Source organism: Arvicanthis niloticus, chromosome 29 (genome assembly GCF_011762505.2).
Source record: "Arvicanthis niloticus isolate mArvNil1 chromosome 29, mArvNil1.pat.X, whole genome shotgun sequence".
NCBI lineage: Eukaryota > Metazoa > Chordata > Mammalia > Rodentia > Muridae > Arvicanthis > Arvicanthis niloticus.
This window is the reverse complement of record NC_133437.1, coordinates 1,022,408-1,094,496: the sequence shown is the minus strand read 5'-3', so window position 1 is coordinate 1,094,496 and position 72,089 is coordinate 1,022,408. Positions and strand designations below refer to the sequence as shown.

At 38.3% G+C, this 72,089-nt stretch overlaps 1 protein-coding gene across 2 annotated transcripts; it reads left to right on the top strand.

Moving 5' to 3' along the window:
- The first annotated feature begins 22,952 nt into the window (after window positions 1-22,952).
- LOC143440323 (sulfotransferase 2A2-like) lies at window positions 22,953-52,798 on the top strand. Of its 2 annotated transcripts, none has more exons than XM_076926991.1 (6): window positions 22,953-23,162; window positions 24,237-24,445; window positions 27,054-27,180; window positions 40,234-40,328; window positions 44,785-44,962; window positions 50,925-52,798. In XM_076926991.1, the coding sequence occupies exons 1-6, from the start codon at window positions 23,030-23,032 to the stop codon at window positions 50,978-50,980; spliced, it is 798 nt and encodes a 265-aa protein (XP_076783106.1). In that variant the 5' UTR covers window positions 22,953-23,029; the 3' UTR covers window positions 50,981-52,798. The 2 variants fall into 2 exon arrangements, with proteins under 2 accessions (XP_076783106.1, XP_076783105.1); XM_076926990.1 differs by lacking the exon at window positions 50,925-52,798 and adding an exon at window positions 50,006-50,228 and having other exon boundaries at window positions 22,955-23,162.
- Window positions 52,799-72,089: the final 19,291 nt, after the last annotated feature.

Sequence of the window (72,089 nt, the reverse complement as noted above, 5' to 3'; positions counted from 1 at the left end):
TTTTTTTTTTTTTTGAGATTATTATTAAACCACTTCCCTCATTCTTTCCTCCTTCTAAACTCACACAACTCTTCTGGCTCACTTTAAAATTCATAGCCTCTTCATACATGGACTGCACATAAGTACCCCTTGCACATATGTAACAGATGTGTAGTTTAGTCTTCATGTGGGTCCCAAACAATTGGACCTCTAAGAAGAGAAAGGGAGGAGACATGGGAGAGGACTGTGGAAAAGGGGAAAGGGAGAGGCCATGACCAGGATATACAGTGAATAATTTAATTGAAAAAATAATAAAAAGTTCATAGCTTCTTTTCATTGTTATTATATATATGTTTAGATAGATAGACAGATAGATAGATAGATAGATTCTTAATTATGTGAGTACACTCTGTTCAGTCTATGTAATGTCTCTTGTATGTTTTCAGGCTTTACCATTTGGTATTTGAAAACCAAATAGTATGCTTTTTCCTGATGAAGATTATTCCTCACAATCTGGGTATCAATGTGTTGCCTATAAAGATGAGGTGTTGTGAGATTTTCCTTATAAATGTTTGCATGTCTGCTGGGCAGCTGTGTTGGTTAGACTTTAAAGTACCCAAAAGTATATTAGGCTCAAATAAAAAATGAGGTGCTCGATAGAAGTATCAGTGCTTAAGAGCACTGGTTGCTCTTTCTGAAGACCTGGGTTCAGTTTTCAGCATGTACAAGGTGGCTCACCACCACTCACTTCCATTTACCTCCATGGCACAAATCAGACACAGGGTGCATAGACATATATCAATACCAGGCACATATACATATAAAATAAATAAGCCTATTAAAAAACATAGTGGCTGGAGTGGGCCAATATTAAGAGTCATTACTACTCTTGCCAAAGACAAAACAAAAACAGGTTTGACTTGCAGAATCTATATAGTGATTCATAACCATATGTTCCAGGGGATGTTCTGACTTCTTCTGGTCTCTGAGGGTACAAATCACACACATGGGGTGCATATATAGCACACAGACAGGCAGCTTGCAGACAGGCAGACAGACAGAAGTCAGAGAGGCAGAGAGGCAGACAAACATTAAAAAATAAGAGGAGGTCCATCCAGTCTGGGCCCGAACACTGAGCAGATCACTCTCAAAGAATCTGAGAAGAACACAGGTAAACAGGTAGAAGCCCTTAAAGAGGAAACACAAAAATCCCTTAAAGAATTACAAGAGAACACAACCAAACAGGTGAAGGAATTGAACAAAATCATCCAGGACATAAAAATGGAAGTAGAAACAATAAGGAAATCACAAAAGGAGACTACCCTGGAAATAGAAAACCTAGGAAAGAAATCAGGAGTCATAGATGCAAGTATCACCAACAGAATACAAGAGATAGAAGAGAGAATCTCAGGTGCAGAAGATACCATAGAAAATATTGACACAACTGTCAAAGAAAATGCATAATGCAAAAAGTTCTTAACATAAAACATCCAGGAAATCAAGTATACAATAAGACCAAACCTACGGATAATAGGTATAGATAAGAGTGAAGATTCCCAAATTAAAGGGCCAATAAATATGTTCAACAAAATTATAGAAGAAAACTTCCCTAATCTAAAGAAGGAGATGCCCATAAACATACAAGAAGCCTCTAGAACACCAAATAGACTAGACCAGAAAAGAAATACCTCCTGTCACATAATAATCAAAACACCAAGTTCACAAAACAAAGAAGGGATATTAAATGCAGTAAGGGAAAAAGGCCAAGTAACATATAAAGGCAGACCTGTCAGAATTACACCAGACTTCTTACCAGATACTATAAAAGCTAGAAGATGCTGGACAGATGTCATACAGACCCTAAGAGAACACAAAAGAGCCAGCCCAGACTACTATACCCAGCAAAACTCTCAATTACCATAGATGGAGAAACCAAGATGTTCTACAACAAAACCAAATTTACACAATATCTTTTTACAAACCCTGCACTACAAAGGATAATAGCAGGAAAGCTCTAATACAAGGAGGGAAATTATACTCTAGAAAGAGCAAGAAAGTAGTTCTCTTCTAACAAATCTAAAAGAAGATAGCCACACAAAGATAATTTCACCTCTAATAACAAAAATAACAGGAAGCAACAATCACTGTTCCTTAATATCTCTTAACATTAATTGACTAAATTCCTCAATTAAAAGACATAGGCTAATTGACTGGATACATAAACAGGACCCAGCATTTTGATGCATACAGGAAACCTACCTCAGTGACAAAGACAGACTTTACCTTAGAGTAAAAGGCTGGAAAACAAATTTTCAAGCAAATGGTCCTAAGAAACAAGCTGGAGTAGCCATTCTAAAATCTCCAGCCCAAGAACACAAAGGGAAGGACTCGTGGCTCTATCTGTATAGGTAGCTGAGGGCGGCCTTGTCAAACATCACTGGAAGTTGAGGGCCTTGCTGCCTGAAAGTTTGGATTCCCTAGTGTTGGGGAATATTCAGAGCAGGGAGGCAGAAATGGGGGGATGGTAGGAGCACACCTTCATAGTAATTGGAGGAGGAGGGATTGGCTAAGTGGTTAGGCATCAGTGGAAGCGGATGGCCTTGGTGCCTGAAAGTTTGGATTTCATAGTTTTGGGGAATTCGAGAGCAGGGAGATGGGAATGGGAGGATGGTGGGAACACACCCTCATAGAAACTCCCAGAATTACGTGGATTAAACATGACAGAGGCAGGCCGCTAGAAGATTATATTCCAGATTTCAAACAAAAATTATCTTGATAATAAAATTTGTTTTGAGAATTGTATATTGCATAATACACAGCCTTGGTATATCTACTCATCAAGCAAGCTGAACAGACCTGCTTAAATCTCTGATGTCCTGCTATTTCAGCTGGATGCAGTGAAAACACAGCATCAGAGGCTTATCAATTTACTCTTCCCTCTGCCCCTCTTCTAACTTCTCAATGCCCATAATCAGCTTGAAGAAGTTAATGAGACTCAGTGCTCCCATTCCCTGAACTCGGGGACTGAGGTGGTTAATATTGGGCTGTCTTTCTAGAGAAAAGTTGTGGTTTTGTTAGAACTGGGAGGATTAGCTAGGATTTATTGCATAGCCATAACCTATTGGTAGAAATATGTATAATTGTTATTAAGATGAAGTTATAATTTCTTAAATAGCACAAAATTTACTTTGATTTCAAATTTAAGGTTTTCATTGGTACAAGCTTTTTATTGATATGAAAGTGAGATGAATATTGTTACTGTCATTGGCATCGTGCCTATATTTATACACATTTAGGAATACAAGGCTTAGACCCAGTCCTTCTTTAACTTTTCTAACTGATTTGGGATGTTTAGCCTGTGAGTTAAGGGCCTATAGCAAATTCATGGCTCTGAGTTTATTTTTAGGGTGTTTTCCATATTTTATTTAGAAATAGCTGAGAGGGGTTAACAGAAAACAGTCCAGATTGTCTTACATGGATAGTTGGTTTTCAAAATGTCAGAAGTCTACAGAATTGTCATTATAAACATTTCTGTATTAATGTCCATTTGGATTAGAGACATGTCTGCTCCTGACAGCTTTCTGTCTTGGATTCTAAGAAGAAATTGAGCATCTTTGGAGTTGCTTCAGTTGTGGTGAGACAGCCACTAGGCAAGAATTGCCTCTTTTCATCTACAGACAATTTACTGTCCAGAAAAGGACACACTTGCAGAATAGTCGACTGATTATATCTGCCAAGACAGAGTAATCAGCCCTTAATGACTCTGCATCACTAGGTCTATCAGATGATCCTGGGCCAGAAGGCTGAAGATCAGATGCTCCAACATTCTCTACTATAGGGACTGTCCAGGTTTTCAGTGATCTCTATAAATTGGCTAAGTTTTAGAAGCTATGCTTTGTGCTTCTCATAATTTCATTTAACTCAGTCATTCTAGGTTGAAGACTTATAGTCTTATAGCCAATCCTGGCTATTTACTTTGAAAGAAAAGATTTGAGTGGATGGTTTTCAGCTGACATTCATTATAAAGCCAAGAAAAAAGCCAGGTTCAGAACTAAGTCTTTTAGTTAAGAGGGATGACAGAGGTTCTGGTTAGTCAACAAAATGATGGACTGGGTACTGGGTCTATCTTGTGCCTTAGTGACACACATTGGTATAGTTATGATCTAATTGTATTTTAAGAGAAATGTTTATTTTAACAAGAAGCATGATATGTAGGAAAAGCTAAGGTGGGAGGAATAAAGAGAGGAAGAGGAGGAGTAAGGAGAGGAGGAGCTAGGTGACAAGAGGGGAGTGGAAACATGGAGGCAGATGTTCACGTGTCTCTGCCATTCAAAGATAGTTGATAAATCTAGGTTGGCTATTGGGTTACACTTCTGATTGTATGAGCATCTTGTAATTGAGCATTAGCAAATTTACAAAGCCTTAGATTAACTTTAAAAAAATTGTATAAAAGCAAAAAGGAGAAGCACTGGGAAGCAGCAGCACTCCAGTGTTCAGCTCCAGGATGTAACTGTTGTGTGCATAATACCACTGGAGGCAAGAGGGCATTGTGTCTCTTCAGATTGGAGTTGCAGAGGATTATGTGCTACCCACTGTGTGCTGGGAATCAAATTTGTGTCTTCTAGAAGAACACAACTACTAACTGTTAATATATCACTCCAGCCCCTCATTAATAATATAATTTTGAGGCAGGGTCTGTGTCATTCTATAGTCCTGGAAAGCCTCTAGAATAGGCTTGTCTTAGACAATGGAGATCTGTTTGCTTTTGCCTCCTGAGATTGAAGACATGTGCCATCTCGTACAGTGCACACATTATTTATTAAATATTTGTTCATTTGATCCAGTATTTTATGTAACTTCAGCTGAATGGACTTACTAGTTTGCTCATTTGTTCATTTTTTGTTTGTGTGTGGTAGGTGGATATGTCCACATAGATGGCCTCAAAGGTGAGGAGGATGTTAGGTTGTATGGACTTAGAGTTACAGGTAGTTTTGAATCACCTGACATGGGTACTGGAAACTGAACTTGGGTCCTTTGCAGTTCCCAAACACTGGTTTTCCTTGTTATTTCATAGTCCAGTATGTTCACAAGAAATAGCAAATCTCTTCATCTGCCAGTGAAGAGAGGCTCGAGGTCACATAGCGCTTGTGATGCTAAATGGCCACTAGAGGGGAGCAACACACCAGTCTTCCAGACCCAGGGGCCAGCTCCATTATGTGGGTCTCAGACATGGAAATGGGTGTGATGCAGCCATTTTATGTGGGAAGAAAACATGGAGAAGCAGCAGAAGGTTTGTAATTTGAGATAAAACAAAGCATGAATTTGACGAGAGATTGGAATGAAGTTTGGCAGTATGACTAAAACTTGTAAGAGATGTTGTCTTTATTATTATTTTTTTCTTTCTAATTTTAGGGTGCTTAAATGTTGTCACCAGACTCACCAGTGAATTTCAAATGGGTGTTCTATCTTCGTTTGAGCTACTTTTTGTTCTTCCATGGAGGAAATCTGGCAAGTGCTCTGCTGCTTAGCCACACACCTCAGGACCTCATTAGTATATTCTAGACAGGTGTTTTTAAATCCATAGACCTTTGCATTTACTATATTTTAACATATGCATATTTGTTTGTTTATAGTAATTATTTTATTATTTAATTTTAGATAAGTTTTAATTTTATTTTTTATTTTTAGCTTTTGAAAACACAACTATATCACTTTCTTCTCTTTCTTTCTTCCAAAACCTGCAAGTCACCTTGTCTTAAACTTTTTCAAATTCATGGCTTCTTTTTTTGTTGATACATATATATTATTCCTAAGTACATAACTTCCTCAGTCTATATCACGTTTCTTGTATTTATATTCTTTCAAGACTGATTATTTGGAATTAGACAGCCAACTGTTGTGCTCAGCTCCTGGTGAAAACTATCTCTCCCACTGCCACAATTCCTTAGGTTTCTGCAATTCTAAGTTTGAGTTCTGATGAGTTTTTTTCCTTACATGTTACCATGCCTATTGGTATTGCTTTTGTTTAGTTGTATCAGAGGATTTCTTTATGGGTATAGCATCTCTGACATGTCTAGGAGACACAATCTCACAGCAAATTTCCTGGCACTTTGGAGTTTGCATGCTTTCCTCTCTTTTCCATAATGATTCCTGAACTGTAGGTGTAGGAGTTGCTTTGTAGATACACATGTTGGGAATGGGCCTGGCAACTCTGCATTTTGATTGGTTGTTACTCTGTAATGGTATCAGTCTGTGGCAAGATGAGGAGTAAGGACTGTACTTATTGGAATGTATTCATATTTATAGTGTAGCTAAAGATTCTGTTCATTTAGAAAACACAAAGGTGTAAGTTCTCCTCCAAGTTCTATGATTTCCTGACCCCTGGATAATTGGCTAGATTTCCAGTATTATGCATGATTTCTCCCTTGAGCAAGTTAACCCAATTAAAGGGTTGCTGATTAACACCATACATGCCACTGCACCCATAAAGTTACCATGCCAGGCTGATCATTGTTGTAGTTTATAAGTGTCAAAGCTTGGTAGGAGTGTTGGGAAGCTTATATAGCTTTTTCTGATATCATGAAAGCTACTTCTGAGGGAAGAGTCTTTTCAATTAGCTTGGGTCCTTTTGGCCTATGTCTAAATTGCATGATGTCTTCAGAAAGGAGGCTTTATCTTCCCACCTCACTAAGGGCAAACAACTGTAGCATATAAGTTTTAGAAGTCTTTTGGAAAACCCTGACCAACAATTAAATGAGAATGCCTGGTGTTACAATTTTTATCAGATACTTTATAATTCTTTAGGGGAGGATTGCTGGCCAAAATAGGATATTTTCATTTAACCTATGTACATATATGTGTTATACATGGAAATTTTGCATTATGTTTACATATGATATTTAGATATACTATCAATTTCTCTTTCTTTCAACATATATACACAAACATACACACACATACACACATACACATGCATATACACACATATATATGTGTGTATATATGTATATATCTGCATAACACCCCCCCCATTAGAACTCACTTCCCTTTTCACAGTTTTTGCCTTCAGATTACTTATACCCTGCCAATTTTATTAATTTTAGTTTAAAAGAATTATATTTACTCATCAAATAATGACACATTTTAGAATATTTAAAATGTAGAAAAAAGTTTCTCTACATTTTTAAATTCCTCTTCTGAGACAACACATCAGTATTTCTGGGGATTCTCATAAAATTAAAAAAAAATAGAGTATTTTAAACGTATTTCTTCCTGGCAGTGGTGGCACACGCCTTTAATCCCAGCACTTGGGAGGCAGAGGCAGGCAGATTTCTGAGGCCAACCTGGTCTACAGAGTGAGTTCCAGGACAGCCACAGCTACACAGAGAAACCCTGCCTTGAAAAACCAAAAATAAATAAATAAATAAATAAAAATAATTAAATGCATTTCCAATAGTGTTCATGCTCTATTGTTTCACTAGATAAAATTGTTTAAGGAATAGAATATACTAAGACTAAACAGATGGCTTAGGGTTAGTAGTGTTTATTGTTCTTCCAGGGGACCCAAGTACAATATCTAGCACCCACATTGGGCAGCATACAAGTATCTGTTATTTACTGTTCCAGAGAACATGATGCCTTCTGCCATCTTTGTGCTCCTTCACACATGTGCATGCACTTATTTCCTATGGCTCCTTCATCATGTAGTGAAATTCAGAAATAGTCAGGCATGGTGGCATATTCCTTGAATCCCATCATTCAGAATGCTGGAGCAGGAGGATCTCTGTGAGTCCACGGCCAGTCAGATCTTCTTGTACATTTTCAGCCCAGCTATGGTTACATAGTGGGACCCTGTCTTAAAATTTTTACCAAAATATAAAGCCCTAGATTATGTAATAAACACACACATATGTGTATGCATATATATATATATATATATATATATATATATATATATATATATATTAAAGAAGAAATAGAGTAAGGATGATATAGATATAAAGATCAGACCTAGACTCAGAGTTCTGGTTAAAGAGAATATTTAGGTTATGGATGCATAATAATATTGAGGTTATATGCAATGTGAAGAGAATGTACTTGCTGAACAATTAATTTCTTTTTTCTTTTAACTATTATTTATTGTTGTTAAATTAAAGAGACTTTAAGATTTCAAAGGGATTATTACAATTTTCAGAATAAGAAAATACTCCAAATTTAAAGAACATACAGAATATAAAAATTAAGCAAAAGCCAATCAAAATAGAAATTGCGTTTTATTTTTGTTTTTTGTTTGTTTGTTTTGTTTGTTTGTTTGTTTGAGACAGGGTTTCTCTGTGTAGTCCTAGCTGTCCTGGAACTCACTCTGTAGACCAGGCTGGCCTTGAACTCAGAAATCTGCCTGCCTCTGCCTCCCTGAGTGCTGGAATTAAAGGCATGTGCCACCACTGCCCCAACTAATTTCTAAAAGTATTCATGGTGTATCTCAAATTGTTCACCATGATATGACAAACATGAACTCAAGCTCAAGCCCCAAAATGACTGACACTTATGGGGCAGATGGTATTTAGGCTCCAACCCATACTGAAGAGCTATTTTTTTGAAGGAGGGAGAAATATATTCTTTTGGAGGATATGATCATCATTAGGCCTTCTGTGATACAATAAATGGCCCTATTATCATGCACACTGAACTTAGTTGGTTATAAAAAATACAAAGTTGGGAGGGGTCCTGGTGTTGTACAACATTACCCTCCCTGCCAACATCACCAACTTGAACCAGTTCAACTGTGCTTGTTTGCAAAAAGCACAGCCCATGCCAGATTGTTGGCTGTTGAGAATCCCTCATTCAAGGAAAGAATGAGCACCTCAGCTAGATATCCAGTCACTCCTCCCAGCCATTTTTACACAATTCTACCCTAATTTGATACAGCTATGTGGTCTCAAAGAGGGACTATAGAATAAGTTGTGGAAGACTAGGGAAAGGGTTCACCATCTGAGAAGCCATGGGAGGCCATTATCCACTTAGGATAAAGACTTTTCTGTGAGCATGCTTTTGGTTGATCCAGTGTTCTCTTGACAGCACCTCATTCAGTCTGTGTATGTACAGCCAATAAGGTCCAGCGAATCTTTGAAGGAATCAATCTTAGTTTGTTTGTGATAGAGATAGTGCAGGAGGTAAGAATACTGGCTGCTCTTCCAGAGGACCTGGGCTTGGTTCTTATTACCCATATGGAAACTCAAAAATATCTGTGACTCTAGTCCCGTGGGATCTGATACTCTCCTCTGGCCTCTGTAGGCATTGAATTTATACGAAGCACAGACATGTATTAGGCAAACTCTCATATTTATACAATAAAAATGAAATAAAATTTTGACTCCCCCCACTAGCCTTGAAAGTGGTAGATGTTGCCTATTTCCCCTCTCATGGTAAAAATTATCGCAAAGATGAACAAGGAGGGATAAGTTAGAAGGAGAAAATAAGGCGTAGTATCTTAGTTTGGGTCATATTGCTGTAAAGATACCATGACCAAGGCAATTCTTATAACAGAAAACATTTAATTAGGGCTGGCTTACAACCTCAAAAGTTCAGTCTGTTATCATCATTGCAGGAAGCAAGGCAACATCCAGGCAGACATGAGGGTGGAGGAGCCAAATGTTCGACATCTTGATCTGAAGATACCCAGGAGAAGACTGGAATCTTCAGGAGCCTAGGAGGAAGCTCTCATTGCCCACCCCCACAGTGACACACTTCCTCCAGCAAGACCACACCTACTCCAACATGACCACATCGCCTAATAATACTACTTCCTGCGCCAAGCATATTCAAGCCTCCATAGGTAGATATTATATTGTATACATGTATAAATCTATTTTGTTGTACACATATATGCAATTCTCAAGATTAAAGAAACATTTAAAAACAATATTCACTATACATTGAAATAGAAGTTATCAAAATAAGGAGCAAGTTCTAATTCTATAAAGAAAGCTGACTTTGAAGTCTGTTTACTCTTCTTGGGAATCTAGAGGCCCCCCACCGTATCTCCATGAGACCAGAGTACTTCGGCTGGTCTTAGAAACTGTCCCACATAGGCATCCATCCCATCTGCAAACACAAAACCCCCACACTAATGCTGCTCTGGCCCAGAAGTAACTCCAAGGTCCCTGAAGGCAAGAGCCCCAAAACTCCTGTAGAGCAGCATCTGAACTCCCATTTCTGGGGTCATTACTCTGTTGGTGGTGGCACTGAGGTCCAATCCTGCACTTCAAGGGTTGCTCTGAAAAAGTCCGAAATAATTTTCCCTGGCTTGGCAACAGCTTCATGGCCCTTTAAGCTGCTTCATATGGACATTTGGGGACCTGAGTCTGAACCCTCTCCTCATTTTCTGACAAGGGATGGCCCTGATAATCTGCTTTAGATCTACATTCTCTTGTCCAGTGACTACGCTTCCAACACCAAGAACAAATTTCTGGGGTATGACCTGGTTGTTCATAGCTCTGTTCCTGGGACATCCATTTTTAAATTGACCCAGACCTCTATATTTAAAACATCCTTTATTCCTTCATCTCTGTAAAAGGATTGCTTGCACAGTGGTCCCTTTTAAGGCAGTAGCCATAGTTAGAACCTGATTGCATGGGGGTCCAATTTCTGCATAAGGACAAATTTATCCAGATAATCCTGTGTTTGCTTTGTATGGCTGAAAGGCAGCACAACAGGCTTCATTAGCATTTGCATAAGCCAACTGTGTAAGAAATGGAATTCCCACCTGAAGATCTCCAAAAATTTTACCAGCTGTTTTTAGCATTCTGTCTGCAAATTCCTGAAATGGTTCATAGGACCTTGACTGATGCCAGATAAACTCCCACTAAGATCCCCTTTAGTTGGTAATTTATTCCAAGCACACAGGCAGCTACTGCAATATGTGCATACACACCTGCAGTTAGCCCATTCTGATTAGCATTACCTTCATGTTGACCTTCTTCTAGAAGCATATTAATATGCCAATTAGCATTACCTGCCTGAGGATTCATCATGGCATCTTTTTAACTTGCTTCATGACATTCAGAACTCCAAAGTAAGTAATCTCCTGAAAAAGTAGCCTTACATATAGTTTTCCAGTCTTGAGGGGTTAAATTTTCTTCCATCACAGTATCCAATTGAGCTTGTGTAACAGGAGCTGTAGGCCCATATTGTGCCACAGCTGTTTCTAATTCTTTTATCATTTGAACTCTAACAACTGATGTTGTCTGACTCTATTGCCCTACTGGTCAATTATCTTAATCACAGGGAAAGCAAACACTTCAGATGGATCCTACCCCTCCCTGCAAACCTGATTCACAGCTCTTCTAATATTGATTGACATATCGTAGAATTATTGCTCTATCCTCTACTTGATGCACTCTTTAATTTTTCTAGCTCATTAGTCAATTTCTGCAGCTTAATTTCTAACTCTAATTCATAGACCTGCATGTCCATCTGGGCAGCATCTCTTGTAGGAAAGGCCATAGGCAGAGAAGAATGTACAAAAGAAGGCCAATTCTTATTATCATATTTGGCAGCCCCTTCTTCTAAATCAACTTCCTCCTCTAGATGTAATTCCTCACCAGTGTCTCCAATTTTTGCTTCTTTAGCTCTAAAAGGCATGCAAGGTCTGTATTTCCCTAATTTGGAGTTGAGAGAGCCTTTTTCTAAGGAAGGCTTCTCTGACAGGTGTTCTTCCTGGAGTTCTTCAAGCTGTCCCTGAACAAAAGTTGATGCCTGCAAGGTCTCTCTATTTTTTTATTATCAATAACATCTTTTATAAGTGCCCAGAAGGAGAAGGTGATATGATCTGCCTGGGTAGTTTTCAGAACTTCTCCAACCTTTTCCCAGATTTTGTATCCAAAGTTCCTTCTTCTGGGAACCATGGGCACCATGAATCCATTTGAGCTAAAAAAAATTTATAACATCTGTTTTGTAAACCCCGCTTCCCTCACCTAAAGCAGTTCTTTTAGGCAGCAGACAAAGGCCTGTTTTTAATAGCCCTGCCCCATTGTGCTGTCAAACCTAGGTGAAGTCAGCATCATGACAACACCTCTTCAGGCTATCTAGTATGCCTCAAATGCAACTCCTGCAACAAAAACAGAATGCAATAGTCCAAAAGATAAGATTTATAACTAGCACTAGCATCCAAATAAAAAACAAGTCATTAATGATATTTGTTGCTTACCACGACTTATAGATATTTTTAATTTTCTTCTGTTTTCTGTGGAGCTTCACTCAAGAGAGCATTTCTCAAAATGGGTCCCCAATTTTGAGGCCTCTCACTAGAGCACAACCCGTACCTATGCCAGCACCAAAGGACAAACTGAGTTCACCTGAATGGGGGCTGGAAATGAAAAAGAAGTGTAGGGCAAGAGAAGAACAAAGCCAAGACAAGGTTCTGATCAAGTCTCCAAAGATTAATAATAAGCACCAAATTTCTAAAGAGAAAAATGACAAAACCTATCCCCTACTTCATCTGGAGTATGTTGCAGAGTAAAGTCATGTGGAAGCCAAAGCAGATAATTTTCCATGGGAACTTGCAACTGCAACAAGGTAGAGCAGATGTCTCTATCCAGGTTGATAAGATCTGTCATGGCAAATGTTCAAGGTCTACTTAATCTGCTCAAGGCTGGGAAGGTTACGCATGATAACTGAGAGTGTTGCTGGGTGTACTATCCTGGGCTAGCATTTGTGTTCTCTTAGGGTAAGTATGACATCTGTGCAGGATCTTCTAGCTTTCATAGTCTCTAGTGAAAAGTCTGGTGTAATTTTGAGAGGTCTGCCTTTATATGTTTATTTGGCCTTTTTCCCTTACTGCTTTTAATATTCTCTCTTTGTTTTGTGCATTTGGTGTTTTGACTATTATGTGATGGAAGGAATTTGGAAGGCTTAGGCTTCCTGTATGTTTATGGGCATCTCTTTCTTTAAGTTAGGTAATAATTCTTCTGTAATTTTGTTGAAGATATTTACTGGCCCTTTAAGTTGGGAATATTCACTCTCTTCTAAACCTATTATCCTTAGGTTTTGTGTTCTCATTGTGTCTTGGATATCCTGGATGTTTTGGGTAAGAAGCTTTTTGCTTTCTATTTGATTGCTGTGTCAATGTTTTCTATGGTATCTATTGCACCTGAGATTCTTTCTTCTATCTCATGTATTCAGTTAGTGATGCTTGCTTCTAGGACTTTTGATCTCTTTCTAGGTTTTCTATCTCCAGAGCTGTCTTGCTTTGTGGTTACTTAATTGTTTCTATTTCCATTTTTAGGTCATAGATGGTTTTGTTTAATTCCTTCTCCTGTTTGATTTTGTTTTCCCATAATTCTTTAAGGGATTTTTGTGTTTCTTTTTTAAGTGCTTCCACCTCTTGACCTGTGTTCTGTCCCTCCTGTAAGCCTGTGTGTCAGCACTCCTGGGAGATCCATTCTCTCTGAGACTAATTTGGTTATGGAGAGCTGTGACACCTCATCAGCTCCAAGTGCAATTAGAAACCTGAAGGATCTTGCCCCAGGCTTCTCCTAAGTTCCTGTGTCCTGAGGGTTCTGGGCAGGTGCCTCTTGATCCAGGTATTTGAGCAGAAGTGATGATGACCTGTGCTTTCAGGTGTGTCAGCACTCCTGGGAGACCAGCTCTCTCACACCAGATTTGGGTATGGACAGCTGGGGCACAGGGTCAGCTTCAGGTGCAGATGGAACCCGGAAACTAGGCTTCTTGTACATTTATGGGCATTTTTTTCTTTAGGTTGCAGAAGTTTTCTTCTATGATTTTGCTGAAGACGTTTTCTGGTCCTTTTGAATTGTGAATGTTTGCTTTCTTCTATTCCTATTATTCTTAGGCTTGGTCTTTTCATTGTGTCCTTGATTTCCTGGATGTTCTGGGTTAGGAGTTTTTATGTTTTGTATTTTCTTTGAATATTGGGTCATTATCTTCTAAAGTATCTTCTATACCTGTGTTTTTCAGTAAATTCTTTATATCTTCTTTAAAGAACTCTATTGTCTCCATGAGATAGGATTTTAAGTCAGTATCCTAGTTTTCAGGTGTGCTCAGTTATCTAGCACTTGTTCTGGTAATAGAACTGAGTTCTGATGTTGTAAGTAGGAATCTGGTGATGTAAGCAGAATCATTCTTAGTTTCTCCAGTCATTTACCAAGAGGAGAGCACTGCTTGTCCCTGTCATTTCTCTGTCACTATGAACTACAAATATCCAATATTACAGAATAAGAGAATAAGAGTTAGACTAAACTTTTATATTCCTGAGTGGAATGTAATAATAAATTTTGGAGACAGACATGAAAGAATGATAAAGAACCCTAGTTTCATCTGGATTTTAGTTCTTGTTTAGAATAATTGACACAATTGAAATTATGTTTTATAGTTTTTAGTCATTTTATGTATTTGAAATATTAGAAAGATTTTTAAGTTACACTAATCATTGTGGTACATATCTGGAGGTCAAAGGACAACTTTTGGTAGCTATTTCTTGCCTTCCATTATGTTGATGCCAAGATTGAACTTAGGTCCTCAGGTTTGGTGACAATATCTTTACTTACTCAGTCTCCTCTCTAGCTCAAGATTTGATTGAAAAAGTAAATGAGACAAAACAATAGGTCTATACCATGACCCTAAGTCACACAAAGTACAAAACTACAGAATATGTAAGTATCTCTGTAAGATCAAGAAGTCTGATGAAAATAAATGCCTGAAGACACAATTCTGCTTCCTTATGGGAAAATCCTACACCATGGGTTGTTGAGGCCAGGGTAAAAACAAATGTTAAAGGTCAATTAATAGCTGGCACAGCAAATACCAGCACCTGCTTTGCAAGCTAGATGTAATGAGTTCCTTGAATATCATGCATAAAGCTGAAAGGAGGGAGGAATTCTCACAAAGTTCCTTTTGACCTTCATTCACATGCCATGACCCATATCCCATAATGTAATTGTACTATATAATATTATGTAATGTAATAGTTTATTTCAACTTGTCACACATTATCTTAATAGGGGCAGGGTCCCTCAATTCAGAAAATGCCTCTATAAGATCTGGTTGCAGGGCAGTTTCTTTTCTTTTTTTTTTTTAATTTTTAATTTTTATTTGTTATTTATTATTAACTTTTTATTTTTACTCCATTGTGTAGATGTACCACATTTTATGTATCCATGCCTCTGTTGAAGGACATCTGGGTTCTTTCCAGCTTCTGGCTATTATAAATAAGGCTGTTATGAACATAGTGGAGCATATGTCCTTGTTATATGTTGGAGCATCTTCTGGGTATATGCCGAGGAGTTGTATAGCTGGGTCCTCAGGTAGTGCTATGTCCAATTTTCTGAGGAACTGCCAGACTGATTTCCAGACTGGTTGTACCAGCTTGCATTCCCACCAACAATGGAGGAGTGTTCCTCTTTCTCAACATCCTTGCCAGCATCTACCATCACTTGAATTTTTTATCTTAGCCATTCTGACTGGTGTGAGGTGGTATCTCAGGATTTTTTAGATTTGCATTTCCCTGATGACTAAGGATATTGAGCATTTCTTAAGGTGCTTCTCAGCCATTCGAATTTCCTCAGTTGAGAATTTTTTGTTTAGCTCTGTATCCCTCTTTAATAGGGTTAATTGATTGTCTGGCATCTATTCTTGAGTTTTTTGTATATATTGGATATTAGCCCTCTATAAGATCTAGGGTTGGTAATGATCTTTTCCCAATCTGTTGGTTGCTGTTTTGTTTTATTGACAGTGTCTTTTGCCTTACAGAAGCTTTGCAATTTTATGAGGTCCCATTTGTCAATTCTTGATTTTAAAACATAAGCCATTGGTGTTCTGTTCAGGAACTTTTTTCCTGTGCTTAAGTATTTGAGAGTCTTCACAATCTTCTCTTCTATTAGTTTCAATGTATCTGGTTTTATGTGAAGGTCCTTTATCCACTTGGAGTTGAGCTTTGTACAAGGGAATAAGAATGGATTGATTTGCATTCTTCTACATGCTGATCTCCAGTTGATCCAGCACCATTTGTTGAAAATGCTGTCCTTTTTCCACTGGATAGTTTTAGCTCCTTTGTCAAAGATCAAGTAACTATAGGTGTGTGGGTTCATTTCTGGATCTTCAATTCTATTTCATTGATCTTCCTGCCTGTCTCTGTACCAATACCATACAGTATTTATCACTACTGCTCTGTAGTACAGTTTGAGGTTAGGGATGGTGATTCCCCCAGAAATTCTTTTATTGTTGAGAATGGTTCTCACTACCCTGGGTTTTTTGTTATTTCAAATGAATTTGCAAATTGCTCTTTCTATCTCTATGAAGAATTGATTTAGAATTTTGATGGGGATTGCATTGAACCTGTAGATTGCTTTTGGCAAGATGGCCATTTTTCTAAGTTTATCCTGCTGATCCAGTAGCATGGGAGATCTTTCCATTTTCTGAGATCATCTTCAATTTCTTTCTTCAGAGACTTGAAGTTCTTGTCATACAGATCTTTCACTTGCTTAGTTAGATTCATTCCAAGATATTTTATATTATTTGTAACTATTGTGAAGGGTGTCATTTCCATAATTTCTTTCTCAGCGTGTTTATCTTTTGAGTATAGGAAGTCTACTGATTTGTTTGAGTTGATTTTATATCCAGCCACTTTACTGAAGTTGTTTATCAGGTTTAGGAGTTCTCTGGTGGAAGTTTTAGGGTCACTTAAGTATACTATCATATCATCTGCAAATAGTGAAATTTTGACTTTTTCCTTTCCAATATTCCCTTTGACTTCCTTTTGTTGTCTAATTTCTTTGGCTAGGACTTCCAGTACTATATTGAATAGGTAGGGTGAGAGTGGGCAGCCTTATCTAGTCCTTGATCTTAGTGGAATTGCTTCAAGTTTCTTTCCATTTAGTTTGATGTTGGCTACTGGCTTGCTGTATATTGCTTTTACTATGTTTAGGTATGTTCCTTGTATTCCTAATCTTTCCAAGACTTTTAACATGAAGAGATATAAAATTTTGTCAAATGCTTTCTTGGCATCTAGTGAGATGATCATGTGTTTTTTTCTTTGAGTTTATTTATGTAGTAGATTACATTGATGGATTTCTGAATATTGAACCATCCCTGCATTCCTGGGATAAAGCCTACTTGATCATGATGGATGATTGTTTTGATGTGTTCTTGTATTTTATTGAGTATTTTTGCATCAGTATTCATAAGTGAGATTGGTCTTCTCATTGTGTCCTGGATTTCCTGGATGTTTTGTGTTAGTAGCTTTTTGCATTTCTCATTTTCTTTGACAGTTGTGTCAATGTTTTCCATGGTATCTTCTGCACATGAGATTCTCTCTTCTATCTCTTGTATTCTGTTGGTGATGCTTGCGTCTATGACTCTTGATCTTTTTCCTAGGTTTTCTCTTTCCAGGGTAGTCTTCCTTTGAGATTTCTTTATTGTTTCTACTTTCATTTTTAGATCCTGGACGGTTTTGTGTAATTCCTTCACCTGTTTGGTTGTGTTTTCTTGCATTTCTTTAAGGGCTTTTACTTGTTTGCATGTGTTCTCAAATTCTTTGAGAGAGTTGTTTATGTCCTTTTTAAAGTCCTCTATCATCATCATGAGAAGTGATTTTAATTCTGAGTCCTGCTTTTCTGGTGTGATGTGGTGTTCATGACTTGCTATGGTGGGAGAACTGGGTTCTGGTGATGCCAAGTAACTTTGGTTTCTGTTGTTTACATTCTTACACTTGCCTTTTGCCATTTGGTAAGCTCTAAAGCTATCTGCACTCACTGGTTCTGACTGGAGTCTACCTTTCCAGTTATCTTGGTTTTGTCAGAACTCCTTGGGGTCCAGATGTCTGTGTAATCCTGAGCTCCAGCTGTTCTGGATACAGTGGCTCCTCTAGGATCTCTCAGGATATGGTGTCTCCACGGTAGTAGGCCAGCTAGATGTTTGTTGCTCTGAGTGTAGTTGCTCCTTTAGGATGTCTCAGGATATGGTGTCTGCTGCTCTGAATTCAGTGGCTCCTCTAGGGTGCAACTCTGAGGGCAGTGGCCTGTCTAGGATGTCTCTGGATATGTTTTTCATAGGGGAGCAGACAAGCTAGGTGTCTGCAGTTCTGAGGGCAGTGGCTTGTCTAGGATCTCTCGGTATGTGTTTTTCCACAGGTGGAGCAGACCAGCTGGGTGTCTGCTCATACCACTGGGATCCCTGAACATTTCTTTAAGTGCTTCTAAGCCATTTGAGATTTCTCTGTTGTAAATTCTTTGTTTAGCTCTATACCCCATTTTTGATTGGGTTGTTTGGATTTTTGGAGGTTGACTGCTTGAGTTCTTTGTATATTTTGGGTAATAGGCCTCTATTGAATGTAAGGTTAGTGAAGGTTTTTTCCCAATCTTCTGTAAGATGCTAATTTGTACTGTTGACTATGTCGTTTGCCTTACAGAAGCTTTTCAGTTTCATGGGGTCCCATTTATTCAATTTTAGATCCTGAGCCATTGTAATTCTGTTTAGCAAATTTCCCTTCATATCAATGAGTTTGACACTCTTTCCTATGTTTTCTTATATTCAGTGTATCTGATTTCATGTTGAGTTACTTAATAGAAATGGATTTGAGCTATGTGCAAGGTGTAAAATATGGGCCTATTTTCAGTTTTTTACATGCTGACAGCCAGTTAGACCAGTAATGTTAATTGAAGATGCTTTCTTTTTCCATTGTATATTTTGGGCTTTTTTTTGTTGAAGATCAAGAGTCCATCAGTGCGTGGTTTTATTTCTGGGTCTTTAATTCTATTCCATTGATCAACCTGTCTGTCTCTGTACTAATATCATGTAGTTTTTTTTTTTTTTTTTTTTTTTTTTTTTTATCACAAATGCTCTGTAGTACAGTTTGATGTCAGGGATGGTAATTACTCCAAAAGTTCTTTTATTTTTAATAATTATTTTCACTACCCTGGATTTTTGTTTTTCCACATAAAGTTGAGAATTGTGGGCCTGTGTACTAGAGGCTTTCCATGGAGATCTCTGGTCTGGTCAGGTGTGAGGGTCCAGGCAAAGGGGAGAGAATTCAAGCAGAGAGAGAAAATTCCCTCTGCTACCTCTACCTCTATCTCCCTCTTTGCCATTGCCACTTTCAGATGCTCCAAGACACTGCACTGTTAACTCTGTGCTGATTCAGTCTGGGCTGAGCTGACAGGAAGCAGACTTGCCATCAGGGAGTGTGGGGGAGCTTCTGCTAGTGTTTCCTTTTTAAAAAGCAGATCTCTTCCCAAGTGGTAGTGTTACAGCTCTTAGGACAAGCTCTTTGATGATGGAATAATACTCACACACATTTTACTCCTTCTTGATAGGATTCTTATATATACAGTTTGGGGGTGGGTCAAGGTTTGAAAGCAGATACTTCCTATTGATTTGGTCTGAGAGATTGGGGATACCTTCTCTATATGAAGGAAGGTTTGGAGTGTTGCTTCTATGTTATTGATTGCCACAGACCTCTCAATGGGGGGCTCTTGGGGTTTGTAGCTACATGAAAAGAAATAGGTGCTCAAGAGACGGGCAGCATATCTTCCATCCCTTCAGGGTCACTGGAGTTTCTAGACTTTGATTCATCAGGATCCAGGGTGGCATTCACAGCCTCCACCCCACAGATTATTGCTCTTTCCATGTCTTAAAGAATTGTGTGGGAAATTTAATGGGGATTGAATTGAATCTGTAGATTGCTTTTGGTAGGCTGGCCATTTTTACTATGTTAATCCTACCAATCCATGAGCATGGGAGATCTCTCCATTTTCTGAGAGGTTCTTTGATCTTTTTCTTTAGAGACTTGAAGTTCTTGTCATATATACTGTTATGGTTTGTACATGCTCATCTCAGAGAGTGACACTATTAGAAGGGGTGGCACTTTTTTGTAGGTGTGGCCTTATTGGAGTAAGTTTGTCATTGTGGGTGTGGGCTTTAAGATCCCCATCCTAGCAACCTGAAAGCAGTGTTCTCACAGCAGCCTTCAGACAAAGATGTAGAACTCTCAGCGTCTCCTGCACCATGCCTGCCTTGATGCTGCCATGTTCTTACCTTGATGATAATGGACAGAACTTCTGAACCTGTAAGCCAGCCCCCATTAAATGTTGTTTTTAGAAGAGTTTCCTTGGTCATGGTCTCTTCACAGCAGTAAAACCCTAATGAAGACATAATATACCACTTTTTTGTTAGAGTTACCCCAAGATATTTTACATTATTTGTGACTATTGTGAAGGGGCATTTTCCCCTATTTTCTTTCTCAGCCCATTTATAATTTGTATAAATGAAGAGTACTGATTTGTTTGAGTTAAATCTTATGTCCAGCCATTTGGCTGAAGTTGTTTATCAGGTGTAAAAGTTTTCTGGTAGAATTTTTGGGGTCGCTTATGTATACTATCATATCATCTGCAAATAGTGATATCTTGACTTCTTTGCCAATTTGATCTCCTTTTGTTGTTTTATTGCTCTAAATAGAACTTTGAGTGTGATATTGAATGGATACAAGGAGAGGGGGCAGCCTTGTCTTGCCCCTGATCTTAGTTGGAATGCTCAAGAATCTCTCAATTTAATTTGATATTGGCTGCTGGTTTGATCTATATTGCCTTTATTATATTTATGTATGTGCCTTGAATTCCTGATCTTACCAATACTTTTAAAATGAAGGGTTGTTGTATTTTGTCAAATGCTTTTTCAGAATCTAATGAGATAAACTTGTGATTTTTTCTTTAAGTTTGTTCATATTTTTGATTATGTGAATGGCTTTTCTTATATTGAACCAAACTTGCATCCATGGGATGAAGCCTACTTAATCCTGGTGAATGATGGTTTTGATGTGTTCTTGGATTCAGTTTGCTAAAATTTTATTGATTCTTTTTATCATTATTCATAAGCAAAATTGTTCTGAAGCTCTCTTTTTTGTTGGGCCTTTCTGTGGCTTCAGAGAATAAATTAGGTATTGTTCTTTCTGTTTCTATTTTATTGAATAGTTGAGCGTTGGGATTACTTGGAAGGTTTGGGGGATTCTACTCTGAAGCCATCTGCCACTGGGCATTTTTTTGGCCAGGAGGTTTTTAATGACTTCTTATATATCCTTAGGAGAAATGGGCCATTTTAGACGGTTTACCTGCTCTTGTTTTTACTTTGGTATGTGATATCTGTATATAAAATCATACATTTCATTTAGATTTTCCAGTTTTGTTTAATATAGGTTTATGTAGTAGGATCTGATGTTTTTTTGAATTTCTTCAGTTTTTGTCATTATGCCTCCCTTTTCCTTTCTGTTTTTATAAATTTGGATAATATCTTTGGTATATTTAGTTAGTTTGGCTAAGGGGTCATCTATATTGTTGAATTTCTCAGAGAACCAGCCTTTGGTTTCATTGATTCTTTGTTTCTATTTGGTTGATTTCAACTGTGTGTTTGACTATTTCCTGCTGTCTACTGCTCTTGGGTATGTTTGCTTCTTTTTGTTCTAGGGCTTTAAGGTGTACTGATAAATTGAGAGTGTTTGATGTCTTAATTTCTTTACTAGGGCACTTAGTGCTGTGAATTATCCTCTTAGCACTGTTTTCATTGTGTTCCATAAGTTTGCATATGCTGTTTCATCATTTTCATTAAATTCAATGAAGTCTTTAAATTGTTCTTTATTCCTTTCCTGAACAAGTTATCATTGAGTAGCGCATTGTTCAGTTTCCATGGGTATATGTGAATTTTCTGTTGTTTTTCTTGTTATTGAAGTCTAGCCTTAGTCCATGGTGATCAGCTCAGCAAGAATAACTTACCCAAAAGACAGTCAACAATGTTTGGGATAGCCCAGGCAACAGTTGTTCAGGACCTATATGAAGACCAAGTTGTATATTTGCTACATATATTTAGTGGGGTAGGGTAGGAACTAAGTCTATGTTGTGTTCTTGTTTGGTGATTCAGTCTTTGAGAACCCCAAGGGTTTAGGTTAGTTGACTCTGTTGGTCATACTGCATTGTTCCTAACACCTTTTGGGTCCCTTAATTCTTCCCCCCAACTCTTCCACCAGATACCCATCCTCTGTTTGGCTGTGGGTCTCTGTATCCAACTGAATCAGCTGCTAGGTGGAGCTTCTCAAAAGGCACTCATGCTAGACTCCTGTCTGCAAACATAGCAGGGTATCAATTGTGTCAGATATTGGTGCTTACACACAGGATGGGTCTTCAGTTGGGCTGGTTATTGGTTGGCTATTCCCTTAGACTCTCCTCCATCTGCTCCTCCTGCATTTCTTGTAGATAGAATACATTTTAGGTCAAAAGTTTTGTGAGTGGATTGATGTACCTATGCTCCATTGGGGTTCCTACTTGTTTACAGGAAGTGACCTTTTCAGGTTCCATATCTTCAATGCTGTGAGTAATAGCTTGAATGCTTTTCCTATCACAGGTCTCTGACATATTGTCCAGATGCTTCCTATGTCCCCATTCCTATCAATTGCAGATTTCCATTCATTGTCATGGCCATCTGATCATTTCTCGTGTCCCTTTTCACACCTGATCCTGAAACCTACATTCCACTCCTCATCTGCTACCTACCCAGTTACTTACCTTCATCTGCCTTCATTACTATTTTGTTCCTCTTTCTAAGTGAGATTCAAGGCAGCTAATGTACTATGATTTTCTCAAAAGCAACCACTATTTTAAAAGACGAATTTCCATGGAAAGTTTCTGTATGATCTCTGTCATTTTTCCTGCACATTTAAAGTCATTCTGAAAGCTAAATTGTGTTAGAAGACATTTTAAATTCAACTATATTTCTATGTCCTATTACTTGTTACTGAGTTTCTGGTTTAGGGTCATGAACTCGGGCTCACAAATGCTGCAGAATGATCTTTATCTGAGTTCAAAATTGCTCAACACAGTAACCTTTGACATTGGGTTAAATATTTATTTCTTTCTATCAGTAGCTAATTTCACAACAAACTAGAGGGTGTTAATGTTTTTTTACCTGAACTATAAATCTTAACTCTCAACATTTCTTGAAAAGGTAACAAGAACTAGAGTCCTAGCAGTACCTAAAAAGGAAACTATTCATAATGTCAGGCTATAGTTGGTTTGAAGGAATACCTTTTCCTGTCATGTGGTTTCAAAAAGAAATTGTGGAAGATATTCGTAATATGTTTGTGGTGAAAGAAGAAGACTTGATCATATTGACTTATCCCAAGTCAGGTAAGGACCATCATTAAGACTGATTTTGAATTGTATAAGGGAGCTTAGGGCTTTGATCTTTATTAATTTTGAGTGATGAGTGAAGAACTCCATATATGAAATGTGTAAAATAATTTGTGGTCATGGGGATTTGTGTGTGTTCCCTTCAGAGGAAATCCTCTTGTCTGACCTATGTGGGCAGAGGTGATCAGCTATGGCACCAGAACAATGATAGTGGTCCCTGAGACAGAATCTGGCATTAGTCTCTGTGGGAAAGAGATAGAAAAAGAGGGAGAGTGATAAAATAAACAGAAGAAATAGCATTAAGAGATAAAAGCATACATGTGAGAATATGTGGAGGAGAGGACATCATCAGGTAGAATTACAAAGGACCTTGTCAAGGAGATGAAGTCTGAAAACTGAAGACACCAAAAAGTGACATCATGGTGGTTTGGGGAAAAGTTGTTCACTGTGTGGAAGAAGCAATGAACATTGGGTTAAGCATTAGGCTGCTAACATTTAAATCACAATAACACAGAAAATCCAAAGGCAGTAGGAATACAGGAAAAATAATCAGACAATAACTCAGAGAAGGGACCTAGAGAAACATCCACTGACAAAAGAGCACATAAAAATAAATGCAAGTGTGTGTGATAAATATGCCTAAGAGAATTTATTCATCTTAAAAATAAGTATTCCTCATACACTGCCACATGGGAGCATTTTAATGGCATTGAATTAAATTAAAGGAGGTAATCTCAGAAGGCAGATTCTATGATTACATTACTGTGAAATATCTGGGACAGTCAATTTCATTCCACCAGAATGTAGAACTTTAGTGGCCCAGGACTGGAGGTGACATTCCATTAGCATGTCTGTGTTTATTGCATATAAAGTCTCACTTTTGCAAAATGAACTTTTGAGAATATGCTGGAGGAATATACTTTGTACTTATACCATGTGGACATTGTGAACACCACAAGTCTGGGTGTTTGAAAATGGGCAACACTGTAAATTGTATGGGCATATATTCTACTTGATCCTTTTCACAAGTACTATTGAAATGAGTGACAGTTGATTTTTCTTTTCATCTAGGAACACACTGGCTGATTGACATTGTCTGCTTGATTCAGACCAAGGGAGATCCCAAGTGGATCCAATCTGTGCCCATTTGGGATCGCTCACCTTGGATAGAGTATTCTAATGGATATCCTGTACTCATCCATAAGGAAGGACCACGACTTATTACCTCCCATCTTCCCATCCATCTTTTCTCCAAGTCTTTTTTCAGTTCCAAGGCCAAGGTCAGTGTCCAGTCATTGAGATTTTTTTTTTTTGACCAAATACCCTTTGAAGTTATTTTATCATGACAGGCCCTGGAGCTCTTGCAGAAATTTGAAGTTGGGATTCTCATGCACTGGATGATATTGATGTTTCCGCATCTCAGACTACATATGAGTATCCTGTAAAAATTATTAGAGCAATATATCTTTATGCCATCTTTAAAGCAATTAATTAAAACTTTTACTAATATCTACCTATAGGAAGCAGGTGGTTTTCATTGTTAAGCTTTCTACTGAGAGCAGCCATCCTGTTATACCATTTATTATGCCCTCTACTTGGAGCCTCAGAATTATGCAGTTTGTTAGTCTATGTCTTTTTATTAGGAAATTGAATCCATTGATGTTAAGAGATATTAAGGAAAAGTGATTGTTGTGTCCTGTTATTTTTGATGTTATTTTTATGTTTGCATGGCTATATTCTTTTAAGTTTTTTGGAATAAGATTATTTACTTGCTTTTCTAGGGTGTAGTTTCCCTTCTTCTATTGGCATTTTCCATTTATTTTTCTTTTTAAGGCTGGGTTTGTGAAAAGATATTGTGTAAATTTGTTTTTATCATGGAATATCTTGGTTTCTCCATCTAGGTTAATTGAGAGTTTTGCTGGGTATAGTAGACTGGTCTGGTATTTGTGTTCTCTTAGGGTATGTATGGTGTCTGCCCAGGACCTTCTAGATTTTATAGTTTCTGTTGAGATGTCTGGTGTAATTCTGATATGTATGCCTTCACATGTTACTTGACATTTCCCCCTTACTGCTTTTAATATTCTTTCTTTGTTTTGTGCATTTGGTGTTTCAAATGTTATTTGACTTGAGGTATTTATTTTCTGGTCCAATCTCTTTGGATTTCTGTAGGCTTCTTGTATGTTTATGGGCATTTCTGTCTTTAGGTTAGAGAAGTTTCTTATATAATTTTGTTGAAGATATTTACTGTTGTGAATTTTCACTCTTTTCTATACATATTATCCTTAGGTTTTATCTTCTCATTGTGTCCTGGTTTTCAAGGAGATTTGAGATGGGAGCCTTTTGCATTTTGCATTTTCTTTGATGGTTGTGTCAATGTTTTCTATGGTATCTTCTGCACCTGAGATTCTCTCTTCTATCTCTTTTATTCTGTTGGTGATGTTTGCATCTATGACTCCTGATCTCTTTCCTAGGTTTTCTATTTCCAGAGTTCTCTCCTTTTGTGATTTTTTAAAAACTGTTTCTATATCCATTTCTAGATCCTAAATGGTTTTATTCAATTCCTTCACCAGCTGGGTCATGTTTTCTTATAATTCTTTAAGGGACTTCTGTGTTTCCTCTTTAAAGGCTTCTACCTGTTTAGGTATATTCTGGTGTAGTTTATTGAGAGAGATATTTATGTTTTTCTTAAATTCGTATATCATCATCATTATCATGAGTTGTGATTCTAAATGAGAGTGTTGCTTTTTCGGTGTTTTGGGTGCTTCAGGCCTCTCTGTTGTGAGAACTGAGTTCTGATGATGCCAGGTTTCCTTGATTTCTGTTGCTTATGTAGTTTCCCTTGCCTCTTGCCATCTGGTTATATCTGCTATTAGCTGATCTTGATGTCTCTGACTGTGGTTTGTCCCTCCTGCAAGCCTGAGTGTTAGTACTCCTGGGATACCAGTTCTCTCCAAGAGGAATTTAGGTATGGAGAGCTGTTGCATAGGGTGGGTTCCTGGGTACACATAGAAACTGTAAGGATCCTGTCCCTGGCTATTTCTTAGTTCCTGAGTCCTGACGGCTCTGAGCAGGTCCTTCTTGGGCCAGAAATTTGAGCAGAACTTGTGGTCTTACTTGTGCTCACAGGTGTGTCAGCACTCTTGGGAGACCATCTCTCTGTAGGTGGTATTTGGTTATGGAGCTCTGTGGCACAGGAACAGCTCTGGCCACTCGAATAATGGACACTTTAACTTATTTCTTTTATGTTTTGAAATTATAATAATAAAATATAATTACATACATTATTTCCCCCTTCCTCTTTCTCCCTTCAAATCCATTGATATATCTCTCCTTTCACTCTTTCAAATTTATGGTTTCTTTTTTCATTAATCATGTTACACATATATATTCTTATATAATATATTCGTATATAGATACATCTACATGTTTCTTATAGATATATAATATATATTGTGAAATAAATAAGTAATCAATATATTCTTAAATAAATGTATATATTCTTAAATACTTAAGTACAAACTTCTCAGTCAGTACAATGTTACCTGTATGTATATTTTAAGAGCTGGGCATTTAGTTTTGGATAACCGATTATTACTGTTATCTTTACAACAGTCAAATCAGTCTGGTTCGAGTTTTTTTGTTTTTTGTTTTTTGTTTTTTACACTATAAATGAACTAGTCATCTTTCTGTTCCAGTTTTACAAATCAAATAAAATTAGAAAAGGGGAATTATGAGTATAGTTTTTTTCACTCAGGTATATGTTTGTTCAAATAAAAATACTAAATGTTTTTAGAAACTCTTGCATATTTGACTGGCATTTAATGTAAATTATGTCAGGTAAAAGTTGAGGAATGGCAATTGACCTTTATTTACATTTTTTTATTTAAGGCTATCTATCTCATCAGAAATCCTAGAGATGTTATTGTTTCTGGTTATTATTTCTTGGGTAAGTCAAACATTGGGAAGAATCCAGAGTCACTGGGAACGTATATTGAATGGTTCCTCGAAGGAAATGGTGAGTATCCTGTGAAATACAGGAGATAGGGGAAACTCAGAGACATTCCTTTCATTAATTAATTTATTTATTTGTGTTATATTCCAATGTCCAGCACTGCTCTCCTCTCAATATCTCTTACCAACAACTTGTTTTCCCATCTTCCTCTTCTCTGAGAAGGGGTAGGTGCCCCCAGGGTATCTTCCCACTATGACACATCAAGTATCTGCAGGACTGGGCACATCCTCTCCCACTGAGGCCAGACAAGGCAGCCCAGTTAGGGGAATGGGATCTATAGATCAGAAACAGATTTAGAGACAGTCTCAACTCCAGTTGTTAGGGGACATCTGTAAAAACCAAGCTGCATATCTGGTACATATATACAGGAGCCCTTAGTCTAGCTCATTATAGCTCGTTGGTTGGTGGTTCTGTTTCTGCAAGTGTCCAGATTAGTTGACTCTGATGGTCTTCCTCTAGAGTTCTCATTCTCTTTTGTGTCCCTCAATCCTTTCCCCAACTCTAACACAAGAATCCCAGAGCTCAAACTAATGTTTGGCTGTGGATTTCTATATCTGTTTTACTCAGCTGCTGAGTGAAGCCTCTTGGAGTACAGTTATTCTAGGCTCTTGTCTGCAAGCATATTAGTGTATCAATAATAAGCGCCAGGAATTGTTTCTTGTTCATAGTGTGTATCTCAATTTTGTCCAGTCGTTGATTGCCCTTTCTTTCCATCTCTGCTCCATCTTTAGCCCTGCACATCTTGTAGCCAGGACATTTGTGCAGCCAATGATTTAGTGGATGGGTCCTTTTCCCTTCACTGTGAGTCCTACCACAAGAGGTAACACTTCAGGCTCCATAACACCAACTGTTAAGAGTTTCAGATAAAGTCACTACCATAGACTCCCTGAAGTCTTCCCCATTTTAGGTTTCTGAGACTTTTTAAAGAGACAAAGTGACATATAGCTCAGGGTAGCCTTGAACACTCTTTATAGCCAAGGGTGACCTTGAAGCTGTGCTCCTCCGTCTGCTACCTCTTATGTTCTAGGACTGCAAGCACCTACTCTATACTTTATTTGGTGCTGGGGCTCAAACCTACAATTTTGTGTGTGTTAAGTAACTTGCCTACAACTCTAGCCATTTCATATCTTCTGTAGGCTCCACTTTATCTCTCTACATTCAGCCAGCCTGTGGGCCCAAGGCTCATCACCATTTCAAACCTGATTGTGAAGTCTTTCTGTTCTCACACACCACCAAAAAGCAGGACATAGCCACAGTTTACCCCATGACATACCATTTCAGCATCATTTGGAGTATCTAGTCCTTTCAGATGTAATGTAGATAGTAAAATTGATCATCATTTCATTAGGAAATGCCCCACATAATCTCCAACATTTGAACACTTGGTTCCTAGTTGGTGGCACTTTTCAGAATGTTTATGAGGCACAGCTTTGTTGGAGAAAGTATTTTATTCAAGGGGGGCTTTGAGAGGTTAAACCCTTAAGCCATTTCTAGTTTACCCCCTCTGCTTTCTGCTTGTATCTGAGGAAATGAAATCCCAGCTCCCCATTTCTATAGCTCTGCTGCCATGGACAAGCTCTCTCTTCCTTAAGTTGTCTTTGTTCATGATGTTTTATCACAGCAATGGAAAAATAACAAATGCTGTTTTCTTCCCACCATCTTCTCACTTGTGGATTTTCTTAGTCTTTTTTTGTAATGGCTTCTTATATATCTTATACATTAGCTTGACCAGCTAACATTTTGTTAAAATGCATCATTCTAAATATTGTAAATCCTAGTCTCTTATTTGTCTCAAAAATATTTTCATAGGTAGGGGAGAGAATCCTCTATACTTTGTTTTTATTTACATTTTATTGAAACATAGTGTTTATAACAAATAAGGGTTTTATTGTTAATATTTCCATACATGTGTACAGGTGTTTTGTTTTGGTAATAATAATAGCCCACTTATCTTTCTTGCCTTTTTTTTTATTCTTGCTGATCCTCTTCCTTTTCCAAACTAGCTATCTTCTACTTTCATATTCCTTTTCTTCACATGTGTGTTTTTGACCCATTGAGTTCCACTGGGGTTCCTTACTGTAGCAATGGCAAGGAGTAATTTGCAGAAACATGGTTACCTTACCAGTAGCTACTCTACTGAAGAAAAATCACCCTCCACCAGTAACCACTGACATCCTACAGATGCTGGAAGAAGGGGGGAGGTCTCATGTATTATATTACTATATCTTTGTAGTATAACTTGAAATAAGGTACTATTTTTCCAAGGTTTGTTTGATTATCTGAGGGATTTTTTAGTTTTATATGAATTTATTCTTGAAATTGTTCTTTGGAAATTTCATACATGTATAAATTACATTCTGATTATTGGACCCCTTTACCCTCTGTAGTCTCCCTCTGTCTTTACTAACCTCCATTCCCTATAGTTATCTTTGAAAACATTCATATCAATTTATCTGTGACATATCAGTATAACCATGATCAGGATGATCTGTGGGACTGTGGGGTGGAACTACCAATTGGAACCTAGTAGGGCCCTCAGTCGGTATACAACTGAAGACAATGACTACTTATCATCCAGAATCCTTCAGTATCTAGCATCTCAGCAGGGACTAGTGATGTTCCATGAGTTTCCTTCCCAACCTGTGATTCACCATTGATGAATGCCAGTCTTGTCCATTGTAATCAGCTTCTGATGATTTTACTTTCTGCACTTACTCTGCCATGCTCACAAGCCAGCATTTTATAACACTCCTCTCTTTATTTTCCAGCTCCTACTTTCATTTCAATCTCTCTTCTGCAATAATCTCTGAGCATTAGAGGTGGTTGTATAATGTACCATTTAGGAATGAGCATCTAAACATTCTGTATAAATTTTATGATTTTTTTAACTCTGTGGATAGTGACATGAATATTTTGATTAGGATTCTGTTGGAACTGTACATTGCTTTTGGTAGTATGGTCATATATTTAACATTAATTATCCTAGTCTTTGAGCAGAAGATTTTACATTTCTTAATGTCTACCTCACCCTGTTGATATTTTCATTGTAGAGGATCTATGACTTCTTTCTTGTATCCATTACTTTTCTACTGGTGTGATACAATACAATGAACAAGGCAACACATCAACGGAATGCTTGATTTGGGGCTTATTGTTCTAGAGAGATAAGGGTATATCATTACTATGGCTGGAAGTATGACATCATCCAAATAGGTGCAGTACTGAAGTAGCTATTGAGATCTCACATATTTTTTTACATTTTTCATTTTATTTATTGAGTATTATTTTTTTAATTGGATATTTTATTTATTTACGTTTCAGATGTCATCCCCTTTCCCTATTTTCCCTCCCTAGAAATCCCATCCCATTTCCCTCCTATTTGCTTTTATATCATTTTAATTACATGCAAGTATTAAGGTCAGTTCTTCATTGAGTGACTAGAAATACAATAGGTCCAGTCAAGGAACAAGGAAGACAATAAACACAAATAGTCAAAGAACAAGCAAGGCAATAAACAAAATTTAAGGGCTTATCAGGATGACCAAAATATCTGAGCCATATTAATCCATAAGCAGAAAGCTGAGAGATCACTCAAAATAGTGACAGTCTTTTGGAACCTCAAATCTCACTCTAGTGACATATTTCCTCCAGCAAGTTCATAGCTCCTAATCTTTCCAAAACATCCACTAATTAGAAACCAAATATTCAAATGCCTGAAATTTATAGGGGACATCTCTTTCAAGAAAGCACACTGTGGTATGCTTATTCTGGGGTATTTTATTGAGGCATTTACAAACAAACTTACTTCTCTGAGTTGTTTCTCAATTATTTATTGGTAGATAGAAAAGATATTAATTTTTGTATGTTAATTTTATATCTTGTCACTATGACAAAGGTCTTTATCAGATCCAAGTGTTTTCTGGTAAACTTTCAGTACTCTTATCAATTGAATTGTATCATCTAAAAGTCAAGGTACTTTGACACACATATTACATATTTATATTTGTATTGATATTTATATATACCTCTCCCTCTCCCTCACTACCTCCCCCCTCTCTCTCTGTCTCTGTCTCTGTCTCTGTCTCTGTCTCTCTCTCTGTCTCTCTCTCTCTCACTCTGTGTGTGTGTGTGTGTGTCTGTCTCTCTCTCTCTCTCTCTCTCTCTCTCTCTCTCACTCTGTGTGTGTGTGTGTGTGTGTAGTGTTGAAGTACATGCATGAGCAAGTGTGGAGACCAAAGGATAACTTCCACCATGTGGCTTTAAGTCATCAGGTTTAGCTGCAAACACCTTTTCCTCGAGCCATTTCACTACCCTTTGATGTGTTCCTGAATTTGGTTAGAAAGCATTTTATTGAGAAGTTTTGGATCTATTTTCATCATGAATTTTGATCTATACTTTTATTTTTGTTGAATATTTGTCTGATTTTGTAACAAGGTAATGCTTTAGAAAAATACTTTGGTTGTGTGCCTTCTTTTATGGAATAGTTTGAGAACATTGGTTGTCTATGAATGAATTAAAATTCACTTGGATTTGAACTATTTTTAGTTAGAGATTATGTTAACTTTTGAAAATCCATTGCTTATTATAAGCCTGTCTATTTTTTAGTTTTATTTTGTTTTCTTGTGGAAGTGCTTTCTTGCATATATGTGTGTTTGTTTCAGGTGTCTGGTGCCTAGACTTCTATAGGGCATTGTGAACTATCAGGTGGAAACTGGAAACTCAATTCTTGTCCTATAGAAGAACAGAAAATGCTTTTAATTGCTGAGCATTCTCTTATTCTGTACTTGCTTAATTATTTTAAATGAAATATTAGTTTGATTTAGGTAATATTTAAATATGTACAAATTCATCCATATCTTTTAAGTTTTTAATTTTAGTGGCATGTTTTTAAGGTAAACTGTAAAACAATTTGAATATCACTTGTGCCTGTCAAAATGACTCCACTTTCGTATCTTACTGTATTAGTATTTGCATTTGCTATTTCTTTTGGTTAGTTTAGATAAGATTTTATCAATATTGTTTGTATTTTGAAGGAAACAACTGTCTCACCAACTCTCTATATTAGTTTTCTTGTTGCTGCTGTTTTCATTACTATAATTTATACACCTATGTCACTGATTTCTTTCCAGCTGCTAAGTTTGGTGTTTGCTTTGTTTTTTTCCAAATCCTCAAGGTGAATCATTAATTATTATATTGGCAATCTTTCTGGTTTCTCTTTTTAATTATTATTTTTAATTTATTTTTTACACTCCAGATTTAATCTCCCTTACCAATCCACATTCTGACTGTTCCACAACCCATACATCCTCCACAAGCCCCTGTCTTCTCAAGGATGTCTCCATGTCTATCCCCCACCCTCCACCCAACCTGACTTCTAAACTCCCTGCTACCTTCAGTCTTTTGAGGATTAGGTGGACCATCTCTGATTGAACAGAGACATGGCTGTCCCCTGCTGTATATGTGTTGGGCGGACCTCATATCAGCTGGTGTATTCTCTGTGTTTGGTGGTCCAGAATTTGAGAGATCTTGGGAGTCCAGATTGCTTGAGAATGCTAGTCCTCCTACAGGGTTGTCCTCTTTCTCAGCTTCTTTCAGTCTTTCCCTATTTCAACCACAAGGGTCAGACACTTCTTTCCACTGGTTCGTGGTAAATAAATGCATCTGACTCTTTCAGCTGCTTGTTGGATTTTTCTCGAAGGGCAGTCATGATGGGTCACTTTTTTGTGAGTCTCCATAGCCTCAATAATAATGTCAGGCCTTGGGACTTCCATTTGAGTTGGAGCCCACTTTGGGCCTATCACTGGACCTTCTTATCCTCAGGCTCCATTGCATTTTCATTCCTGTAGTTCATGCATATCCTTTTGGGTCTGAGTCACTTCACTCAGGATAATATTTTCTAGTTCCATCCACTTGCTTGCAAAACTCAGGATGTCCTCTTTCTTAATAACTGAGTAGTATTCCATTGTGTAAATGAACCACATTTACTGTATCCATTCTTCTGCCATGGGACATCTGGGTTGTTTCCTGCTTCTGGCTATCAAAAATAAGACCTCTATGAATATAGTGCAACATGTGCTCCTGTGTCATCTTTTGGGCATCTTTTGGGTATATTCCCAAGAGTGGTATTGCTAGGTCTTCATGTAGATCTATTTCCAATTTTCTGAGCAACTGCCAGTTTGATTTTCAGAGTGGTTGTAATAGTTTGCAATCCCAAGAGCAAGATGTTTCTCTTTCTCCACATTCTTTCCAAAATGTTTTGTCACCTGAGGTTTTGATCTTAGCCATTCTATTTCGTATAAAGTGGAATCTCCAGGTATTTTGGGTTGCATTTCTCTCATCATTAAGGACTTTGAACATTTCTTTAGTTGATTCTCAGCCCTTCAATATTCTTCAGTTGAGAATTCTCAGTTTAGTTCTATACCACATTTTTTTTTTTTTAGTTCTATACACTGTTTTTTTTTTTTTTTTTTTTGATTTGGTTGTATGGTTTTTTGGTGGTTAGCTTCTTGAGTTCTTTATATATTTTGGATATTAGCCCTCTATCAGATATGGGGTTAGTAAAGATTATTTCCCAATTTCTAGGTTGCTGATTTATCTTATTGATTATGTCCTTTGCCTTACATAAGCTTTCCAGTTTCATGAGGTCATATTTAGCAATTCTTGTTCTTAGAGAATGAGCCATTGGAGTTCTTTTTACGAAATTTCTTCCTGTGCCAATGAGTTCAAGGAACTTTCCCACTTTCTTTTCTATTAGATTTAGTGTATCTGGTTTTATGTTGAGGTCCTTGATCTAATTGGACTTGAGCTTTGTGCAAGGTGACAAATATGGGTCTATTTTCATTTTTCTATATCCAGACAGACAGATAAATCAGCACCATTTATTGAAGATGCTTTCTTTTATCCACTGTATATTTATAACGTCTTTGTCAAAGATTAAATATCCATGTGTGGTTCTATTTTGGGCTCTTCAATTCTATTCCATTGATCAATGTGTCTGTTTCTGTACCAATACATGCAGGGTTTTTTTTTTTTTTTATCACTATTGCTCTGTAGTAAAGCTTGAGGTCAGGGATGGTGATTCTCCTAGCCATTCTTTTAATGTTAAGAATTGTTTTTGGCTATTCTTTTTTTTTTTTTTTTTTTTTTTTTTTTTTTTTGCCTTTCTAGATAAATTTGAAAATTGCTCTTTTCATGTGTTTGAGGAACTGTTGGAATTTCATGGGGATTGCATTGGATCTGTAGATTGCTGTTGGTAGTATGGCCATTTTTACTATATTAATTCTGCAAATCCATGAGCATGGAAGATCTCTCCAATTTCTAAGATCTTCTTTGATTTCTTTCTTGAGAGATGTGAAGGTATTGTCATACAGGTATTTTACTTATTTGGTTAGAGTTACCTCAGAATGTTTTAAATTATTTATAACTTTTGTGAAGGAAGTGGTTTCCCTAATGTCTTTCTCAGCCTGTTTATCATTTGTATAAAGTATGGCTACTGATTTATTTGAGTTAATTTATATCTGGGCACTTTGCTGAAGTTGTTTATCAGCTGGAAAAGCTCTCTGGTAGAATGGTTGGGGTTGCTTATGTATACTATCATATCATCTGCAAATAGTGATATCTTTATTTCTTCTTTGTCAATTTGTATCCCCTTGATGTCTTTTTGTTGTTCTAGCTAACACTTAGAGTACTATATTGAGCAGATATGGGGCAAGTTGTCATCCTTGTCTTGACCCTGATTTTAGTGGTATTGCTTCAAGTATGTCTCCATTTAATTTGATATTGGCTATTGGCTTGCTGTATATTGCTTCTATCATATTTAGGTAGAGGTCTTGAATTTCTGTTCTCTCCAGTACTTTTAACATGAAGGGGTGTTGTATTTTGTCAAATGCTTTTTCTGCATCTAAGGAGATGATCATATTTAAAATATCTCCCAACCAAAAAAAAATTCCCAGGGCCAGATGGATTTAGTACAGAATTCTACCAGACTTTCAAAGAAAGTTACCAATATTCCTCAAACTATTCCATTAATTAGGAAGAGAAGGAACACTAACTAATGTGTTCTATGGAGCCATAACTACTTTGATACCTAAACCACAAAAGGACCCAACCAAAAAAAAAAAAAAGAACTTCAGACCACTCTGTCTTTGGTGTCTTAATGGAGGTAGTTTGAGCTTTAAAATGTCTCTTTTAGAACCGTTTTTCTTTTATTCCACAGGTTAAAAGTTGTTTACTTTTAACCTTCATTTGATTGTAGGACACTTTTGTTCTTGACTTTTTCAGTGACTCATTTATCATTTGGTTGTGAGTTGTTAAATCTCCCATGAGTTTGTTTGCATTCTGGAATTTCTCTTTTTATTTATTTTTAGTCATTTCATTGTTGTCAAGTAGAATATAAGAAATTACTTTAACTTATATTGGTTAAGACTTTTCTTTGTGTCATACACACACACACACACACACACACACACACACACACACACACACATTTGAGTGATAGTTCCATGGGCTGCTGTGAAAAATGTGTATTCTGTAGTGTTTAGATTTAGTGTTCTATAGATGTCTGTTAAGCAAGTTTTATCTGAGACATCATTTAATTCTATTTTTTAATGCAATGATGCATTAACTGCTCACAGTGAGACTACTGTTTGTGAATTTATATCTAGTAGTATTTTTTGTGTAGGACTGGGTGGACCTGTGATTAGAATTGCACTGTCTTCTCCATGAATTATTTCTTTAATCAGTACAAAGTAATGTTTATCATTTCTCATTAGATTTTGATTCAAGTCTACTTTGTCAAATTAAATAAGCAAAAAAACTTGCTTTCTAGTTCTATTTGGCTGGAACACTTTGTTTGATCATGTCATGATAGGACCCCATCTATCATTTATGATAACACACAGTAAATATATACTTCTTAATTTTTAATCCAATCTCCTAGCCTGTGTCTTCTTATTCAAGAATTGATATTAATATACAGTTATCATTAATCTGTTAATTCCTGTCATTTTCATGATTCTGTCAAGGTACACGAGCTTGTATTTTATTTCTTATTTACCTATTGCTCTAGTTTGGTTTGTGGTTTCTGTCATAAAATAACCTTACAGAAGCAATTTAGGAGCAAGAAGTGTGTATCTGACTTATACTTTCAGGTCAAATATCTATCTACAGGATAAGTCAGGGAAGTATCTCAAGAAGAAACTGAAATGAAAACAGTTTAGAAATCAGCCTACTAATTTACTCAGTGTCTCACTTCCTATTAGTTTCCTCATACAGACCGGGTCCACATGTTTATGCTGTGGGCCCTACCATCTCAATGATCAATCAACACAATCACTCAAATACACAGCCACAGGCAAATTTGATGGGAGGCAATCTCTTAACTGAGACCAGAAGTTGACACTGTGATGTATCAAGTTGACTGCTGAAACTAATTCATGCTGTTGTGGTTTTATGGATACAATTGTTTTTCTCAAGTCTATTTTGTAGAAGAGACTTGGTGGACATTAATTTATTTCACATGTAAAATATTTATTTCACATATAAAATTTTTGGTTTCTCCTTCAGTTATGACAAGCAGCACTGCTAGGTATAGCACTCTGACTTGTCAGTGGTTTTATTTTTAGAAATACAGATATCCAGCATTCCTGCCTTTAACATTGTAGTTGATGTATCTGTTATTCTGAGAAGACTTCCTTTATATTTGGATTAATGATTCTCTCTTATTGATTTCAAAATACTTTCTTTGTTTGCACAGTCATGAGCAAGAAAAGAATAAATATGCAGGTCATTGCTTTTTTGCCTTCATGTAGATTTTTTTCTTCATTATACTTCTCAGGATCCCCCTGAGTAAGGAATAGCTATTTACCTTGAGAGAAAAGACTTGAGTGGATGGTCGTCAGCTGACATTCATCCTAAAGCCAGGTTCAGAACTAAATGTTCTAGTTAGAATAGATGACAGAGGAGCTGGTTAGTCAACAATAGGATGGACTGGGTATTAGGACTATCCTGTACCTCACCGGTACAAATTGGCATAATTATGCTCTAATTGTATTTTGAGAGAAAAGTTTCATTTTAACAGGAAGGGTGATGTGTAGGAGAAGCTAAGGTAGGAGGAGTACTAAGAGGAAGAAAAGGAGTAAGAAGAGGAGAAGAAGAAGGAGAGGAGAAGCTAGGTGATGAAAGAGAGAAAGAGGGGGGAGACAGGGAGGCAGATATTCATGTATCTCCACCAGTCAAAGATAGTTGTTATATCTAGGTCGGTCAGTGGGTTACACCTCTGATTGAACAATTCCAAACTTATAAAGCCTATGATTAACATATTTTTAAAAAAATGTATAAATGCAAAAAGGAAAAGGGGGCATGGGATAGGGGTTTCCTAAGGGGGGTTGGGGGGGGGGGAATGGGGATAGGGGATGCCATCTGAAGTGTAAATAAAATAACTAATAAAAAAAGAAAAAAAACAAAAACAAAAAAAACTAAAAAACAAAACAAAATAACAAAAAAAGATCTTCTGCAACTGAAGATACAGAAGATCATGAGTCGCCATGTTCATACTAAAAACTAAACCAAGGTGTTGTGTAGGAGTAGCAAGTCATCTCTCCAGTCCTATCACTTTTCAAAACCATCCATTTAAAATAATGCTGCCTATACAGTTTTGAGTGTATGAATATTCAGTGTAGTTGGATAAATATTCATAAAGTAAACTGACTCTCTTTAGGAAGCTGTCAATCACTAGAAGTTCCTCAAAGGTGGCACATCATGAGAAACCGCTTGCTCCATGCTGAGACTCATTCTGGCTTAAACTTGGACAGATCTGTCACATACTGTCACAACTGCTGAGTTCCTATGTCCAACTGCTATGAAGTGTCCAGAAAACACTGTTTTAGTAACGTCATCAAACACCTCTGCCTCTACAATATGTACCATCCTTATCCAAAATAATCCCTGAAACTTGGAGTAAAAGGTTTCATATAGAAGTCCCATTTAGTGTTCAACCACTCCAAAGTCTCTTATTGTCTGTTACTTTAAGAGCTGTGGGTCTTTGAATTAGTCACCGTTCACTGCATAGATAAACTTTTCTGATGCTGGATGAGAGTTGAACTAAACTACAAAGAAAACTCATGAGTTTGTTTCCAAAAATTTTTTAAAGTTAATTTTTGGGATAAATAAGTCTTAGATGTTGGCACTGGTGTCATTCAAAAATAAAGTGAAATTGCATCAAATATTGGGTTCTTCTTCCTGAATTATCTGCTTTCAGAATTTCAGGTAGGCAAGCATTAGATGTTTCTAAGTCATTTGTTTATTCTTAATTTGTTTTTCATATTTTTGTGTATTTTACATAATATTTTTATTCTTTGAAAATTTAAAAGGTGAATAGTGTATTATGTTCTACTAGTTTGCCAATATGCACTCCAACACACCATATATTTCCCAATATGTCCATATCACAACTTAAATTTTTTTCAAAAGACACAAGACACTGAGCCTAATTTGTGATGCTCATGTGTGCAGGAATGTGTAGCCATCCATATGCACATGAGAAACCTAACAGTGGTCTTATAACAAAATGTTGTGGTAGAATTTCTCATCTAGTAGTCATTAACTCCGAATAGATCTTCAATCAGGAGTGGGGTCCCAGGACATCCTTCCCCATTCACCCTGAATTATTAACAGGCTTTATGTTATGCAGTTTTCCTATAGGCAACTATCGATAATATGAACACATTTGAATAACAGCCATCTCATATCCAGAGGACAATTTTAAAGTACTCCACCCCACTCTCTAGCTTATATTTTCTACTTCCTATTCCATGGTATTTCCTGAGCCTTGGGTAGGGGATGATAGAAATCACATCAATGACTGAGCACTTACAATTATGCTGCACACTTTGAACATTTATGAATTTCTGCATTAACTAAGGCTAGCTCAAAAAATAATCTCTAACAAGGGTAAAGAACAGCACAAATCCATGGGTACACATACAAATATTTAGAAGATATTTTGACAATATGACCATTTAGTGAAATGACAGTAGATACCCTAGTTTGGAACTATGACCTCTCCAGCCATGGATTAATTACCAGGTTTATAGTACCAGGCATAAATTTCCTCTTGAGGATTAAGCCTTAAATCCAATCAGACATCATTTAAGTTATTCCATAATAATTGTGTAATTATTTCACTACTAGGAACATCTGTCCAGCCACATCTGTATTGTAGCATGTAAGATCAATGCAGGATAAGAGCATTATGTGGAAAATCAGGGACTAAAAACTGAAAACTAAGAAATGAAAAAGATACCCCCATAGGGAATTTCAGACATAAGTTTGCTGAGTAGAGAGATTCAGTTCAAATTCTTTTGCCTCTTGTCTTACCCACTTGGCAGTGCCCCAAATATTTCTCATAATCAACGAATCTATCTTCAATACATCTTCTAAGGTAATTCTAAAACCTCACAAGCATTCTATCTCTGTCTCTTTCTCTCTCTCTTACACACACACACACACACACACACACACACACACACACACACAAAGGTACCTTATTTCGCTCTCTCACTTTCCTGGTGTAATTATTAATGATGTCATATTGCCTTGTGTCATACCTTCATTAGATTTCAGCCAAATAGGTTTCTGTATTGGTGACAATTTTTCTTTTCAACAACATATAAAATACAATTATCCCATCTCTGTCATCAAAGTTTTCTGTATTCCTAGTACCCTCACTAAGAGGCAGGTGCTTACAGGAATCCTCTCTGGATTTTGTATTTGTGGAATAGATTTCCCCCAGCATGTACTCTTGTCCTTGAAACTCAACAGTAGGATATCTCCTCACTGAATCCATAATAAGTCTTTGTGAAATGAGTTTGTTAATGAACTTGATTTTATCAGTTATTTGTGTATGTGCCTCAAATACCATGTTTAATGCTATCAATACAGACTAGTTAGATTTTTCTTACTGAAGCTTTCTGGTGCTGCTTTCAGAAAAGTGAAGAAAGTCAAGCAGACCTTGTGTTAAGGATTTGTAATTGACACTTTACTTCTCCCTGCATACAGTTCTATATGGATCATGGTTTGAGCATGTTCGTGGCTGGCTGTCCATGAGAAAATGTGACAACTTCCTGGTGCTGTACTATGAAGACATGAAAAAGGTGAGCATCAGTCTTAAGTCACCACACAGCAAAGAACTGGAACCTAGTAAAGAGTAAGGTTACTGAGAACTGTGATCTGTTTGTTTGTTTTGACATTTTAAAAATTACCTTTAATTAATTAAAACAACTTTCAAATGTAAATGTATTTTGATCATATTCACCCTCTCTTCAAGGCCTTTCAGATCTTCCATGCCTCCTTACCCACTATATTTTAAAGTTTTTCTTAAAAAAAACTAAGACAACAAGAAGCTTCCCAAATCAAGAGAAGGAAATATAATAGAATGCAATTTAAAATAATGTTCTGGATAGTTGTGTGTCAACATGTCACAAGCTAGAATCACCTGAGAAGAGGGAACTTTAATTATGAAAATGCCTTTGTAAGACTGGGCTGTAGGCAAACATGCAATGCACTTTCTTATTCATTGATTGAAGCAGGAGGGCCCAACCCCTTGTGGGAGCTGCCATCATTGTATTGTTGAAGAAAATAGGTTGCAAATACTATGGTGAACAAGCAAACAAGCAGCATGCCTCTATTGCCTCAGCATCAGCCCAAACCACCATGTTCCTGAGCTGTTTAACTTCTTATCTTGACTTCCACCAATGCTGAAAAATGTTAAGTGTAAGTCAAATGATGTATGATAAAACAAATACTATCACATCAAAGTTAGACAAGTCAAACCAACAAAAGGAAAAGAGTCCGATTGAAAGCACAAGGATAAGAGACCCACTCATACAGTCACCCAGAAATCTCATGAAAACACTAAACTGGAAGCAATGATAAAAACAAGGAGTATGTGGGAAAGACCCACCTAAGTTCTACCCATGCGCATTCAGTGTCTGAGCATTCATATCTCTTGATGCTTTCAATTTCCTCTTGCTTTTACAGTCTTTCAGCCTTTTCTTCTGCAGGGTCTCCTGAGCTCTGGAAGAAGGGCTTTAATGGAGAAATCCATTTAGGACATCTCACTTTTTTAATGTATAGCTGTAAGTTTCTATATTTGTCCCCATCTTCTGGAAGAGGAAGTTTCTCTGGTGATGCATAAACAAGACACCGTTCTATGCATATAGCAGAATATCATTAGGAGTCATGTTACAATTATTTTTTTCCTTTGTAAGAGCAATATTTGCTTTTACCATAGGTGCCTGGTCTATCTAGTCTCAGGTCCTTGGTCACCCAAAGATATAGGCTCCATCTCATGAAATGAAATTTAAGTCAAATCAGTTACTGATTCATTATTCACAAAAGCTTTGAGCCACCAGTGACATAACTTATCTTACAAGTAGTACACCATTATGAATGGAAGAATTTATGTCTAGCTTAGTATTAATAGTTCTCTTTGTGGAGCATGAGGAGTGCCATTCTGTACTACAGACAACATGATATAAGAGTAGAGATTCTATGTAGGGACCAGATATTTGTACAGGTATTGTCTTTAGCAATGGGAACTTGCTGTCAGTTTGTGGAGAGCAACTTATAGTGTTAGCAACAGTCTGGATTTTTGAGAGGGATTCCCTTGGGCTCTAATTGGCCAAAAACTCAATTAGATACAACCTAATCCTAGTACTAGAATTTTTCATTCATTCTTTCTTTCTTTGTGACAAGAGATGGGCAATATTTGGTGATTTCACTTTGATCACCTTCATATATGCATGAATTTGAGGAAGTTTCCACTGCACTAGGTTTCAATACTACCTCTCAGATACCTCTTAATTTTACCTATCACTGCCTATACTCCCTTCCAAAACCCCCTCTCCCTTCCCCTTTCTCACATAATCCCCTGTCCTAGCCCTTGCAATTCTTTCATAATTTGTTTTATATATTTAATGTTTTGATTATTATGTGCTCAGAGGACTTTCTTTTTTGATCTAATCTACTTGGTGTTCTGTATGCTTGATAAATTTTGATAGGTATCTATTAAATCAGGTATTTTTTCTATGATTTTGTAGAAAATATTTTCTGTGCCTTTGATCTGGGTTTCCTTTTCTTTTTCTATCACTATTAGTCATAGATCTGGTCTTTTCATGGTAGTGACCCAAAGTTCCTGCATATCTGGGGCTGAGAGGAATGGTGAGTGTTGATATCCCAAAAGAAACACACCAGGCTGGGAGTCTTGTCAAAGCAGGATCTCAACTTTATTGCTTTAATCTTTCACTTATATAAACTGGTAGCATAGGGAGAGGGATTTCTGATGAGGTGAGATTATGTAGGAGACAGGGAAGGGTGACAGAGGGTGTGGGGTGACTGACAGGGACAATGGCAAAGCTCTACATTAGCAATGGAGGGGCAGAGGCAGGACCAAACAGGTCTTGCTGAGTCACCCAGGTATGGAAGTGACTGAAACAGGTCTCAAAACTTAAGCCAGCCCTAGTCTCTCCCACAAGGCTGCAGAAACTCTAGCCTGGCTCGAATTTATCCACAATGCCCAAACCAGGGCTGAAATGGGGCCCAACATGGTTTTGGGTTGTGGGAGCTGATAATTAGGAGTGGAGGTGGGCTGGACTAAGTAGAGGAACTTCACAAGAGGAGGGAAATCAGGGTGTTCCACCAGGATCTGCTAAGTCAATCTCCTGGGAATAGAACCAGATAATGAGGGGAGGCCACCTCAGAAGGTTTGATAAAGAGGTTGGGATGAGACTAGGGGATTGGATTTGCAGACTGAAGGGAGAGATGAAGATCTGAAGGTTTTCCCTAATTTCTTTCTTTATCATAATGTGCTATGACTTCCTTGAAAGTGAATTCTGGAGTTGGGAGCTGGGGGAAGCAATTAAACCTCCAAAGTTTGGTGTTCTACTGAAGGGCTAAGTATGAGACTGAGTAATTGTACTTTGAGACATGCTGGGAAAAGTGAAGATCTACTGATAGCCTACCTGTTTCTCTGGTCACTGTGTTCTGTAATTTTGCAGGGAGTGCTAAACCTGGGGGCTGTTATAATTCAATGAGTAGAGGGAGCAATTTTACAAAGGAAAAATATTTTTGATCCACTAGAGAAGGAAAGTGCTTCCACAGGTTTTCTGCTGCAGAGCTAAGGATGAGACTTGTGCATTGGAGCTGGAGTAATAGAGGGAAAGGTGGAGGTCTTCTGTCAGCCCACCTACATCCCTGAAGGGAGTGAGAAAAATAATTGTTAATAAAAAATTAAAGTGCAACCAAACAAAAACTGAAAGATGAAGTTATTCGAATAATCTAACCTCTTAGTGTTATCACTGAGGAAGCAGAAAGTTTACATGTAAAAAAAAAATCTTTCATCAGACTCCTTTTCCCATATGTAGAATGTTTTTTCTTTAATGATCAAGAAATTCAGTTTTCCCTAGGAAAGTTCACTACCTAGCTTTTGCTCCACACTAGTGAAGATTACCATCAGTAACCTTTATGACAATGTAATACATTCTTTTCAGTTATTTTTATGATTGTTTAACATCATATAAAATTTTAAGTGGAACTGGGATAAATATGTTTCAAAAAAGCATTAAACCAGTAAAACCTCCCCAAGGCTAGGGCTAAGATTCAAAGCACAATTTTTGGTGTTCTAAGATTTTACCTGATAATGACTATCTCCTAGGATTAAACTAATTTTGGTAATACACACAGATTCTTGCAACAATCAGAGATCCGAGACAGAAAAATTGTAAATTTGATGCCCAGCTCAGCTTAAACCTGGGTTAATCACTCAAAACAAAATTTCTCCAAAGTATCCCCAATTAATAAATATTAAGGATATTTTTATGAAACTCTTGTAAAGCTGTATTGTTCTCAGTTAGCCTAAGCAAACAGGATTATCTGGCATACACTTTAAACTCTATCAGGGTCTTTGTGTACTTTTTCCTTTCACCTTGATCATTGTCTAGCACCATTTCTATAAGTTTCTTTAAATGTCCTGGGCAGGTTAGGTATGGCTGTACATACTTTCAATGTCAGTACTTAGAAATAAAAAGGCAGATAGATGGATCTCTGATCTCTGTGAGCTTGAGGTATACTTGTTTCCACATCTACTTTCATTACACAAGACAAAACTCCATAGGGGGCCCCTGTCTTAAGAAAAAAATATCAGTATACTTAGTGAGTGTGCTGGCACATACTTGTGACCACATCACTATGGGGTTGGAGGCAGGATGGTCTGAAATTCAAGGTCATTATCCTCTACAGAACAAGTTTAAGCTTAACCTTGGTTTTATGAGAGCTTGTCTCTAATATTTTCTCCTCCCTGAAAAGGAACTCCAGTCTATGTCTTTTAGAGACCAAAAATCAGCCACATTGTAATCCCACTCATATAAATGTTGTGTGTGCGTTCTTACTGCCTATCATCCAGTGCCTTTTTGTGCTTAAACCCCTCTCTCATTTGCTGATGCCCTTTCTTCACATCTCTTTTCTCATCCCCAATATATAGATCCCTTCTTTGCATCTGTTCTCTCAGAACTCTATGTTTACTGCCCACATTTCTGTTTCTTTTTCTTTTAGGATACAAAGGGAACCATAAAGAAGATATGTGACTTTTTAGGGAAAAAATTAGGACCAGATGAACTGGATCTGGTCCTCAAGTACAGCTCTTTCCAAGTCATGAAGGAAAACAACATGTCTAATTTTAGTCTCATCAAATTGGATTTGCATCCTAATGGCTTGAACATCATGAGAAAAGGTAAAGAGATTGTCTAGCTTCAGAGTGTGTCATAACATGTTAAGGGCTTGTTGTGCCTATGAATTTCTAAGAAATTTTTGGGAATGTACTAACAGTCAATACTCATCATTGATAGCTTGTCACAGACATTACAGGGTAATGGTTTGTGGGTTCCTTGTTCTGATGGGTGTCCCACGGTGGTCTCCTGGCTGGGGACAGGGTGAGAGCAGGGAGGGCTTGCTGCTGTCTCCGCACTGCCTCTGGCCTGCATCTCCACTGTCTGTAGGTCTCTGGCCTGGCCTGATGTGGGAGGTCAGAGTCCAAGGACACAGAGTATGGGCAGGAGGAGAGATTGCCTGCCCCCAGTGCCACCTCCGCTGGCTGCCACTGTCACTGATTGGTCTCTCCCAGGTGCTGCACGTGTCTCTCTGAGCTACTGGTCTAGGCCTTGACTGGGCCAATAAGGAGCGGGCTAGCTGGCAAGGAGGCAGCTCGGTGTCCCAGGCAGGTTCCAGGAGAGCAGAGCTCCCTCCACATGTTACATCTCTTGTGACTAAAACTCTCAAACACTAGGATGATTCTTGAGAGTACTTTACTTCCCCTAAATAGAGCCCTTATTTACAGTTTCGGGGTGTGTTAGGGTGTGGCAGCAGATAATGTCTATTGGCTCAGCCTGAGAGTTTGGAGATACCTCATCTGCATGTGGGAGAGTCTGAGGCACTGGTCTTCATGACTGATGGTCAGCAACCTGTCTGTGGGAGGGGCTGTTGCAGGGCTGAAGCTAAATGAAAAGAACCAGGGCTTGGGAGCAGAGGGAACTCCTGCCATCCAATAATGGTCTGGGGTTCCAAGCTCATTCTCGACCAAGTACCTAGCTGCTTCTCACAGCCCACTGCCCTACAATGGTTTATAGAAAAGATGTGGGCTTCAGACACTATGAAGGGTTGATTTATTCTGGGAGATGATCTTAAGATTGGAGATGGTCATGTTCAATAGCTTCAATTTAAAAAATGGGAAAGTAGTCATGTTTCTATGAGGTTTTGAAAAGTTTCCTGTACTGTAATCCTCAACTCTAAAATATAAAAAAGTAAAATGCAGTAGACCAAAGATATATCTAAGATGATAATCAAGAATAACAAAAATTATATTAATATCTGAAAAAGATGTTAAGCAGGTCAAGATTGACGCCCAAGGTAGGCCAAGAGTAGACCCCAAAGGACTATGAAAATTCTCCTGTGTTAAAATCTGATGGTATTTGCCAACCTATGTTTAGATTACTTTAAGTTCATGATCACTGTCTTCTTTCTGAATTGTCTCTCCTGGAAAGGGAATTTTAATCCTCTCTATTTCTGTGCCACCTCTCTATGGTGGGAGCATATTGTGTGTGTGGTTTCATAGCTGTGCAGGTAAGAAGTGACTTTGCCAAAATGAATCAAAGCTTGAACCTTACTCAGACCTGATTAGGTAATGATAGTTGAGATGGAACTCAGAGTAGAAGAAGGAAAGTGTCAAGAGTCAGATATTTAACAATGAATAAAAGCATTGTATAAATTAAGGAAATAAAAAAGTGTTGGGTATAATTTACTTTTACCGATAATTTAAATGCTTCATCATTTACCTTCAGTTCTCCTCTGCACCAGAGTGTGAGATTTGGATACTAACAATATAAGGATATCAGGAGTTTTCATAGATGAAATGTAGTCAAAGTAGCTATCAGATTGTATTTAATCCAGTAGTCTTAGTATCCTCATAATAGGAAATTTTGACTCAGATTTAAGCACAGTAATATGTCACCACTCACTAAAAGAAAATGTGTGTCTATTCATTAAAGATCAAGACTTCTGGAAAAATACACTTCTATTATCAGATGACCTCAGGCTATTGCACTCCAGACTCTCTGAAGACATACTTATCTGCAATGAAGGTCTCACCTAAGAGAAGTTGTCTATTCTTAGATTTCCTAAAATGAATCAGTATTTGGCAGAGGTAAAACAGTATATGAACATAAAAGTGTGTTATTAAATACCCAAAGAAAAGAATAAGCTCTGTTAATAGCAAAGGGAGAAGGAAACTGACAAGAAAATCTTTAACAGAGACACATCAGAGCAGAGAGAATAGAATTTAAGACAAAATTCCATGAGGACAATTGTTTCTGCTTTTCCAGGAAGATTTTTCTAGGATGAGAACACACTTGAACTTAATCTTTTCCAAATACACATAGTATTTGTTATGTAGCATAGATGATAGGAGAAAAACATGCATGCATACATACATACATACATACGAACAGAAAATGAACAGAAATTGTAATATAGTTCTGTGAAAATACTTGATCAGATTTCATGAGTGTTTTGTAATTGAATTATCCCAATGATTATATGTAGCATAGTTTTTTGCATATAAAGACAAATTTTAATAATCCTTGGGGGTTATTTTTTATACTAGTGTGGCACATAGCTAGTAAGTCATGTACATCCTGAAACCAGGTAACTGACGGGGGACACCAACTTTATTATCCATTTGTTTTACTACTTCATTATAGAAGATAATGAAATGGGTATGTCTGGAAACAATTTTGAAAGGAAAAAGTATATAATGATAATATTTGTCTTCTCAATTCTTATATTAGATTGATTCCATTTTTGAATAATAATTCAAAAATGAATTTTTTGAATTATGAAAGTATGAACAAATCAAAGGTTAATTCTAAAACCAATTTCATTGTTTACCATTAGATAACCTAATCCCCTAAATTATAAAGCACTAGAAACTGTATTAAGTGTTAGACTTGTCTTATTCAGGAGGAATTCACTAATCCTATTTTTCCATATCCTTTAATTGTTCTTCTCAAGACACAAGTACACTATCTTTTATTTCCTCCAGAGAGTTACTTTGTCAGCTTTACCAGGGATAATCAATCATTAAAGTTGCTGAGATGAATATGGTTTTACCCTTCAAGCAATAATTTTCCACATGCAATTATAGTCATTATGATTCCATATTTAGACACCGCAGGAAATGCAGACTAGAGAGATGTTCACCCTCATTCAGCTATTGTTTTGTTGACAAGACTTTTTAAAAAAGGGAATGCCAAAATCAAGAAATTTATAGAAAATATCTTCTGACAAACCTCAAAAGTCTCAGCCTTAAATACTTCATAGTGTATGTTTACTGGACATAGTACATGGGCTATTAATCATTTTCACTGGTATCTTCAAAAGACATTAATCAGAGACACAATGGGAAGATGACTTTAAGAACATAGGAAGAAGCCTGCCATTTGCAGGCCATAAAGAAAAGCCTACAAAGATATGAACAACATCCTGATGTGAGACCTGCAGCCTCCAAAACTATGAGGAAGTTCCTTTTCAACAAGAATTAAGCCACCAAACATTAAGTTTATCCTGCCATCTGACACACAAGAGTTCGGGGAGAATTTTAGAAAAAAAAGAATGAAAATAAATGTACATCTCTAAGGTGAACAGGATTTTGATATAGGTGGATTTAGAACTCAATGTGTGTACCTCCAAAAGTGTGGTTTTCTCAGATGGACTGATTTATTACATTGGGAAGCCATATTAAAATTTTGAGATTCTTGTAGTCCAACATCTATTTGGTTTGGCTTATCAGGATCCAGGCATGTTGTGGAAAACAATAAGAAAACATGTTCTAATAATGAAGAAAATAAGCAACATGAGAGTAGCAATGGATACTGATAGGTACCTATCTTATTAGATGACACTTTTATATTCATATCAATTAATGGCATATGAATATGTTGTATTAGTAGTTTATAGTTTTAGGATTTTTTAAAAATATTTTCTTTAAAACAGACCACTGGGGAATTAAAATTAACATATGTGGATGATACAGAAAAAAAGTAATGTAATAAAGAAAAATATGACTTCTATGGACACTCATTTTGTATTCAAATCCACATCCATCACTATCACACTGGGTAACACGTCAAGGACTAACTTTTCCTCATCAGAAAAATTAGAGCACTCCCTATACAATTCTCACAGCTTCAGGAATTCATTTAAAAAATCCATCACTGAGTATGTCCTATATATCTGGGACTCTTTGCAAAATGAACCATTTAGTAATTTAAGTAACACACATTTTCAAATATGTTAGATGCATATTCAGTGTGTATATTCAAAGCGGAAATTCATGGAACGTGTCACAGTGCCATAGCTAGGAAATAAAGCATGGATGGGGCCTTCTGAGTTGTAAATGGAGTAAAGATGCAAAAAGAAGGTTACAGTGTCATTAATAAAGAGACAAAGAGCAAGATGTAATTATATGAAAGATATTAGCCCACTGGGGTGAAGGAAGACACAACACAACATGAGCATTTGGACAATCTCTAGGGCTAAACCTGACGACCTTCTGGAATGGAGTGGTGAAAACCAATGTATGGTCAGAATAGACAGTGCTATAAAGGACAGGATCTGAAATTATATAAATCTTCATGTGTTACAAAACACCATGGATGAGTGAAACAGAAGTCTTGCAATGTTCTTAGTTAAGAGTGGCTGTGTCCCCTGTATCTGGTGAGAAAATCATGACAGCTGAAATACTGCTCATAACTGTGTGTATCTGCAGCATTCATGTGAACCCACACACAATAAAGTAAAAACTATTTTAAGATATTATTTAAAAGTTGCTAGTATATTGTGAAGAACTTCTATAAGTAAATACTAAACTATTGAAGTCTGGGTCATTGAGAGGATAAACACTATTGAGTTTGATAGTGTGATGGAAACAGGTTTGATGGCAAGCAGGAATAATCTGCATATATAAAATGCCAAGCCAGTGTTGCTTCTTTTAGATTGTCTAGCATATAGTTCGGGAGAGAAAAAGGTGGGACATAATTTTCACAGAGGTAAAAATGAGTATATATGATTTCAGGGCTTAAGAAGGTTTCTATAGAAAATGGTAGTTTACTTTGTTAATTGTGTGGCCTTTATCAAACAGAAGGTAAGAACATATGATGGGAGGAGCTAGAGCAGTGTTACGACCATTATTAATCCTCCTATGTATCTGCTTCACATTTTCCAGGCACAACTGGCGACTGGAAGAATCACTTCACAGTAGCCCAAGCTGAAGTTTTTGATAAAGTATTCCAGGAGAAAATGGCTGGTTTCCCTCCAGGGATGTTCCCATGGGAATAAGTTTTCAAAACTTTTAAATATTGCATGAACACTGATGTTTATGTTCCTGTTGTTCTATATGTGAATAACAGAATGTGGTCATATAATAAAACTTGTTGTGAAATTGTGAAGGTGATTTTTTTTAAAGATAGTGTTACTAATTCTAGTAATAGCAATAGTAGTGTCGGTGGAGGGGATGGTGGTGGTGGTAGTGGTGGTAGTATTGGTGGTGGTATGTGTGCCTTTCTCTTTGTAGTATCTTCAGAGACCAGAAGAGTGCATTGGTTCTGAGGAACCTATAGTTGCATGTAGGTATAAACTTCCTTCTTTGTGTCCTAGGAAGTAATCTCAGGCCCTCTGCCTAAGCAATACAGTACTAAGAATATCTCGTCATCTTTGAGAGACATCTCTTCAGCCTAGAATTATGGAGTCTTGAGACATCAAATTTTGCTCCTTTTATTGCTATTTTTTGTGTATTATCAATAATTCCAATTTACTTCATAGAATTCCAGCTGAAAACATTTTATTTTCATTTAAATAAGTCATTTATTTGGGGTTTTATTTACTTAGATTGGACATCATGAAAGTTTCTAAGTGTGATGCTATGGAAATTAAACAAGTATTACTCAGTATTTATGTATTTATCAAACTTTGTAAGAATACCAGCTTAATTATTTGTTGATGAAACATGTATGTATATTCTTTTTTCTTTGGTTTCATTTATTTATCAATTCACTTTACATCCTGGTTGTAGCCAACTTTCTCCTTTCCTCTCAATCCCATACTCACCACTTTCTCCCTCCATCCCCTCTCCTCTTCTCCTCAAGGAAAGGGAGCTCATCCAACCCACCAACCCAAGGACAAACCTACCAATGCACATTAAATTGCATCAGGACAAAATGCATCCTGTCCCACTGAGGCCAGACATGGAAGCCCAACTGTGACCTGTGCCAACTGTGATCATCTCGCCAGCAAGAAGGCACGTGGGCACCAGGATCCTTCTGCAGCAAGTGTTTATTGTGGTGGAAAGAGGAAGACTCTGAACCCTGAAAAGGCGCTGCCTATATACACCCTAGAGTGGCGTGTTCACTTTTAATTGGCTGCTTGCTCATTACCTCATATTACACCTCAGGTTGGGCAGTGACTTGGCGCACTTTCACCACTTGCACATACGTAGTCCACTTATTACTTGCGGGAGCACCGGATGCCAGCGCCACCTTGTAATGGTGAACGTTGTCACCGCTCACCGCGGCTCTCTACATCTTCCCCCTTTTTGTTTTATAAAGATGGAACTGCCTTTGGCCTATCTAGTGCGGCACCAATCAAGATTCGAACTCAAGCCTGATCAAGCAAACTCCATCTTGGGGGAATAAGTGATCAAGAGCTTACAGCCCGAAGATTCTCCCTTACCCTACCAGGTGCAATGGAAACAAGTCCTCTGGGTGCAAGGGCTAAGGGGATGTAAAGAGGAATTGACACCCATCCCTGTGCAATGGAATATAGTTCTCAGGAGTGCAAGGGCTGTCAACCTACTATTCAGGTACCACAGCTATTCAGGCAAGGGCTGGCTAGACTTGGACCTCTCATCGACCCAGTGCAATGGGCTGAACCCTTGGGGTGCATCGACTGAGGGACTCAGTCATCAGTTACTTTCTTAACATAGATAGCCAAATTTCAGGGGATGATCCTTGTTCCAAGGCTACGAGTGCTTGGGTAATAACGACCTTGTCACGTTTTTGTTGGGCTCTGAGTTTGCAGACCAACCATAGTATAAGCACTAATCCACAACATAGGGCTGCACCAAACAGGCCCACCCCCGCCCACTCTTTAAAGAAAGAAAAGGCTGAAGAAATCCAGGAGGAGAGTCCTTCAGTCAATGACAGGTCCACTTGTGTCGAGTTGATGGCTATCACTGCCGCTCACAATGATTCAAGAGTCTCATCAAATCCTTCCGACCACTTTCCTGCAAGGTATAAAGATAATTTTCTAGACAAGTTAGCTGCTCGTGTGTAATTATCATATTGTACACTGGTAATACACAGGGCGCCTAACCTTCTTTCGCACCCCAATTGGGCTAATAAGAAGAGAATATCCAATCTTTCTTCTACTGAATCAATGTGCTGATTGACCACCATCAACCCGCCTTTTAACTGGGCACTAGCAGAAGTATGAAGGTCAACTGCGTCTGCCACTGTTGCGGATAGTTGATTTAAAACTGCACCTGTTTGGACTGTGGTTGACAGCGATTCTGGTGGCTGTAGCTGCATCCGCACTAATGGAGATCGCCGCTATAATAGCTGCAGTTATCCCAAAATCTCTTTTTTGTCTGAATAATGACAAAGTAGATGGGGTTTCCACGAGAACAGGGATACATCGTGGCACTCTAGCAATCATGGCATGCCTTGCTTGTTCGGCAGCCCAACACTGAGACATTATGCAAGAATCATTAGTGCAATTTTCAAATGAGGAATTTGAAAGAATAAACAGGAAGGGGGGATAGACACATACCGGGGTAGGTGAGAAGTCAATTTGCTTTTGAGTTTTATTAACCCCAGTAATTTCTGTAGTAGAATTAACGTGTACACCTGAGGTTCCATCAGGTCCCTGAGTTGGTATCTTATGATAGTGATAAAATTTGGAAATGCCATTAAAGAAGGCCTTTCCTGTGGTTCCACCCTGAATAAAAACAAATGGACTGAGATCTGTACAACTACCATTAATTCCACACAGTAGCCATTTATGGAAAAGATGTGTCCCAAAATCTTGTATGAACATCCCCTGTTTCATATCCCATTCTCCCCCCCCCCCCCGTCGGACCTCATATTAGGGGAGAAGGAAAAGGTCTTATCCTGGTTTGCCCAGCTAGTAAGAGAGGACTGACAATCAGACCAAGGAGGAATGTTTTCCTCATTATTTAGACTACAATAGGGAGCAATCCTAGGTTGAGGAGGACATTCCTTATAAGTGGCTCCAGGCAATATAAAGGTACCATTGATCCAAATTGCCTCTTGCCAAAAGGTTTTGCTTGTAATGGCTATATCAGAGTTACTGGTATTCTGGGTAGTGTGCAACCAGCCTCCTTGTTGGTCATCAAACATTCCCAAGGCCTGGCTTACTAACTTGATACAGCCTCCATCTTTCTCAAATTGGAAGCAGAGAGAGCCTTTCTCTATCAGGGAACGATTCTCTCCTAAAGGTGCCCAAACAGGGTCATATGGGAGATATGGCAATTCCACAGTTTTGTTAGTTATAAAAAACTTAGGGAAAACAACTGAATTATGTCTGATTGGCATAGGCTTTGGATAGGCAGATAATATAGCCCATCGTTGTTCCCCCCATATACTAGGGATCCAAATTTGGAGGATCCAAATAAGGACTGAAAATGTCTGCAGATGAATCCTTCGGGGGGTCATCTTCAGGTGCCACGAGTCATCATGTCAGTCACTCTGGTAGCCAAAATGGGTTTCTTCCTGTGGAAAAACACAAACAGCTCCCCTGGATCTTATTAAAATGGGATCTGGGCCTTTCCATTGACCAGTCAAGACGTCTTTCCATTTGACCATCTCCTTTGGCCTGTCAGGCTCTAAACAATGATGGTCAGCCACCGTATGGCCCTGACTGTCCAGATTTAAAAAATTAAGAGTAAAGAGTGCTATAGAGATGCTTACTCGTGGCACTGAGGGTAGCGCCTCCTCGACTCCCCCTTTTTGTTTTATTAAATAAGACTTGAGTGTGCGATGAGCCCGTTCTATAATGCCTTGTCCTTGAGGGTTATAAGGGAGACCCGTCAGATGGGTCACCCCCATTTGGCGACAGAATTGTCCAAACTTTTGAGAAGTGTAAGCTGGTCCATTGTCAGTTTTAAGGATTTTAGGCTTTCCCCAGGCACTCCATGCCTCGCGACAATGCTGAATAACATGGGCCGCCTTTTCTCTGGCTAATGGAGAAGCAAATATAATTCCAGAACAAGTATCAGTGGAAACATGTAAATATTGCAATTTGCCAAAGGATGGGATGTGAGTAACATCCATTTGCCAAATCTATAGTGGCCAGATTCCTTGAGGGTTAATTCCAACATGAGGCACAGGTAAGAATTGACAGAAATTCTGACATTGAGTTACTATATCTCTAGCCTCTTTTCTAGTTATGTCAAATCGACAACGTAACGTCTCAGCTGTCACATGAAATCTTTTATGAAAGTCTTTAGCCAAGTCCAATTTTGGCAAGAGGGCAATCGTAATCAACTTTGTGGCTCGATCTGCCAGATCATTTCCGTGGGACATGGGTCCCAGTAGACCTGAGTGAGCCCTAATATGTGTAATAAAAATAGGGAATCTTCTATTAACCAAGGTAAGCTGAATCTTTTGAAAAACTTCTACAAGTCTACTGGATGTCCTAATTGGTCCAGCCACTTCTAAAACTTTAACTGCATTTACTACATAAAAGGAATCTGAAACAATATTTAAGGGACCTGGAAAAATTTCCAGAACCTCTAACACCACTAAACATTCAACAATTTGAGGTGAGGTTTCATGGTATTGTTTGGATGTGACTTTGTTATTAACCACATAGGCACCCACTCCTGTTTTTGACCCGTCTGTATAAACTACCACTCCATCTAGGAATGGTTCCTGAGATACAATGCGTGGAAATACAATAGCTTGAGTTAAGGCAAATTGTAAAATGGGATGTTTGGAATAGTGATTATCTATCTGACCATTAAAGGAAGTGACCAACACCGCCCAAACATCAGAGGTAGCAGTTAATATTTGGACTTGATGGGCAGTATATGGCACTATTAAAACCTTAGGTCCCCTTCCAAAATGGGTAATGGCTGCTTTTAGCCCACAAAGGGCAAGCTGAGCAACTGCATCTGGATACCATTTAATAATCTTTGTGGGAAAAGTATTGGGATGAATCCATAACAAGGGCCCATCCTGCCACAACACAGCAGTTGGTAAGTGTCTAGTTTTAAAAACACATAAGTCAAAGGCTTTGGTTTCATCTATGCATTTTAGCTGGGCATCTTGTAAGGCATCTTCTACCACTTGTAGGGTGCGGCTTGCAGCCAGTGTTAAGGCTCTTGGTGAGGAAATATGAGCATTCCCTTCCAAAATATCAAACAAAGGTTTTAATTCAGCAGATGGAATTTTCAGGAATGGTCTCAACCAATTTATATCACCCAATAATTTTTGAAAATCATTCAAAGTGTGCAAATGGTCTCTGCGAATCTCTAATTTCTGAGGAACTATTTTTTTCTGGGTAAATAACTGTTCCTAGAAAGGAGCCTATTTCTGAAATTTGAACTTTCTCAGTAGCAACATGTAGGCCCCACTGTCCCAGGGTTTTTAGTAATAAAGGGTATGAGGTCTACAAAATAACTAATTCCTTATGGCACATAAGAATGTCATCCATATAATGGATCAGTAACAAGGAGGGAAATTGTTTCCTAACTGGCTCAAGGGCCATTTGTACATACAGCTGACACATGGTGGGGCTATTGGCCATGCCTTGAGGCAAAACTTTCCACTGATATCTTTTGTCTGGTTCAAGGTGATTAACAGCAGGTAAGGTAAATGCAAATCTTTGTCTGTCTTGCGGGCATAAAGGAATGGAGAAAAAACAATCTTTAATGTCTATAATTATAATCCTCCATTGCTTAGGTAAAGCAGAGAGCAGAGGTAAGCCTCGTTGCACAGAGCCAAATAGCCACATCTGCGCATTAATGGCCCTCAGATCATGGAGAAGTCTCCATTTTCCTGACTTCTTTTTTATGACAAAAATAGGTGTATTCCAAAGAGAGGTGGAAGGCTCTAAATGACCAAGCTGTACTTGTTCTTTAATCAGCCTTGTAGCAGCTTCCAATTTCTCAGAGGATAGGGACCATTGAGGAACTCACATGGCCTCCTCCATAAGCCAGGGTATGGGCATAGAACTCTCAATGGCAACTAGGAAAAAACCCAAACCTTGTCTTCCTGTATTACACTCTTGTGAGATTGGGCTTAATCTTCCTTGTTCTTTTCTGCTAAGGCCTTTTCCTTCCTTATATCCCATCCTTTTCATATTATCAATAGCTTTTTGAGAATACTCATTAGTTAATGTTAATCCTAAGTCTTGTAAGATGTCTCTTCCCCAGAGATTAATGGGGGAGAGGAAGCACATAAAGTATAAAGCTTCCTTTTTGACCTTCTGGTGCCTGCGAAGTCAATGAGCATGAACTGACTGCGGGGCTGGCTTCATATCCCAACCCTTGTAAGGAGTGGAACGATTGTGTAACAGGCCACACCTTAGGCCACCAGTTGGAGGAAATAATACTTTTATCAGCTCCTGTGTCCAAAATTCCGATAAAGTTCTTCCCCTCTATCATTAATTGCAAGGTGGGTCTAGTTTTAAGGTCAACTACCAAGTAAGTGAAGTCAGTTCCTGAAGAACCAAGTCCATTGGCACCTCTAGGCACCCCGGTGAATGGGAAACAATTATGAAAACTTGGAGGGACAACCAGTTGAGCAATTCTATCCCCAGGAGAGATAGAAAATATGCCTTGTGTACAAGAGCAGAGAACTTGAAGTTCCCCAGTATAGTCTTGGTCTATCACACCAGGATGAACCACAAGCCCCTTCAAGGTAAGAGAGGAGCCACCTAGAATAAGGCCGACACTTCCCTGAGGCAGGGGACCTTTAAAATCAACCGGGACAGGCTGCATGACCACATGTGGCATTAGTAAGAATTGGGAGGTGGAACGGAGGTCCAATCCTGTGGAGCCTCTTGTAGCTCTGCGGCTAGAGATGTCCTCCAGTTGCCAACTTGTGTCCCATAGTTTTGGGGGCCCTGGGATCTGGGGCCTGGAAACCCATTTTTTGGAATACCTTCATCTCTTCCCACTGGTGGGAAATCATGTTGAATAAGCTTTCCTTGAATATCTCTAACTGAGCGACACTCATTAGCCCAATGATAACCTTTTCTGCATTTGGTACAAAGCCCTGGAGTTCTTTTTTGCGTGGAAGCATGACATTCTTGTTTCAAATGACCCAGTTTGCCAGAGTTATAGCAGACTTTACAGCCGCCAGGACTTGCGCAGTTTTGGCTTTGTAAGATAGCTGCTGCAAGGTCGGCATTAGTAAGCAGGCCTCCAAGTCTTTGGCAAATCTTTATCCAGTCTGTCAACCCTTTGCTTCTTCTAGGGGTAATGACTGCCTTGCACTCTGGTGAGGCATTTTCATACACCAGTTGTTCGCTCCGGGTCTCCAAAAATCCTGCCTTCTGCTTCTGTCATCCTAGCCACAAAGTCTGAGAATGGCTCTTGGGGGCCTTGTAATATTTTTGTTAGGTGTCCCCCGGCCTCACCTTTCTTTGAGAGGGCCTTCCATGCTTTAATAGTGGCAGCGGAGATCTCGCCATATGCTCCCCAATTGTAGTCTGGTAGTCTGTCTGATTATTAACAAACCGTCCTTGCCCTGTTAACAATTCAAACGTCCACTGTCTTTGATTGCCTTCCACATTGGTGTTGGCCCTTGCCTGTACTTGAGAAGCATCATGCCATAAGGCTTTCCATTCCATGTACTGTCCCATATTAGGGAGATCAGCTTTTACTGTATTTTGCCAATCATTCGGAGTCATCGCCATAGTGGCAAGTCTCTCAAGCTGCATGACTGTAAAATTAGCATCAACTCCATATCTGTTAACTGATTCAGCAAGTTCCTTAATAGGGGTATATTCTACCGGTGCGTGGATGCGACCTCTCTCCGCAGCCTCAAACACTGGAAAGGCTTGTAATAACTTTCTTTTATCTCCCTTTGAAAGGAAGGAGTCTGAGCAGCACTTGTCCGCATAAGGTGGAGGGGCGCTGGGGAGAATAGGTCGGGAGGGCGCAACAGGCTGAGAGGCCATGCGGTTCCTATCTCCTGTTTTCTTTTGCTTTCGATTTTGCAGCGGCAGCCGCTCATCTGGATGGTACCTTTCCTCCTCATAGCAGGCTGCCTCTTCATCTAAGTCTTCCTCCTCAGAGGGGCTTAGTTCCTCCGACTCAGAGCTATCAAGCCCTAAGGCCTCCAGTTCTTTTACTGGATAAAGAGGTTTCTTTTCCGGGGCCTTTTCTCCCTCCTTACGCTTCTCTCCCAGGGCGTCCTTTCCCTTATCTTTCGCTTCCGCAGACTGGGCGTCTTTGGAAGGGTCTTTTTTCTTAGGCATGCCTTTTCTTTTCTTTGTTAGCTCCCAACCTTTTATCCCGCTCTGTTTCTGACATGCTGTCTTGCAACTCCTCTAATATTCCCTGGCCAGCCGCTACAGTCGAGCGGTATTTCTCGTCCTGTAAACATGATCTCACTAGCTTCCACAGCGGTCTAGTTCCAGGCTTTAATTTCCCATTCTGCTGCTCTCTAATCAAGTCACCCTCCAATTTGTCCCAGGAGGCGAGTGTTAAAGACCCTGAGCATATATACCAGGGCACCACGTGGTTGACCTCCTTCACAAACCCCTCCAATGTTTTTGTAGAAACTTTTAATTCATGCTGTCGCAAGAGCGACTGAAGCGCTGTGATCACCGAATGTGAAGCTCCCATGCTGCTCTCTTATCTACGAGAGAAGCTGACATGCTCATTACCTCGTATTACGCCCCAGGTTGGGCAGTGACTTGGCGCGCTTTCACCACTTGCACATGCGCAGTCCACTTACTACTTGCGGGAGCACTGGATACCAGCGCCACCTTGTAATGGTGAACGTTGTCACCGCTCACCGCGGCTCTCTACACCCAACAATGGGAAAGGGATCAAAAAGCAGGCAACACAGACCAAGTCAGAGACAGCCCCTGCTTCAATTAGTCTTTATGAGACCTACATTAAGACTAAGATTCATATCTGCTACATAAATATAATGGGCTAGGTCCAATCAGTGCATACTCTTTGGTTGGCGGTTCAGTCTCTTTGAACCTCCATAGGCCCAGGTTACTTGGTGCTGAAGGTCTTCCTCTGGTGATATTGACACCCCCAACTCCTTCAGTTCTACCTAAAATACTTCCATAAAATTTTCTGAGCTCTACCTAATGTATGTCTGTGGGTCTTTGTTTCCATCAGATGCAGGATGAAACCTATAAGATGACAGATGTGGTAGGCTCCTCTCTGGAAGCATGACAGACTATCATTAATAGTGTCAAAGGTTGGCTATTTCCCATGGGGTGGGTCTCAAGTTGGCCTATTATTGGTTGGCCATTCCCTCAATCTCTGTTCTACCTTTATTCCTGCATGTCTTGTAGGCAGGACAAATTTGCATTGAAGGTTTTGTGGATGGGTTGGTAACCCACACCCTCCAATAAAATTCTTGCCTGTTGACAGGAGGTGGCCACTCCAATCTCCATACCCCTAATGCAAGGAGACTCAGCTAGGGACACTGTCACATCCTCCCAGGAACCTCTCCCATTCCAGGTCTTCAGCTTGTCCCAGAGATGCCCTATCATCATCAATTTCCCTTTTTACTTCCAGCCCTCTACCCTAACCTCTCAACTTCTATTACTTTATTTTCCCCAAACCCCATACCCACCACCTCCCACCCAGTTTCCTCTTTCCATCCACTTCTGATTTTTATTTTATTTCTCCTTCTGATTGAGATTCAAGCATCCTCCCTTAAGCCCTCCCTGTTACTTAGCTTTTTGGGATCTGTGGATTGTAACATTGTTATCCTGTACTATTTTTTTTTTTTTACTAAAATCCACTCATAAAAAATACATACCATATTTGTCTTTCAGGGTCTGTATTACTTCACTTTGGATGATCTTTTTTATTTTCATCTATTTGCCTGCAAATTTCATGATGTCCTTGTTTTTAATAGCTGAATAGTGTTCCATTGTGAAAATGTGCCACATTCTCTTATCCATTCTTCTATTGAGGGATACCTACATTATTTTGACTTTCTGCCTATTATGAAATGATGCTGCCATAAATATAAGTGAGCAAAGGTTCTTGTCACATGGTGACATCTTTTTGTATATGGCCAGGAGTGGTGAAACTGCATCTTGAGATAGAACAATTCCAAATTTTCTTAGAAACAGGCAAATTGATTTTCAAAGTGGTGATACAAATTTGCACTCTCTCCAGAAATGAAGAAGCATTTCCTATTTTCCACTTTCTCACAAGCATGAGCTTACCATAACTTACCCATTCTAATGAGTGTAAGATCAGATCTCAGCATCATTTTGATTTGCATTCTATTGATGACTAAGGATATTGAACATTTATATAATTGCTTTTTGGCCTTTTGAGATTCATCTGTAGAGAATTCTTTGTTTAGATTGATACCCCATTTTAAAAAATGGGTTATGTGGTTTGTTGATGTTTAATTCTTGAGTTCTTTATATATTTTGGATATCAGCCCACTGTCAGGGTTAATGAAGATCTTTTCCCATTTGGTAGGTTGCCATTTTGTTCTTTTAATGGTGTTTGTTGCCTAATAGAAGCTTTTCTGATTTCATGAGGTTCCATCTATTAATTGTTGATATTAGTGTCTGGGCTGTTGGTGTATGTTCAAGAAGTTGTCTCCTGTGCCAGTGGGTTCAAATAAGCTTTAAACTATCTCTTCTATCAGATTTAATGTATCCAGTCTTACACTGAAGTCTTTGATTCACTTGGATCTGAATTTTGTGAGGGGTGATAGATATGGATCTATTTGCATTGTCCTATATGCTGACATTCAGTCATACCACTACCATTTTGTTGAAGATGCTTTCTGTTTTCCATTGTATCATTCTGATTTCTTTGTGAAAACCCAAGTATCTGTCAGAGTTGGGTTTTACTTCTGGAACTTTATTCAACTTTCCTGAATAACTTGTGTGGTTTTATTTGATGCCTTATGGTCTTTATTACTATTCCTCTGCAGTAAAGACTGTGATCAGGGATGGTGATACTTCCAGAAGTTCTTTTATTATACAGGATTGTTTAGATATCCTGTCTTTTTTCTTTTACCATATAAAGTGAAGAATTATTGTTTCAAGGTATGTAACAAATTGTGTTAGAGTTTTGATAGGAATTACAAGGAATCTGTAGATTGCTTTTGGTAAGATGGCCATTTTTCCTACATCAATTCTAATGATACATGGGCATGGAAATGATGACATCTTCTGATTTCTTATTCAACTGCTTTTCAGACACCTGAAGTTCTTGTCATATAGATCGTTCACTTGCTTGGTTAGAATTATACCAAGATATTTTATATTATTTGTGGCTATTTTGAATCACGTTGTTTCCTAATTTTTCTCTCAGCCCATTTATCTTTCATGTAAAGGAGGGTTACTAATTTTTGAAGTTAAATTTGTATCCAGCCACTTTGCTGGAGACATTTATCAGCTGTAAGGGTTCTCTGATAGAATTTTAGAAGTCACTTATGTATACTATCATGTCCTATCCAAATAGTGATATTTTGTCTTATTTCTTTCTAATTCATACTATCTCATTCTTCTTTTGTTATCTTATTTCTCTAGCTAGACTTTTTAGTACTACATTGAGTAGATATATAGAGTGTATACCCTTATCTTGTATCTGATTTTAGTGGAATTGCTTTAGGTTTATGTACATTTATTTTGATGTTGGTTATTGGCCTGATGTATGTTGCCTTCATTGTGTTTAAGTATTTGCTGTGTATTCCTGATAACGTTAATATGAAGATTGAATGGTAGATTTGTCAAAGGTTATCAGATGAGGTGACCATGTTTTATTTTTCCATTCTGTTTGATTATATGGTTGAGTATATTGGTGGAGTTTTGTATGTTGAACATCAACAACAATTTGTCTGTAATTCTCTTTATTCTTTCTTTTTATTGTATATTTTATTTATTTACATTTAAGATGTAATCTCCTTTCCCCATATCCCCTCCCTAAAAACCCCCAATCCCATCACCCCCCTTCTTTTTGCTTTTATAACACTTCAATTACATGCAAGTATTAAGGTCAGTTCTAGGTGGAAGAACTAGCAAAATAATAGATGCAGATAGTCAAGAAACAAGCAAGACAATAAATACAAATAGTCAAAGAAGAAGCAAGCCAATAATCTAAATTCAGTGATCACTGTGATCACTGTTTTTAAAGGCTTATCAGGATGACTAAAATATCTGAGCCAACTTTCTTGTCCTAATCCAAAGTCATTTTCATGTCTAAAGCCTACTTACTTGTTCTAGCCTAAAACTTAGATCTTGCCTGAAATTACTTCTCTTTTTCTAGCCTAAGGTTTAGATTCCTACCTGAAATTACTTCTTTGTTCTAGCCTAATGTCAGATTCCTGCCTGAAGATCACTTCTTTGTTTTGGTGCATGACATATTCTTGTCAAGCAGCCTCAAATGTTCTCTACCTCTCCCCCTTTTTATTTTATAAATAAGACTGAGCCTGTCTTATGTCTTTCTGCCAATAATGCCTTTCTTATCTGTCATGGAATGCGTATTATCAAAAGCAATGGACTTTTGTCTTAGGTTGGTAAGTCTCTGTGCAGAATCTTACACCTGTCTGTGGCTTGTTAAATTAATAACTCTCTGGGGGTTATTTTCATGTCCAAGCCATGTGCTTTGGCTGCCAAATATGATGTTTTTAAAAACAAACTTTAACAGAATAAAAGTATTCCCATGACAAAAAGGGCTAGCATGATCAAGCTATTTATGTCATTCTGGAAGCTTGACCTAAATAAAAATACTTAATGATATCAAATTGATCTTCTCATATGTTCTAAAAAGTTTTGGTGGAAATACAACTTAAAACATTGATACTGAAACCCAAATGATGTAGTTAAATACACATTTATTTTAACAAGTCACTGGCATTTAATATGATCAGAGTTTTGAAAAACAGCTTCTATCCTGTTCCAAAACATTTTATCATCACAGAAGTAGGTTCTGTACCCTTTAAGCAGTATTTCCCTATGTTCTTTTTCACATCATATCTTGACAGCTAGAAAACTTTCTCTTATTGAATATTTGACAATTGTGGAAGGTTAACATCACTGGAATCATATAGCATGTGACAGTTTTGCCTGAATTAATTTATTCAAACTGATGCTTTATAGAGCCACTCAGATATTCCCATAGCAATACATTTGTTCTTCTTGCTGGGAGGATAAAACCCATGCTGTTTAATCATTAGCATTTAAGTCTTGAAAATTCATAGATGTTGTCTGGTATAAGGCTAATTTTCAAAAGCTAAGCCATCTAAGTATAATTTACCTGTTTATATGATATAAATATTTCTCATATTGTAGATTTAAAATTTTATCTCTTTCACTGGTTAAGAAAATGTTTAGTACAGTCTCATTGAATACATTGTCTATGTATGCTCTAAGGCTATCTGTATTCCTCCCTTTACACCATGGATTCTTAGGAGTATGTTTATGGAATATATTTAAAAGTTTTTAAATTTGGGCCATGTTTATCTTATTATTTTTCTCTCTGTCTGTCTCTTTCACTGTCTCACTGTCTCTCTGTCTCTCTGTCTCTCTTCCTCTCTGTCTGTGTTTGTGTGTCTGACTGCAAGTATGTATGTATGCATGTATGTATATATCTAAGTATGTATGTGTATTCACACATAGGTGTGTGTTTTATATGAATGTGTGTTCATGGGATGTGCTTAGTTGTCCATTGTACTTGAATATCAGATATCAACATAAGATATTTTCAATTATATCTCTCCACTTTATTTGGGTGATGATGATGATATCTCTCACTGAACTTGAAGCTTACCATTATAGCTAGGCTGGCTGGCCAGCAAGATCTAGTATCTGTTGATTCTGTTATTACCACTGTCTTAGTAAGTGTTTCCATTGCTATGAAGAAGTATCATGACGAAGGCAACTGTTATAATGGAGATTTAATTGGGCCTTGATTAAAAGTTCTGAGGTTCAGTCCATTACCATAATGGCAGGATCCAGGAAGACTAGGTGCTGGAAGAATATATAAATAGATTTTGATCATATCCTTCCCATCCCCCTAGTCCTTTCACATTCTCTCCTATTCCCTATCCACTCAACTTTAAGTTCTTTCTCTCACAAAAATTTCAAAACTCAATGAAACAACAGCTTCCCCAAATCAAAAAAGAAAAAGGAATATACAACAACACCCAAAAAAGAAAAGAAAAGCCAGGCTATGGTGGCGCATGCCTTTAATCCCAGCACTTGGGAGGCAGAGGCAGGCAGATTTCTGTGTTCGAAGCCAGCCTGGTCTACAAAGTGAGTTCCAGGACAGCTAGGGCTATACAGAGAAACCCTGTCTCAAAAAATAAAACAAAACAACAACAAAAAAAAAGAAAAAAAGAAAAGTAAAGAGTAAATTTTAACTAAATAAAAGCACACTAAAAAACTCTGGAGTCATACAAATGAAGACTGAGGGACCCATGGAGATTCAGAGAGGTGGTAAGGCAGCAGGAAAAAAGTCTAAAAAGCCTGTCATACATCTGATGCTACTAAAGGGAATAAAAGCAAGTCTTATAGAAAGATTATTTTTTTAATTTGTTTGTTTGGTTTTGATTTAATTTTCTATTTTTTAGGTTTTATTTCTCCTCAATTTATTTAGTTATTCACTTTACATCTCAATCTAACACCCCTCCCTCCTCTCCTCTCAGCCCCACCCACTTCCTTACCTTTATTTCTTTTTCCCCTTCTCCTTTGAAAAGGGACGTATCCCCATGAGTACCAATACATCCTGGCTAATGTTTTTAAAAAGAAGATTTATAAAATTGGAAAGACAGATGGCAGATTAAAGCTACACCTTGAAAAGTGTGATGAATCTATACCCTTCATTTCCCGGTCTCAACTAGCAGACTGCAAATACAAAAGTTATGCCCCATGAGCCATGGGGATGTTGGCACCAATGACAGGAAAAAGTACAGCAGCATAAAGATCCCAGAGAAGCTTGTCATTACCGAACAGGACCAAACATTGGGCATCCTACTATCCCCAGGCATAAAGTTTCTGTGGCTGCAGCCAGTGAAGCTTGCCTTACTAGAATGGAGAATGCAGGACAGCACTGGTGGGGAGATGTGTGGTAGCCAGGAGTTCTCATAGCACCTGTCCCCAGATGCAACCTAGCCTAGCAATATCACCCTGACTCTGGGCCACAGAAGAATATCCAAGTCAAGTCTCAGCAAGGGTCCAGTAGTTATAGTGTTTCAGAAATTGAAAAACAAAAATCTTTGAATCAGATCCATGACTCATTGGAACAACTATTTGCATTTAAAGCTTTTTGGGGAAATATATATATAATTTAACTGGAACTTTAACAAATAGAGCCATGATCATGCTGCACAATTGTACCACTGCACTTGTTCTGAACAATGACATGATGTCTGATATGAAGAACAATGGTAAATTTTGTGGATTGGACCACTTCAAAAGGCCTCTATGTTTGACACTATCTCCAAAGATCATATTGGTATACATCCTCTGCTGCCCTAGGCTCCGTTGAAGCCTGAGGTTTATGGGACTGTCATGGTCATACAGAAGCCTGTTGATATGTTGAGGTCTCTGTCCCATGTCACCACCAAAATACATATGTTTATGAGTGGCCTGTGTGACCAGTTTATGTCCAGGGGCCATGCTGATACCAAGGGCCACATTTATTTCCATGGTCATAATGTAGCCAGGGTCTATGTTGATGTCTGCCCTGTGTTACACCTAAAGGCCATGTGGATATCCATAGTTTGTGATGCCATCTAATGTAGGAAGCCGTGGTTATCGGTGATACATGCCGCCATTCCAAGATGGCGAGGGGATCCTGTCCTCCCACAAGTAAACAACTGACTGCGCAGGTGCAAGAGGCAAAAAGCGTGCCAAAAGTCACTGCCCATCCCGGGGCGTATTATGGGTAATGAGTGAACAGCCAATCAGAAGTGAATAAATCACTCTAGGGTGTATTTAAGCAGCGCCTCTTCCTGTCTTTCTGTCTTTTCTGCTTCTACTTATACAAGAGTAAAGCCTCGCTGTAGTATTATCCAATCACTGCCTCTGTGTCTTTTTTCGTGGGCGAAGGGGACTTGGGAGGCACACAGAAGGTCTGGCGCCGAAACCCGGGAATTTCAAGGTGCCACGGAGAGACCCTCCAAGTTTTGGGGCGGGTTAAAAGACTACAGGATCGAGGTACGTCTCTGGAAGATATGCCTGGGGTGGAAGCGTTCGTTGCAAGCGGACTTTCACTGGAAGCGTTCATTGCAAGCAGACTTTCACTCACCGCTAACCGCGGCTTCCTACAATCTAAAGCCATGTTTATATCCATACTTGGCCATACTCCTTCCAGGACCAAGTGTTTTGAGTGGCATGTGCTGCCACCAGTGTCTATGATTGTGTCTATGGCCTGAGCTTCTGCAGAGGTCTGTGTTTATGTCTGTGATCTATACTGCCACTGGAGACTATGCTGAGGTCTGTGGCACATGCTGATGCTAGGATAGCATGTAATATCCCACAATCTGTGTTTCTGATGACTGTCCAGGGCAAGAAAGCTACTTTTGCAGTGGTATCAATGTCTTTAGACTTACAGTCAAGAAAGAGGGGCATAAATGACTACTGTGACTGCCCATGATCCCATACCCCAACCCCCAAAATGGAACAGCCTATATAGAAAGTCATCAAAGAGAACTCTTAAAATTTGTGATAAAAATGTCTGCCCACCTTCATCACACCTGCTGATCCAGAAATATAGAGGTTAGATTTTTCCCCTGTAATCATTGCCCTGCCTGTTGACTTCTCTGAGGCATGGCCAGCTGCCCAGAGTGGCATACTATCTCCCATAGCTCTATTGTCTTGGTATATCTCTGTCTGCCCACTCTACTGCATCCCTAGAGATTCCATGCAATTCCCATCAAAATTCCAATACAGTTTTTAGATTCTTGAAAGAACAATTCCCATCTTCATACAAAAAAACAAAATATTGAGGATAGCCAAAACAAGGTTGAATAATAAAAGGACTTCTGGAGAAATCATCATCACTGACCTCAAGGTGTACTACAGAGCAATAGTCATAAAAATTAGATGATCTTGGCCCAGAAACAGAATGTTTGATCAGTGGAATCAAATTGAACACCAAGAAATAAACCAATGCATCTACTGACACATGATTTTTAACAAAAAAGTGCCAAACCCATACAATGGAAATAAAAAGGCATCTTCAACACATGATGCTGGTTTACCTGGATATCTACATGTAGAAGCATGAAAATAGTTCTCGCCTGGTCCTTGTGGCTGGGGCAGACACCTAGCTGGTCTGCTCCTGTGAAGTCACCATATCCTGAAACATCATAGAGGAGCCACTGCACTCAGAGCGGAGGGTAAGAACACTTGCCCACTACCCTATGCCTCAGAGCTATAACTGGGAGCACTGGGCATGCAGGACTCACCAGGCACGCAAACCCCATCCCTGTGGAATACCACTCCCCTTCTGCCCTGGCCTGGTCCTTGTGGCTGTGGCAGACACCTAGCTGGTCTGCTCCTGTGAAGACACCATATCCTGAGACATTCTAGAGAAGCGACTGCACTCAGAGCAGCAGACACTATATCCTGAGACATCCTAGAGGAGCCACTGTACTCAGAGCAGCGGATACCTAGCTGGTCTGCTCCTGTGAAGACACCATATCCTGAGACATCCTAGAGGAGTCAAGGCCTGCTGCTCTTTGGCCTTGTAGAACAGCAGGTGATCTTGAGCTTGAGGGGGTTGCTCAGGTGTCTGGATGTTCAGTTGGCATCAGGCACAGGTGCTGCTGAAGTCAGGCAGTTACTCAATCTACTTTAACGGAAGTCAGGATGGTCAACAGCACCAGGAACAGCCTCTTAATAGCCTGAAAAATCATTTCTGGGGTGGGGGGTTGAGTCAAGAGCTAGAGTCAGGGGAGTAGGGCATTCTAGGTTTGGAACACCACCCAGCCAGTGTCAGTTTCCGAGGGCAATTTAGTTAAGGTCTCTTTTTAGGGTTCTGTTTATTGTCTTTACCTGCCCTGAGCTCTGGGGATAGTATGAACAATGGAAGTCCAAATTAGTCCCCAATATCTCTGACAATTCCTGACTTATCTTAGAAACAAAAGCAAGACTGCTATCTGATTCAATTACCTCAGACACTTGAAACCTCAGGAAAATTTCTTCTAATATCTTCTTGGTTATCACAGTAGCTGCTTCCTCCTTGGTGGAAAAAACATCCAACCCATCTATAGATACTATAGATACTATAGAATTATATCTATATATATTAGAGAGTATCTATATTTTCTTGGCCTAACTTGTATAAAATTTGCCTCTCAATATACTCTAGCCTGTTCTCTCCTAGGTATTTTTTTATTTACACTAAGCCTCATAAGCTTTGCTTTCTGGCATTACACTGTTTTATTATTTCTCTGGCCCAAAACCCGAGGTCCATTATATGCTCTAGATCCCTTGACTGCTTGGATGCACTTATATCTTAAGAGTCCATCTGTGCATTTAGCCTAGTAAGTCTTTTGTTTGCTTTCTAGGGAGTATAGTTCTTCCTTCTTGTGTGTGCACCATTGCCCCTTTATCTCTAGGTAGTAGTGAGCAGGATGGCTAGCAATCTGAGTTGTTTTCTTTTTCTCTGTGTTTTAAGTGAGGCCATCTCTTAATCTAGTCTTAATCTCCAGCGGGTGTCTCTTGCAGGCCCATAACGGGGACAGGCTTTTGTATAGCCATTTCTCAAGCCACTTGATCTGTTTATTGCCTCAGGCCACTGAATCTCCTCCCTTCTGGTATCCTGGGCAACGAATACTCACAATTGCTGGCTTTATCAGGGCATCCAAGAGATCTAAGATTTCTTCTGATGTGAGCAGTCCTCTCTCTTGGTATATAGCCCTGTGAACATGGGCTGTGACAAAGGCATACCTGCTGTCCATTTAGGTGTTGATTTTTTTTGCCAGCTTCAAGTTCCAAGGCTGTTTTCTGCACCAATGAGCCCATGGGTGGGGAGTCAGCCCAGATGACATTTGTGTCATCCACCACAGTAGCACAGGCTTGTTTCTGAGCAGCATGGAGAAAACTGCTCTCATCTGTAAAGCAGGTTGCCTAGGCTCCCGGCATGGGTCTGTAAGAGAAGTGTTTTCAATATCTGTGGGTTCTTTTGAGGGGGCAGTTATTTGCAGCCCATCAGGTAGGAAGTGTATCTGGGGAGTAAGTCTCGACCCAACAGAGGTAGGAACAGTCTGGGATGACCATAAATGCATGTGATACCCAGCCCATCTCTTGGTTCACCAATTTTTGGGTAGTTCATTGATATATTTTGGTATCAGTGGCTCTTTGGAAACAAGATCTTTTCTTGGAAATGGGGCCATTGGCTTGGTTGAGGACCAAGTGTTGAGTCCCTATGTCCACCAAGAGTTGGGTGAGTCCAAGCCCCATCTACCCCAATTTCTGTCTTTACACAGAACTAATACCTTCACCATTTGGGAGTGTTATCTTCAAGGCCTGGGATTTCCTGACCCTGGCTTCTATTTGTTAGGGCACTCTTGGGCTCATCAGCTGGCTCTTTTACTTGCAATGTACACACTGGTCTTTTTCAAGGAGTTTTTTTTTTAATCTCCCTTTGATTGGAGTCTCTCTTTTCTGCTTTTTCTTAAGTACTATAGCCAAGATTCTCTGTAAATTCCTTTCCTGTCACCTTTCTTTTTCTTCATCTCTCTTTTATCTTCTTTTTTTTTTTCTGTTCTTTTCCTTTCTCCCTGATATGGTAGACTTCCTCAGCAACTTACACTAAACCTTTTAATGATTTATCTTGTAGCCCCTCTAACCTCTGAAGCTTTTTTCTGGTATCTAATAGCTTTGGCTATACTGACAGAATGTCTCTGTGAGCTATTCTAGAAAGCTATGGGCAACTCATCTGATCCCTGCTTAACCTCATGTGCCTTGGTCAAAATTAGTGGGGTCTCATATAGCTCTCTCAAGACCTTCCAATGGAATCTGGCATGGGTCAATCATGAGGATATGAGTATGAGCCACAAGAACTACATGAAAGGAGAGAACCAATCCTGCAAGTTGATTTCTACTCATTGAATGGTAGAATTCACCAAACCATTTTCACAGATCTATAAACAAGTAAAAAGTAATTATTAAAAATTTAAAAATATGAAGGACCCTTCTCTATTGCACTAGAGATCATTTTTAAAATGTATTCTTAGAAAAACATTTATTTCTAGTTTTGTGTGTGTGTGTACAGATACACACACACACACACACACATACACACAATGAGATGTAGGAACCAAACTTAGGTCTTCTCCAAGAACAGTACTACTGCTTAGCCACTGAGTTGTTATCTCTAGCTCCTCTTACAAAATAACTTAACCTTTCATTAGATCTGAGTAAAAATTTAATATATCTTGTTTTTAATTTTTATTTTTTATTCTTTATTTTTTATTGGATATTTTATTTATTTACATTTCAGATACCATCTTCTTTCTCAATTTTCCCTCCCTAGAACCCCATTTCTCATCCACTCTCCTCCTTTTTGCTTTTATACCATTTTAATTACATGCATGTATTAAGGTAAGTTCTAGGTTGAGGGTCTAGCAATACAATAGATGCAGATAGTCAAGGAAAAAGAAAAACAATAAAGACAAAAAGTCAAAGAACAAGCAATGCATTAAACTCAATTACGTGAACACTTCCATGATGACTGTTTCTAAGGGCTTATCAGGATGACCAAAATATGTGAGCCTACTTCCCTGTTGTAGCCCAAAGTCATTTTCATATTTGAAGCCTACTTCCTTGTTCTATCCTAAAATGTAGATTCCTGTCTGAAATTACTTCTTTGTTCTAGCCTAATGTCAGATTCCTGCCTGAAGCCCACTTCCTTGTCCTTGGCTGTTGCCAGATTTTTGCCAATCAGCCCCAAAAGGTCTCTGCCTCTCCTCTTTGTTTATTTTATTAACATGGTTGAACCTGTTTTAGGTCTTTCTGACAAGAATGTCTTCCTTACCCATCATGGAATATGCATTATCTAAAAGCAACGCACTTCTGTCTTAAGATGTTAAGACTTTGTGCAGAATCTTACCCATCCTTGGCTTGCCAGCCTTTTAATTTAGTAACTCTGTCTGGGGATTCATTTTCAGGTTCAAACCATGTGCTTTGGCTGCCAACATATTGATGTTGTTAAAGACAAGTTTAACATGATGGGCAGGAATAAAAGTATTCCCAGGACAAAAAGTATTCCTATGATCAAGTTATATATGCCACTTTTGAAGCTTGACCAAAATAGAAATACTGACATCAGGCCATGGTTAATTTTATCTGCAGTATCTACCACATAAATGCTCAGCAGAGCAGCATTCTTGAAATTCATAAGCTCACTGTGTATCATTTAACCATCCAGGTGTTAGAATTATGCCAAATATACTGCAAGTGTCTTCAAACTTTTTCCTAATTATAATGACTATCACTGTAGATTTAGAACTAACATGATTCCAATGGTATTTGTCATGATACTAGAGATGGCTTCTTACCCTTAAATTCTGAACCACCTTCCAATAATTTGAATACAATAAAAGGCATCAATCCGTTCTTCCAAATGCCTGTCTAAATCCTCTTGTATATTCAACACATTAGAGAAATTTTTTGCTAAATGATTAACCAAAGTAGCTGTCTTAACTTCTGGTGTCACAGCAATTGCAGAAGCAGTGGTGCTAGCAATTAATGTAATTAAAGTTGTTATACCAGTAATAATAAAGCCTACTACTTTCTTGCTTCTGCTTAAAGCCTGACTCATTCCTTCCAGTACTTGCAAGCTATTTTTAGAATATCAAGGTTCTGTGATACTCAGGACACTGAAATAGAAGCTGGCTGATGCACCTCCATAACTGACATGCTGGATTTCAAAACAAAATACAATTAGAAGGTGTACAATTAATGCAACTTACATTAAATACTGTAGAAGACTTTAACTTGACAATTTAAAAAGCCTTAACACATGTGCTAAAACCTCTAGGCAATGTCAGGAGTTGTGCCCCTCTCATGGCATAACTCTCAAGCTGGTAGAGTCCTTTTGGTCACTC

Excerpts from the sequence above, each read along its gene's own strand:
- LOC143440323 (XM_076926990.1), top strand. The coding sequence starts at position 23,030 with ATGTCAGGCTATAGTTGGTTTGAAGGAATACCTTTTCCTGTCATGTGG. Across the intron at positions 40,329-44,784 it reads ACTATGAAGACATGAAAAAG|GATACAAAGGGAACCATAAA; the intron begins GTGAGCATCAGT and ends TTTTTCTTTTAG. Across the intron at positions 44,963-50,005 it reads CTTGAACATCATGAGAAAAG|GCACAACTGGCGACTGGAAG; the intron begins GTAAAGAGATTG and ends CACATTTTCCAG.